The sequence below is a fragment of the Colius striatus genome, chromosome 1, assembly GCF_028858725.1.
Source record: "Colius striatus isolate bColStr4 chromosome 1, bColStr4.1.hap1, whole genome shotgun sequence".
NCBI lineage: Eukaryota > Metazoa > Chordata > Aves > Coliiformes > Coliidae > Colius > Colius striatus.
The window spans coordinates 53168161-53240249 of NC_084759.1; the positions used below are offsets into that span (position 1 = coordinate 53168161).

General features: G+C 39.2%; 1 protein-coding gene across 1 annotated transcript; it reads left to right on the forward strand.

Annotated features, from left to right (window-relative positions):
• The first annotated feature begins 12801 nt into the window (after positions 1-12801).
• Positions 12802-58008, forward strand: IPO5 (importin 5). Its single transcript, XM_061996127.1, has 26 exons — positions 12802-12937; positions 17477-17557; positions 23447-23639; positions 24300-24402; positions 24648-24744; positions 25874-25978; positions 29188-29310; positions 29403-29523; positions 32868-32955; positions 36001-36107; positions 38402-38526; positions 38611-38700; positions 38793-38966; positions 39192-39410; positions 40622-40705; positions 41473-41605; positions 41706-41827; positions 42272-42368; positions 42863-43035; positions 43473-43584; positions 44172-44227; positions 47329-47451; positions 48930-49149; positions 52917-53145; positions 54872-55013; positions 57266-58008. The coding sequence occupies exons 1-26, from the start codon at positions 12845-12847 to the stop codon at positions 57350-57352; spliced, it is 3297 nt and encodes a 1098-aa protein (XP_061852111.1). The 5' UTR covers positions 12802-12844; the 3' UTR covers positions 57353-58008.
• The last annotated feature ends 14081 nt before the right edge of the window (positions 58009-72089 follow it).

The window sequence follows — 72089 nt, forward strand, 5'->3', positions numbered from 1 at the left end:
AACCTTTTTTTCTGATTCTTTTGCAAGGCTATTTGAGTCATTAGTCTCTTCTGAGAATGCTCAGGCATTTCCCAGTTAGGTGAAGAAATGGACATTGCCTGAGTATCTACCGAGTCCAGCACTCCTGGGCAATCCTTGACTTGGAAGGAAAATTTTCTTCTCACTGCATCCTCACACTTTTCTAGACCATTTTAAAAGTTCTTGAAACATACACTTCACAACCAGATGCTTTCATTGGACAACTCACTTGCACCGTGACATGTAAATGACTTCTGAGATGTGTGAGAGCACTACTCAGTATAAGCAAGGCAGAGCTGCTGGTTGCCTGAAGAACGTTGCGCACTAAGCAGGATGCTGTTGCGTCAGTATGTTGGATTCTTGCCTAGTATTACCATGGATAAGCAGAGGTCTATTTGAATTCATAAACTATTTTGAGGAAAGAGTGTTTCTTTCTGGCAAATAACTTCATGGTACCCTCCAGGTGGTATTTTCTGTAACTGATAAACAGCCAACTCATTAAGTCGAAATTTTCCAATTAAGAACAAAAATTGCCGTATTGAGCCCAGTTTAAAATCCTTCTAACCTGTCACCCCGTGTGTAATGGGAACCAAACCAAGACATCTCATAGGAAATCAGAAGATTGGAAGGAAGTCTCAGATTTCTCTTTTAACGGCTGGAGAATTGCATCTGCCCTAATGCCTTCAGTTTAATATCTCAGATACTTTGTCATCACCCATTGATAGCTTCTCCAGAAGGGCATGAGGCAGACGGTTGATATTAGAGGATGATGCACCCAGTGTAAGGAGTCATGCTTTTCCACACAGGAGGAAAGCATACAGGAAAGAAGACAGAAGTGAGGACCTTCAGACTCACAGGAAGAACCCTAATACAATTCAAAGTTTCCATCTGCCACCTTCAGCACTGAATTTTCCTAGGGGTACTTCATCATTATTTTTTAATTTTGGATCTTTGTTGTTATTTTCCAAAATATAGTTATATCCTCCCAAGGAAAGCACATTTATTTATGACTGTGACACTAAAGGAGGCCAAATATAGCAAGCTGTCATGAAAATGGTTCTCTTTCTGTCCCTTTTTCCAAACAACCTACTTTCCAAGCTAGGCATGGGCTGCCTAGGCAGACTGCTACAACTATAACACATCCAAGACCTGAAACTTGGACCATAGCAGTCAAAAACAGTGACTGAAATGTGCCCAGCATGCAAATTACAAGCACAGAAAATACAGAGGTAGAACATCACACATCCACTTTTCCCACAGATTTACTCTTTATATTGCATGATATGCCTAAGGGGAAAAATCTAGGGCAGAGCTTTTTGCTGATCCAATGTGTCACTGATGTCCTTTGAGAATTTTTAAGAACAACAAAATGTGTCTGTCCCTACATTTCTAAAGCATTTCAAGTATCATCAAGTGAAAAAAGAAAAAAGGTAATCTGAGGAAAAAGAAAAACAAGAGAAAATGATGCAGGAGACTTTTCTGCAAAATTATCATGCTCTTCTGTAGATGTTTATTCCATATTTCCACATTAATCTTAAAGAAAAAAACACACTGTCCAATTTTCTCCCAATCATTTTATTTGACCAGTGCCATGGTCAGATTGGTCTTTATTTATCAAAACCATCAGAATTTCAATAGCATGTCCCACCAAAAAAATGTTGCTAGATAAATGTGATCATCCCTGAATGATCTTTATTTACCCATGAGAGTCTGTTAAAATCAAGCAAATATTGCTCTGTATAAGGTTAATCAGAGGTATGGTGATCTCTAAACCTTTTGCTTAGATGGCCATTACTGTTTGCCAGTATTTATTACCTGCAATATAGCTTACTTGAAAGAGATAAACTATCCATCAATAGGACATGCCCCTTTGGCAGTTGTTTCATCAACTGTCCCAAGCACCATTCCTTTTCATTAACCGTTTCATCAAACATCTGTCTGTCTTTCATCTTCTTCTTACAAAAAAACCTCCATGGCAAACTATCATTGACACATTACCTCTTGCAATGGATGATACTGTGCAAGTTCGTTATGGTTTACGTTATCCTTTGCAATCTCCCACACAGAAAGATGGCAAGCAAAAGGACTATGTTTTACTGAATCACAAGAAAAAAAAAACTCCAATGTGTATTTTCAGACAGTCCTTTAACACCTTGGTTTAAAAAAAAAGGCTTATTTACACTTATTTGCATATTATATTAAAATATGTAAATGTTAGAACCATACAACAGGAGAATATTATTACAACCATATTCCTGTTGCTGTAGAAACTGAGCTTGATTTTTTTTCTGCTACTTCAGTAAGAAGCAATTGACATGCAAACTAATATCTTGGCACCTTGACATTTTAGGCTAATGAAGGTGTAAGGCACAACAAAGAGATATTTGAAATTGTTTTCTTAAAAAAATACCATAAAAAGTGTTTCAAGTAGCGCTGGAGGAGAAGTTGATATAAAGGACAGAAGCAATCCTTATCATAGATACTGTACTTTTCTTCCTAAACGCCATGCGTGATCCAACAATATAATGTTCAAATTCTGATATTATCTTTTCAATTTGATTGAAATTACAAATATTAGCCCCTATCTTTAGCATAAAAAAGAATCACAGACTGAAAAAAAGAGATGGAATGACAGCATGAAGAATACAGATATCTGATCTACAGATAGCTTATGTGAGATTTATTTGATGAGACAGAACTAAGGAAATGTAATGTTAGGAAGCTAAAAGAGACAAGAAGAAAAATAAAGTACTTTCTAGGCTTCTGAGTTTGGTATTTAGGGCAATTAAAACTAAATTAAATCTAAACTAGATTAAACTGAAACTCTTTGGAGCTCAATATGTATTGCAGACTGTTCTTGGTCTCCATCCCTATTAAAAAAAAAAAAAGCAAATCTTCTTTTAATTAAACAATTTGACCTTCATTCTTCTTCAGGAGTAGCTTCTAGTTTCTAAGGCATAATGAAAAACAAGTGAGTGGAACCAACGCCACTTCATCCTCTATGTCTAATAGACCCCAGGAGCCACAGGCAGGAACGGAAAACGTCAGAATTATACACAACTATGTATCTTATGAATGAAAAGGTCATTAAAGCATGATACAAACTCAGCTGCTACTCCACTACGTTTTAATTTTATCCAGCTCTACAATCTGTACTAAAATTTCCCATGTTTGGATCAACCACTTTTATTTTGATTTTGTGCAGAACACTTAGGCACTTCCAAGAATGGGACTAAAAGACAGTACTTTAGTTTGCCCACATTAACAAATCCTTACAAGTTTTTCTTTGAGACATGCCTGCTTGGAGGGCCTTGAAATTTGCACAGGGGAATTTTTTATGTGCACCTATATGACATAAACTGTCTCTGGAAAAAAACCCCATCTTAATTTAGCATACTTTCAAAGTATTGCTTAACCTTAAAAAAAAAATCACAACTCATACATGCTGAACAGAGGCTTGTAATGATCTTTTATCACTGGAAAGCCAGGCTAGAGGGAAAACCATACTTTTACGATGTTCGGTCTTAATCTCCTATGATGGACTTTTAACTTTTTTTAACAAAAGTCTAGAAAAATACTTCCATTAACAAAGCTAAGCAATCAGGATTTGGAAGCAAGTCTCCCATTTCTGTTCCAAGTTTCAGACATTGTATCAACATTACAGCACAATTATTTACATACATGGCCTCATATGATCAAGGAAGTTCAAGGGAAATTTTAAGAAAATATAACCAAAGGATTTTTTGCCTTTCATTTAGTCCACATGTAAAGGTATGTGATACTTCATATAACCCTCAATAGCGTAATTTGTAACACCTATCACGGTAATTGCTGATGATTTCTTCTAGCGTTTCCTTTTAAATGCACCCTCCGAGTCCCCTAATTCTAGGTTACAGTCTTTCCTGTGATAAGCACATTCAATTTTCATCAAAGGGAATGCAAATGCCACATACACAACTCGTAATCGTGTGTTTGCTACTTTTGTCTGATCACATGAGGTGATGCTTCCATAGTAATGATCATCTCTACACTCCAGGAAGCCGTGCTGTTGTTAGAGCAACCCTAAAGTACATTGGTGGTTTTGCCACTCTATCATTTGAAGAAGTCATATCTAGTTTTCTACCTGTCTTGTGTCCATACATCCTTCCATCTGCTTAAAAAGATGGACTGACTGAATTTTAGGTCTTCTTATCTTTTTTTTTCTAGTATGGATTATTTAATAGTTTCTGTACAATGAGTCACATTTTCATGTTTTCTCTTAATCTCTTTTTAATACTGGCCCTTTTAAATTTGCAATTAACATTTTCTTTAATCTGAAGATCTGAAAATGATCTTTCAGAAGTGTGTTGAAATAGGCTAACAGTACCTAATTTTTTTATAAAGGTTATCACGAATACAATATACTATATGAAAAAAAAATAGCAAGTGATTTATGGGATAAAGTAAAGAACAAATGAAATTTGACATTCTACACAGGATTTGAGCACAGCATAATTTGGAAATGCGCTGTGTTATAATCATGCGTTTACAGAATACGCTTCCTTCCAACAGAATCATAGAATCATAAAATGGTAGGGGTTGGAAGGGACCTTTAGAGATCATCTAGTCCAACCTCCCTGCAGAAGCAGGGTCACCTAGATAAGGTTGCACAGGAACATGTCCAGGCAGGTCTTGAAGACCTCCAAGGAAGGAGACTCCACAACCCCTCTGGGCAGCCTGTGCCAGGGCTCCCTCACCTGAACAGTTAAATAGTTTTTTCTTATGTTTAAGTGGAACTTTTTGTGTTCCAGCTTCATCCCATTACCCCTTGTCCTGTTACTATCTACTATAGAAAAAAGGGATGTCCCAACCTCCTGACAACCACCATTTAGATATTTATAAATGTTAATAAGATCACCCCTCAGTCTCCTCTTGTTCAGCCCCAGTTCCCGCAGCCTTTCCTCGTATGAAAGATGTTCCAGTCCCCTGATCATCTTGGTGGCCCTGCGCTGGACTCTCTCCAGCACTTCCCTGTCCCTCTTGAGCTGAGGAGGCCAGAACTGGACACAGGACTCCAGATGAGGCCTCAGCAGGGCAGAGTAGAGAGGGAGAAGAACCTCCCTTGACCTGCTGGCCACACTCTTCTTGATGCATCCCAGGATGTCATTGGGCTTCTTGGCCACGAGGGCACATTGCTGGCTCATATTTAGACCTCCCAATTATAAGCCAACTAATACACCAAAACAATTCATGCTCTGCCTAAAGCACAAACAATATCAAACTTGATTCCTGACAAGATGTCAATTTTTTATCAACATAGCAAAGTGATCTGAATTTTTACTATTTAGCAAGCTCTTTTCTACTACCCATAGGCAGGCTGGATGGAGAAATGAAGTTGTGCAACAGTAAGGCACAATCACTTCTCGTGGTAGCAGGAACTACAGCTGAACCTTGAATCTTTGGCAAGCTGACCTAGATATAGTAGTAATGCATTCCCACAATGGTTTTCATGATTTTACATTATTTCTGAATAACATCTGATGAAATGTCAAACCTGAAGTAAAGCTGACAGCAAGGAGGCTGTTAAGTTACCAACTTGATACAGCAGGCAGCTTTCAGCTTCTTCAGTAGGAAAAGCAAAATTTTTGGCAGGAGCTCAGCAGGTACTCCACGATATCTTGTTCATTGCCTCAGAAAAAAAATATTGCTCTACTTTGATTCTTTGTAGTTATAAAATATGCTATACAGTAAAAAGGATAGTGAGTAACTAATAGAAACGTATGAAAACGGTTGTGAATCTGCTTATTCTCGTACAGCCTGGCAAGATGCTTTCAACACTGAGGCTTGCCAAAGAAATAAATATGTAATCACACCTGCCAACATCCTCTCATTCAAAACTGTATTCCTTCATACTGAATTCATTTTAAGGATGTCAGGTTTTGCCCTGTAGGGATAAAGGACATTCCCCGTGGATATTATAAGACATTGACAAAAATCTCACTGCCATTCATTCCCTGTGGACCCTAAATTTGTGATTGAGGAAGTGGTGTTTCATCTAATGGCCCACACAATGGCAATTTATTCATTTTGGAGTAATTCTGCTTATATTCATATCTTGCTTTTAAAAGCAATGCTCGCTTTCTGTGCCAAGAAAATCATCATCCATAGACCCGCATCCAAAACAGTAATAAGTCATTTAAGTATTTTACTGTAGTCGAAGCTAACAGAGAGGGTCAGAAAGTTTCTTTATGCTGCTCAGAACCTCTGTGACAAGGCTCTGTTCAGACCAACTTGTCAGCTGGACGCCTTTGACAAACTGCCCTAATAAAAGCATCAATGCCACTGAAGCCATCTATAAATCTTCCATAGTAATTGAATTCTATAATATTTAATTCAATTCTAAGACAGGAATTCTATGAATGACCAATTTTTTGTTTGGCTTCTGGTATAAGCTAATCTCCTATGTTTTTATCTTCGTCTCCCAGGAGTAGTTACATCTTATCACCTCTTATTGTTGGTGACTAAAGCCGATTTGTGTTTTCAAACTTTATGCATTTTTTTCATTACAAACCCCATGGGTTTTTTGCAATCTTCTCAACCCCTGTGTAGCCAAGATGTCAAATCATGCACTCCTACAAACTCTTGTTTCATAGGTGTCAGAAAAGTGCCTCCTAAATTAACAAAATCACATCGTCTTGTCTTGAACTCAAAGGCCGTGACAAATACAAACTGCCGTTTTTCCAGTGGTATTTCTGTGTGCAGCTTAGTGATGTTTGACAGTTCCAGGCTGTTTAGTAAACTACCCACCTTATAATACAGCACACACAGCCTCAAAGTAGCATCATCTATAGTCCACACAAAAATGTTGTCTCCTATTTCTTCCACTTTATTACTGTTTGGTAAAATGACTAGTAGGAAAAGCCCTGTTCGAGTAGTCGCTTATCCCCACAGGTTATCTCAGTGAAGTTAATTTCATTCTGTGCTGTCTGGTGGTCTCTGGTAAGGTTAGTTTGAACACTTTTATGGGGTCTCCCTGGTCTATCAGAAAATACACCCAGACATACGTAGAAGTGCCTATGAGTTCTGCTTCCTGGGTGAAGAAAAATTTATTCAGTCTGATATCCTCTAAGGGTAATTTACTTTCAGTGAGAAAAAGTGAAAACTGAGAAGTGTGGGATGCATTTCCCAGCTCTGTGTGATGTTCAAAGTTTCTTCACAGATATAGTACCTTATCACATCTGTAGCATGTAGGATCTGCCATATAACCTGCATGTGAAGCTTTTCTGTCTTGTCATTAAGCTCATTAACCATCCCAACGACTTCAGAAAGTTCGTGCCAAAGAAATTTTGGATCTCATTAGTGGTTGATAGCAATTCTCTAGGCTCCCAGCATGCTCACCACCCTAGTACTCCTCTTAGATTGTGGCTAGGCACAGTTGTATCATCTCCATCAAGCCCAGCTGTGCCTTCCTAATATAGAAAGTCAGCAGGAAGCCACAGGTCAAAACTTCTTGGCATAGAACTGAAAGATAAGCATCTCTGCCAGCACCCTTTTTAGTTACAGGCATCCCACTCATGTTTTGGGCATAGGAACTGATCACTATGCCCCTCCTGAGCTCTGAGAACACAAAAAAGATGAACAAAGGGTTTGTGAAATCTGTAGTCAGCTACTGATGCTCATTACCGACAGGCTTTTAATTGTTTGCCTTACTCCACATTTTCTTCAGAACGATTCAGACACTGTGTCCTCTTAGCAGATAGCTTGCTCTGCCAAGATAGCTTTGGCCAGCTCCTGCTGAAGCATAGCTTGCCACTGACATCAACTTACTCCATTTTGTTGACTTTTGCTGGAAATCTGCCTTCATGCATTTTTTTAACTCTCCTCTGGCCTCTTGGACTATCATGGCTGCATTTTTGTGATATGTAGAGGATATGGAATCCATATGGACCATCAATAGGTGCTTTAAATTTATGGTAGACCTCCTCATGGTAGAGCTGACATCTTAAGGACTCTGGATGCAATTGGCCTGTTACTATGTTCAGTAACTAGCTTTGGATTTATTTTGCTTTGTTTTCTTTTCCTTTCTTTTCTCCACTGTTCCTTCATGTCATTCTTTGCTTCTGAAGGTTACAATACATACATGTCAAACCCTCCACCTGTACATCAGCATCAGAAAGTATTTTACAAGAGTCTGAGACACATTTCCTCATTTTTTTGTTTTCTCACATCCCCTGTTACTCTAGAAGAAACCTTACAGCATTCCTCAAGTATAATAAATTTCCCAGCTCTCTCTTTCTTTATAATCCATTCATTAGCAGAATTGGGAAGTTTAATAGATATTTTAATAAAGTTTCCAATTTTAGAAGCCTGAGTTTTAAAATGTCAATAAAGTTTCATTGGATAGACTAGAGTGCAACACATTTCTTGGGTCTAGAATGTTAGAAATAGTCCTTTTGATTTCTACCATTTAACGAACATCTTCCTTTCTTTCAATATATGTGGAATTGGTATCAGTACTTTGTACTGTCCTTTTTTTTGTAATCGATGCAGACTGCAGAAGCTAGGCCACATCCAGCAACACCAATATTGCTGCTGGCTGCTTTGTGTCTGTATCAATTTGAGCTCTCCTCAGGAGCTCGTCTTTGGGCTGATACCTCCTTCTTTGGCATAGCTTCTGACTGCGTCCCACACTTTAGCTTCAAACGTCCCAGGTAAGAACAGGCACTTGACATGGCAGACTCTCCGATCCCACTGCATTAGTGACATATGAATTCCTCAGGACTCTTTCCAATATCTTAACTACTTTTTACCCAAGTGATGTTTTTAATCTGGTTTCATCACATTTTGTTAGGATTTTAAGCAGAACAGTACTGATCTGTTGGTTTTACCAGCAGGTTATTCTCAATCTATGCTCTATGCTTTGGATACCAGGGCAAAATGTATTCAAATGCATTCCTACAGCATTATGTTTCCTGAGTTTAATGATCATTGCACACAGAGGGACAGAAACACACACACACAGACTCTCTTGCTAGGCTTGCTCTAACAAATTGCATCAAGTTGTTCCTGCCTTCCCTTTCCAAGGGAGCTCTAACAGTGTGACTTTCAACACTAGTACTCCAAAGATGATTTGGCAGCTGTTTTTTAAGTCTTAGGCAAACTATTGATTTCATTTGCCTTGTTGTATCTCTAAAACAACTAGACAGTTTTTATGTAACAACTCATTCCCCACATCTACAGATGGAGAACGCCAGCATGGGAAAGAAAATAATCTTCCATATCCTGCGGTTTACAATCTCTCCCCAACCTGTGGTATCAGATAACACATTCTTTAACAAACAATCATACTACAGCTTTATGTCAAAATCACCATCAGGACAAATTAAGATGAAAGCAAATACATTTCTTCATTTACACATGGAAAGCAGGCAGCAATGTTAGTGAAGTTCACAGAAACCACAGGTGACAGAAAGGCAGAAAATGTGCATATATTTCAACATTACATCTAAAAGGCCCTCCAGAAATTGTGACAAGCTGTAAACACCTAATTTACATCATTGGCTTCTTAGGACATTTACAGAAGAGCACTTCAGATTAGAAAGCATGTGTGCTCTCATAATTCATCTTGTCCTTCTGAGCTTTCAATGACCTTAAAACCATTCTCTAGCTCTGCCTGCAATTCTTTCTTGATTCAGTCAAGATGACATTTCTATCGTTTTCACAAGAGCTCGCTGGCTGATCCCTCTTGCTTTTTAAGCACTTGCACCCCTCGTACACAGCCCAGTTGCAGTACCTATCCAGATGGTACTGGGCTCAGCCAGCCCCTGCCTCATGGCTGAACCCCACACAGCTTGCCAGCACACCCCAATGCATTACACCCTCCACCAGCAAGCAATGAAATGCTCAAAACCTCTCACCATGGATGTTATGAACCTTGCATTCCATGTGGGCACACAGAATACTACCTATCTTTTATTTACATACATACTTGGGATCCAAGAATGTGGCGCACTCTTGACTATTGTTTGAGAACTGACACACCTTTGATCAAATCATCTGAACACGAAAATACACCTGGGGGTGTATGATGGATACTGCACTCATGTGAAGCACATCTAGATGAGGACCCACATAAATGTACACAAAGCAGGCTGACATGTTGGATCCTGCACCTTTATGCGTTAGATTGTTCTAAGAGATTCCAGCAGAGCTTCTCCTGCTGAGTTGTGAGGTGGGACCAGACCCTGTGGTTTCTAACCTCCTTCCAAGAGGAGCCTGGGTGCGTCTGCACCCAGCCTCAGCCCCTAGTCGTCACAAACAGTTCTTTGTGCTCCAGGGTCTGGCACAGACTCAGTTTATTACAGGTCTAGCTGGACACCACTCTTACAAGAGCAATCTCAAACCAAGAAATTCCAGGGTTACTCTACCCTTACAATCCCCTGCCCTCTTGTGACAGCTGGGTCCAAAAGCAATATTTGAGCCTGGGGTAATCTTTTTCCTTTGTCTGTCTCCACTCAGTTTCTATTGCTTATCTTGTAAGTTGCAATTTTACGCAGACTTAAAACTCATCTTAGCTTATCTGCACTAGCGTCTAGTTTGTCCTCTTCTTCAAGTTTATCTCAGAGAAATGTAAATGGCTGAGCAGTTACAAGATGGCTGCCTGATTAGGGGAACATACACTACATAAGGCTTGGCTTGTTTTATCTTGAGGTTAAGCGGGCATTTACTGGGACATGAGTGTCTGCGGGGTTTAGCATGGAGCAAGTAGGAAATTGATTGGGACTGGATAATGTAAGCAGAACTCTAGCAACAACCCAAGGAGCACGTGCAGAGAAGACAGGTGAAAAGTTCAGCGCCAAGAAAGACTCAGAGCCTTATCTAGGGACCCCAAAAGAAGATCACCAGAGAGCAGTGCACGTGTCAAAAGGCAGAGAAACAAGTTCTAATAATACTGCCTGCTCCAGGAAAGGAAATGAACATGTATAAGGTGACTGTATATAAGTTCTGAGAAATGCAGATAAGGGTGCACATGCTAGGCAGAGCCATCCCCAGTGCGCCCAGCGCTGCAATAAACAATACCTGCTCAGTAGTCACTTTGGCTATTGAGTCTTGATTTGTGTTTTCATGGCAACATCTGTACCAGTACGGGTTGAGGAATGAACTCTTAGTAGTGTAGGGGAAAGAGATCTGTGGGTCCTGGTGGACAGCAGGATGAGCATGAGCCAGCAATGTGCCCTCATGGCCATGAAGGCCAATGGCATCCTGGGGTGTATTAGAAGGGATGTGGCTAGTAGGTTGAGAGAGGTTCTTCTGCCCCTCTGCTCTGCCCTCATGAAACCACATTCTGGCCCCTTCAGTTCAAGGACAGGGAGCTGCTGGAGAGAGATCAGTGCAGGGTCACAAAGATGATTAAAGGAGTGGAGCATCTCCCTTCTGATGAAAGGCTAAGGGAGCTGGGGCTCTTCAGCTTGGAGGAGATTGAGGGGTAATCTCATTAACGTTTACAAATATGTAAAGGGTGGGTGTCAGGAGGATGGAGCCAGGCTCTTCTCAATGATGTCCAATGATAGGACAAGGGGCAATGGGTACAATCTGGAACAAAAGAGGTTCCAGAGAAATACAAGGAAGAGTTTCTCCAGTGAGGGTAATGGAACACTGGAATAGGTTGCTCAGATGGGTTGTGGAGTCTCCTCTGGAGACATTCAAAACCCACCTGGACAAGTTCCTGAGTGACCTATTTTAGGTGGTCTTGCTCTAGCAGTAGCGTTGGACAAGATGATCTTTCAAAGTCCCTTCCAACCCTTAAGATTCCGTGATTCTGTTTAGTACAAGACAACTCGACTGCCAGTGCTTTGTAACCCTGAAGTTTGTGGCCTCAGTTCTCACAGCTGTTCACCTTTAGCAAGTTTCAATTCGTCTTGTCTTGGCACAATTAATTCTAATATCTTAGAGCCAAGTTAATTTCCATCACAGATCCACACGCGCACCTGCCACACGATTGTACCGCTAAACACACGCACCCGTTTCCCCAGTTTGCCGCGCGCTGAATGGCTTCTCCCGTTATGATCTCGCCACCACTGCTACCCTCTCCCCACCGCAGCTAACTACCCCTCAGTAACCCAGACCCGCTGATTCCCGCCCTCAGTGGTCCCACAGGGGCTGCCCGCGGCGGGGCTCGGCTGCCTCCGGCTCACGGCTGCCTCCGGCTCACAGCCGCCACCGCGCGCGCGCCGCCTCAGGCACCCTCAGCGGGGAGGAGCGGGCAGGGGGCGGGCCGGCCGCACGGCGTCAGCGAGCGGAACGGAGCGGACGCGACGGCACCCGGCCAGCGGACGCCTGGCAATCTCCCGCGCTTTCCTCCCCTCCCCTCCCCCACCCCGTCCTGCCCCAGCGCGGCGTTCCGGCGCGGCCCCTCCCTTCGCGCACCGCCCGACCGCGCCTCTGACCAATCGCGCCGAGATTGCCAGAGCCGTCCGCCAATGAGGGCGCCGTTCCGGATGTTTCCCCGCCTCTGCCTCCCACCTCTGGGAGAGCAGACAAACCCCCATTCAAGGGACGGTTGAAGGCTCTCCTCCCCCCCCTTACGCCCCACCTCCCGAGTCGCTAAGACGTCATGGAAAAGGAGAACGAATCAGGAGCAAGGCTCCGTACCTCGCAGCCAATGGGGGCGTACGAGAGCGCGGCTCGCGCGGCCAGCCTCGGGAGGGAGCCGGGCGTAGAGCGCGGTGGCGGCTCGGGCTGTGACTCCGCCCCCCTCCCCCCCTCGGCTGGCGGCGAGGCCGGCTTTCCCCCTCCCCGCCTCCCTGTCCCCGCCCGGCCGGCCTCGCTCTCTTTCCCTTTCGCAGCAATGGCGGCGACGGCGGAGCAGGATCAGCAGCAGTTCTACCTTCTCCTGGGCAACCTCCTCAGCCCAGACAATGCGGTCCGCAAGCAGGCCGAGGTAACGAGCCCGCTTCGCCCCGGCCCTGGGCGACAAGCCGGCCTGTCAGACCTCCCAGACCCTGCCGGCGGGAGGGAGGGAGGAAGTGGGGGGGAGGGAAGCGGCGGGGCCGGCTGAGCCCCACGTGTGAGCAGCGGCACCAGCTGCAGCCGAGGCGGCCCGGGCCATCCTCCCTCCGGCGCCGGCCCTCCCCGAGAGAGCCGGGCGGGTGCGGCAGTTGCCCCCCGGCGGGGCGCGCAGCCGCTCCGGCCGTAGGCGAACGTGAGGGGCACCGGCCGCTGATGCGAGCTCGCGCGGGCGTGAGGGGTCTCCGCCGCCCGCGCCCGGCGGCCCTGTGTGTCGGGCACCGCTCAGCCCTCGGTCGCCTCGTGTCTTCTCCCCGTCGCCGACCCCTCACTGAGCCCTCTTAGAGCTCCCAGGGGCCGTTGCTCCCCGTCACCCGTGGTGAGACGGGGCCTGGGCCGGCTCCGCCCGGGCTGGCCGGCGTGACAGAGCGCGGCCTCAGCTGCGCCGGGGCGGAGAGACCAAGCCGGCGGCGAGTCGTGGGGCTAGTCCTCGCTGGCTCGGGAGCCGGGAGCCTCAAATGAGTATCTGCCCCTCGTGGGTGCGCAGCTCGGAAAGGGGCGATGGAAGCCCCCCGCAGGGACCCGGGGGCGACTGCACTTGTAGCCTGGCTTTCTGCGCGGGTTCGTGCCTCCCGGGCGTGCCGCCAGTGTTGGGGCAGGAGCGGGGCCGCGGCCACCCCTCCGGCCCGCCGCGGAGATCGGTTGCCACACAGTAGTTTGGTTTTCAACTTCGGAACGGGTGGCGTTTGTAACGGTTTCATCAGCTAAGAAATATTTCACTAATGGAAGCGTTTTCAACATACTGAGTTTCCCTGTTATCAACAAAAACTTTTCAGATGTGTTACTTCAGCTAAAATTCTTTGTGATGGCTAAGCCCTGTTAATTCTTTCTCTCTGTCATGCTTAAGACTCCATTGTCAAGCCCGGTGGGGAATCTCTCCCATTGAATTAAATACTAGCGTCTAGGTTGAGCGTGAATTCCAACTGCATGGCTGCATCGAGTCTTTTATCGCTCTCATCACTTCAGCGGTCAGCAGAGTTCAGCGCATTGTTTGGCAAAGAATAAAAAGTATTGTTGTTCCTGATGCTGCAGTGAAAGTTCTTAAAAGTATAATCTGGGAATGAGAAGGCGAGGAGACAAACATTTTTTAGAAAGCTAGCAAAATTTAGTATTGATTAAAGATCAAGACTTTCTAGAGAAGTAGTAAGAATTATTCTCGCATTTCTGAACTGGAGTAGACAGTATTCCTTGGGAGCTGAATTACTTCCATTTCTCAGTTGCCTGCATGTAACATAACACTGATCACAACTTTTTTAACTTTATTAAAACTGTAACAAAGCAAATTTTTTTGGCAGCTGTGTCATAAGGCTTGTGGAACAAAACAACTGTTGGAAAAGAAGTCTAAAAGTTAGATGCTTACAACTGGTTTATTCTGTCAGAAACTTGCTTGAAACTGAGTTGGAGGGTTTTTAATCTTCATAGCACTATGATCAATCGGAATAAGAAACCTCACTTGTCATGATAGAGTAACAGGATTTTGAAATCCATTAATACAAGTGACTAGTGTAACTTCTTTAGCTGCACTGAGTCTGGCATTGATTTCTGTGTATTTTCAAGGTGTGTTGCAAGTATTTTTATGATTTAGGGTAATTCAGAGTGGATGGGTCCTCAGGTCTGTAGTGTGGTCTCCTGCTCAAAGCAGTGTCAGCATCAGGTCAGACCAGGTCACTCAAGGTATTGTCCTACTGAGTCTTGAAAACCTCCAAGCATGTAGACTGCTCAAGCTCTCTGAGCAACCTGCTCCTGCTTTTCTGTTCGTATTAGAGCAAAGAGGTCAGAACCTGTATCCAGGGTGAACCTCCTTTTTTTTTTTAAAAAAAAAAAAAAGTATGCCTGCTGTCTCATTCTTCCATCATGCAAGGCTGTGAAGAACCCACTTCGGTCTTCTTCATGGTGGGTTAATGAGCTTGTACCTAGAATCTCCCTACAGAGTAGCTATATTGACCTGTGGTTTTTTTATTTTAAAATTGTTTGTTTCTTGGGGTAAGATTTCTTTGAATGAAAAACTATTGCATAGCCTTTAGAATATCTGCTTATACTAAAATCACACAGGATGCATATTTGATCTGAAACATCTGTGTAGTCCAATCAGTTTTTTTTTTAAAGTGTACTTACTGTTGGAAGGCAGTATTGAATACCACAGAGGTTCAGATAACTGCAGGTAAATTGAATAGCAGGTTGTCATTTGTATCCAATGAAAAACAGTGCAAATAAGAAATGGACAGATAGAGAATGAAGGAGACAGGTTAATTCTAGTAGATTCAGCCGTTGAAATTAGGATAACGAATGTTATGTGGAGGACTAGGCTTGATGGAAATAAGTCATACATACCCTGTTTGAGCTGAGGTGTAGCAAAAGCTGTAAAAAGTATTAGTGAGGGCAAGTCTTATCACTTAAACCTCCTTTTTTTCTTAGGTATTTATGTATATAGAACTATGTATGTACTAGCACCTTTATGACTGACGTTGACCAGTTTGTTAAAACCTGATTCATTCCTTTTATCTCCCATGAAAAATTTCTGGGGTGTTGTCAGTTGACTGTAAAAGCCTGTGTTTCTCTTAAAAGTTTATCAGAGGATAGAATCTCAAATAGATAAATGCTCTTTTAAAAAATTATCTCAGATTTAGAAGAACATGAGTACTAAGCGTAGATAATGGATATTTGCTTGCTTGTATACTGAAAGTTAGGCTGAGGGAGAAGTTTGTTGTTCTGGATAAGTTAATTGGGGAACTAATTGTAAGTTAAAAGAATGCAGTGAAGATGTAGCAGGATATGGGTAGTTAGGATGTAGTGAAGGCTGGTAGTAAGATGAGTTGAGCCAGCAGTCTTCCATAGGGGGAAGGTTCTGATTTTGACTATATGTTGCCAACCTTGCCCTGGTGCTCTTTAGCATCCTCCGAGATCAGTTCACTAGTGAAAAACTGAATAGGTTGCTGCCATTTCTAGTGAGTTCAAACAACTCAAAATAAAATGTCATGATGATAAAAATTGGCATGAGGGAAGCCAGTTTTTCAAGTGCTTCAGGTGTCTGTGAAAGCATAGCTTCAGGTCCATGCTGGGCGTGTGTTTAGGGAACTTCCATGTTTCTACATTTGTCTTCAGATGTCTAGATAATAGTGTAATTTAACTATATACATTCATGGAAATGATTGTTCTGTGACAACTTTCTGTTCTGACCCTAAACCTCATTTAATTTTGCCAACTCTGTGGAATGATTGGATTAAAAGCAGGGAATCATTGGGGATTCAGCATGTCGTTGACTGAACATGTGCTGGCAACTAGAAAGAGTAGGAAGTAAGAGCTGACTCTATGAACAAGGCCTACTAGGTAGAGAAATGGGTACAGAAAGTGGGGAAAGATGATGTCTAATGTTAAATGTGTAACGGGAAAACAAAAGCAGCTGGCGTACTATGCAGGTGTGTAAATTTGCTAGTGTTAGAAAGAGCTGCTGGAATAGGGAGAATGGGAAGTAAGCAGACAGGGAGGGAAATGGTTGAAATGAACCTGGACTTTGTGTAGTAGGCTTGTTCCTTGAGTTCTGGGTGGGATAGTATCTGGAAATGGTGAAGTAACTTATCTTGATGGTTGTGTCCACAAAAAAAGAATTCTTTCAGAGTTAGAAAGTATAGAATTATTTCTGAATGTTTCAAGTGGTTGCTCTTGAGCTTGTAATTCCCATGGTCTTTCCTACATAGATCTAGTAGGAAGAAGCACTTAATAGCAAAAGTTATTTAGCTTTGTGTTCTCTCTAGCTTCCAAGTAACAATCTAATTTCAAAAGCCGTAATTAATGAACTGCATTCCAGAAATGTGTAAGACAACATAACTGAACTTTCCATTTTATTAAGAGAGCTTTCCCTAGGAGGAGACGAAATAGTCTTTCTGAAGTTCAGGCAGGAGTTTAAAAATGAAAAGTTCTTCTTCAAAACATGTAGTCGAGATGAGTGTCTGCCACCTGACACTGTAAAGGCTGTACAAAGGTTCAGAAAAAGAACTGAACAAATTTTTTGCCTGCATATTTGTCAGTGGCTATTAATGTGTTGGTCAGAGTTCAGTCTCAGGCTTCCAAGGTTCTTTTGGGACTGTCGCATCCCTTGATGCGATAGAGTTATGATGGATTCCCAGGATATGTTTCATATATATCCAGGAGGATGTATTTTATGTATGTTGTGTTTCTTAACTCATCTCACAAGTGGCCAGTAATGATTGGGGAGATCGTTCCAATATGGCAGGTCTTACTAGATAACTAAGACTTTACTCATGATTTTAAAATAGGTCAGAAATTTCTATAGGTTTCAACTTTTTGCTATGTTATTCTCTATTAACTAGATAGATAGCAAAGTTGTTCATATTAATGCTTAACACGTGCTTTCTAGTACTTGTTTACAATAAGCTGATCTTTGTTTTTTGTGCAGGAGACATACGAGAATATTCCAGGACAATCTAAGATCACATTCCTTCTACAAGCCATCAGGAATACTGCTGCTGCTGAGGAGGTATGTCTAATTTTTGTCAAGGGAACTTGGAGAAGCGAGGGAAAAAAACAGCGCCAGTCATTTTGGCATAAATGAACAGACTAGACATTAATGGATCATCTTAATTTATTGCACGTTTGTAGAGGGACCCCTCATCTCATTTGTTGCATGTCAAGTTCACTAGCTGTGATTTTGATGTGGGATATTTCGTTTAAAAAATAGTCTTTTGTAAGTGACTGCTTAGGTCTCTGTTGTTTTCTGGTTGTGTATTTTGCTTAATGAATGGGTTCTTTCCTTAAAATGTGTAACTAATATATGAGTGTTACTGTGATATTCCTTCAAGTTGTGGTTGAGAAATGCTTTCCATTTTGAGGTTCAATGCCTGAATGTGTTAAACTTATGTATCTTCTGAAACTTCTTGTGCTTCTCAAATCAGAATAGGAGAGAGATAAGGTAGCAGTTGTTTTGCATATTTTATTCAGATGGCTTTTGTATTTTGGCCTATTTGGGGAAGATATGCTTTAAGTCATTTAGTAGTGTTATGAAATGAATGGACAGCAGTTTAAGCACTACATAGATTTTTTTCTGTGGGCATACAGTACTTTTTAGCTATTCCTTAATGTTGCAAAGGCTCACAGTTTAGCAATCAGATATAGTACTTAGTGGTAAAACTGTTATCCACTTGGATATACAGGGTGAAGAACTACTAAGCTTCCAAGATTCCAACTTCAGAGTCACTTAGAAGTAAAAACATTTTACTTTTTTTTTTTTTTTTTTCCCCCCCCAAATCTGGAGTTTTACTGAACAGCAGAAGGATGTAGCATGTCAAATTTCTGAACAGTATTATAAGGAGAGTGTAAGTGTGCAATTTCTCTCTGGATAGTGATCTCTTCTTGTAGATTGTATTCAATTTAGAGGTAGATGCTTTTTGCTTATTAGTACTGATGCTTATCTGCCTGCAAAGCAGTGTTCTTCTGACAGAATCCTTCAATATTATACCAGCAACTGGTTGCATAAGAGCTGTGTAGTCTTCTGTCCCACCATTCTGAGATACTTCAAATGATAGAGAGCTGTAGAGCAGTCTCTCTCATTTTCCGGTTTGCCATGAAAAATAGGATCCACTATTTTCCCTTTTCCATTAGACTAATACATGTAATTATCTGAATGATCAGATAATACTATGCCCTAAAAGTTGTCAGATAATACTATGCCCTAGAAGTCATAACTGCATTGCACATGCTTCTATTTCAAGTACATTTGACAAGTCTGAGTCAACAACAACAAAGTCATGCTTGTATAGATAAATACTTGCTCCATGTGTTTACTACTTTTGTTGTGTTTGCATCAGTTAAGGAAATAGCCCAGTCTCAAACGTGTTCAGAATCTCACCAATTGGCTTCTGACATTCTTGAGCGCCAAGAAACTTTTCAACCTGTAGAAGTCATGCATGCCAAAGACATTAGAAATTAACATCTGTAGAATAACTTGACGTTTAACTCCAGCAATAGATGTATCAGAAGTTTAAACGTTAGCTCATAATTTAAGTAGACGTTAGATGCTGGACTCAAAAAATCCTCATTAATAAAACTTCCAGACAACCTCTTTCCTCTAAATCCAAACACATAATAGCCTAATTAGTGAAGTCATCCCCATGCTTGATCTAAACGTTGCATATAAACATTCAGAGAGGCAGTCTGTGAGTGTTCAGTTTGGTGCTGACTGGGCATTTTGTATCTACATTTTATGTAGATCTAAATGTTGGCCAGAGTAGCCCTATTCTGTCACCAGTGTATAGGGCTTTTGGCCTGGTACTGTCCTCTCAGCACACTGAATGTACCAACACTGCTGAAGACAGACTGGGGCAAGAAGAGTACCTGCTTCTGAGGAATGTTGGACTAGATGATCTCTAAAGGTCCCTTCCAATCCTTACCGTTCTGTGATTCTCTAATTGTATGAAAAATTACTTGCCCGGACAATGGGAAAGCTGTGTTTGGATCCCTCTTCGTCCTCAGGCCTCTATATTGCTTTACCCCTGTCCCAGGAAAATTAGGATGAAGAAAGTACTCTATCCTATTTGCAAGTGCTGGGCTGCTGTGTTGTAGAGAATACAAGATTTGTAGGGTGAATCCTGACTCTGAAACCTGGTAGTTTTGACAAAGAAATTGAGAAACAGGGATTCACATCCTCCTCCCAGGAGTCCTTGCATTTGACATGGGAAAAGAAAGTTAAGCTAGATGAGAAATACCTCTTTTAAAATCCCAACTGCATAACAGATTTTATCCTAAACAAATGTCTAAACTGTAGAAATAATCACCTTTTCCCTCTGTTCTCATTTCATACTTAACTGATAGGAGAGTAACATTCTTCACAGAAGTGGAGGGAAACACCTGACTTAGAACACTTCTGTGCCAGGTGATATGCAAGCTTAAACACCTCAGCATGAGGAGGGGCTTGAGCCTTGGTCTCCAGTTTCCTGAAGGGGTAGTCCCACTGTTTTGAAGTTAGGACTCTACTTCTTCCTATGCAACTCTTATTTTAAAAAGACTTGAACTAAGAAGTAGTATATATTCACAAGTTATTCAATGAGTTTTATTCTCAGAGTGTATTTTGGGTGTTTGAGGCTGTTCCTTTGCAGTTTTGATTTACTACGTAAATCTTAGAGAGGAACTGAAGTTCTGTACTTCCCCTGCATTTGTTTTCTTCCTGGTTAACTATAGATTGGCAATTTTCAATTGTGTTCTAATTTACAGTTGACTAATTTCAAGCCCTGTGAAATACAGTACAAATGCTATGTAAAACTGTGTTTTTTGCTGTACTTGGCGCCTTCTTAGAGGCCTCCAACCTTTCCCTTCCTCCTCTCCATATTGTCACATGAAGAGGTTGCATTTCTTAGACTGAAAACTACTGCTATGGGCAGCTTCCTGTTCAACATTTGGAGGGGAAGGAAGGCAGCCCATGGGCTTGTGATGCACCACAGTTGTGCCTTTGAGTTGCATGAGCACCTTAGACACTGTGTTTTGAATTCCACGTGGGACTGGATCCCTGAATGTGATTGTGTAAGTCAGTCTTTGGACTGTATACTAAATATTGATTGCATCCTTCCATGCGTATTTTCCTCCTTGAGGATTTAAAAGAAACGGTAAAACAAAAGTGAAAATCACCATGACTGTGCCTCACAAGATGGTCAGGGTTGTGGTTTTTTTTTTTTTACAAAATCTTTAGGATTACTTGGACACTTTGAATGCCAACAGAGAACATAATAGCCCAGATTTCTCTTCACGCTTCTTCGGCTGCCGTGCTCAGGAAGTTGGTTCTCTTCTTGTGCCTTGGTTCCTAAAACCTAGAACCATCCATATAAAAACCTAGGACACTTTTAAAGCACTGTAAATTGTATTAATAAGAAGCATTATGTTGAAATTTGAGTTAGGACTACTTTTTATGTGAATACCTTTGATATTCGAATTGTATGTGAGCACCTCAGTAGTTTAGACACGCAGAAGAATCCAGTGCTAGGAGAGATTTCTGCTTTTTTTTTAATGCTTCATTAGTAGATGGAAGTTCTTCTTCAGGGATGTATACTTTATAGCTTTTAATGAGAACAGGAATGCTATAGCCACTAAGTTGAGGGATTTTAAAATGCTTATTTGAGTATTATATCTTGTAATACTTTCAGTATAAAAGAGCCTTTGATGTATGTGAAATATACACATCTATTTCCTTAAAGCAGAAAAAACAGCCCCAGAGCTGCCATTAATCCAGCCATGTTCATCATGATTAAATTGACAATGATAATTTTCATATATAAGTGAGTATCTGCTGAGGAAAATATGCCATTTATTATTAGAAGTCAATTGCTTCCTTGTTACTCCTTCAAACATCTGAATTTACTTTAGGGAATATGGGATTATTTTTTTCTAATCTAGTAATAATAACCAGGAGCTAATTCGTGTAGTGCTGATCTTGTGTCTTCTCTATGTCTCGTTACTTGTGTTTTTACTTTGCAATCAGTCTGTGTTGGTCAGTGTCCTAGTATTTTAAATTAAACTCTTCAGAGGTGAAAATTTATATCATTCAGAGTGTGCTTTATGAAAACAAGCTTTATTGTCTATCTGGCCACCTATTATTACTTCAAGAAAGAAATGCAGATAACGAATATGCACAGAAACATGATGTCTGGAGTAAGGGAAGATTCTGCATCAGATTGTCATGTTCAGTCTCAGCAAACTTGCTCCACTGTCAAGGCTTCTCTTACAGAAGCTCACTTTACTAATGAGGAGAAATTTAATCTTGAATATTGGTGCTTCTAGGGACAGGAGAAATGAAAGATAAAATTATATTGTGGTACCACTGTTAGTGGGATTCCTAGAGGCAGTAGGGACAATCTATCTGCTTCCTAACTCATGTTCCCTGTGTGACAACCTGTTGCTAGAGAACTTTGGCTTATGGTGGGACCTATAGCACAGGTGGGCACTATATGACCCTCTTAGTTCACCTATTATCTTCCTTGGATCTACTGGAGAGGGTCTACTAACCCTACATATGTGGTGGCTTTGGTACTTCCTGAAGTTGTTCAGGAAGACAGGAGGAGGAGTGATATAGAGTACGGTCCAGTTCTAGACCTTCTCTTCTGCTAACGTGGAGACACTTTTGTATGCACCACCGTTTAGCTGTTTGGAAGAGAGCTGGGTAGATGGGGGAAAAAGGCACAGAACATAATAGGTGTAGTGTCTTGTGTGATATTCTAGCGGTACTTGACTTCTACGCGTTATGTTGGAAGCTGAGACTTTGCAGCAGTTTGCGTTTCTCACCTATAGATTATGGTATAGCAAACCACTTGATCTTCTGGAAATTGGACTTCATTAGCTCTGCTGCTTATTGAACATTTTTTACTTCCAAAACTGTTAAAAATGAAACTGTTTTTAATTTAAGTACACATTAAATAAGGATATCTTAGGAAAAATGAGTGCATGTTGTACTGGATTATTTTTTGTGAGGCTTTAACATCTAAGGTTTAGTTACACATGTTAAACTTTTGAAATTTGAGGAGTGGTTTTTAATGTCCTTTTAGAAACATTGGTAAGTGAACATCCTATTTATTAATTTATTTAGCGTGCTTCCTGTGTCTTTTTACTTTTTCTCCATGTGTTACTCTATTAATTTTTTCTTTGCTCTGCCATGTATTTTGCTTCTAGTTCTTGTGTAATTGCTGTAGGTCTGCAAAAGGCTGAAAGCTTTGGGATTTCTTTTTTTTTTTTTTTTTTTTTGGTTCAGAGATCAGCTTTATTTTCCAAAATCGAACTATAGGTTTCTGAGTCTTCAGCATGAAGCTTGCTTGTTTGAGAAAGTGAAGGTGAGTTTACAGGTTGATGAAGTTGTCCCATTATGTCCCCTGTTAACTATAATCTGTGCAAGTTTGTGGTTTTTTTTTTCATTATCTCAGCCATTTAAAATGAAAATGTGAAAGAAAACATGCTTTAAACCTCTTTCAGTGATGCATCAAAGTCTTTAACTTGCTGCAAAATGTGTCCAAAGTTCAAGTCTAGACCTTTCTCTTCCCCTCTCCATATTGTCACCTGAAGGAGTTACATTACTTGGTTAGAAAATTACTGCTGTGGGCAGCTTCCTGTTCTGCATTTGGATGGGAAAGAGGGCAGCCTATGGTCTTCTGATGCACCACAGTTCTGCCTTTGAGTTACACGTGGACCTTAGGCATGGTGTGCTGATATTTCCTTACTGTATTTTTGCTTATGATGACAATTGTCATCTGTTGCTTGAGAGGTATTCCATTCAGCAAACAAGCCTACCCAGTGAAAACCGATAATTTATAAGCATGATATCTGTTGTCCTTCCTCATAAAAGCATGATTATCCCATCAAAACACTTTAACATACATAATTTTTTACTTAATAGGCTAGACAAATGGCAGCCATCCTTCTACGACGCCTTTTGTCTTCAGCTTTTGAAGAAGTTTATCCAGCTCTTTCACCTGATGATCAGACCTCAATCAAAAGTGGATTGCTGTTGATTATTCAGTTGGAAACTCAGTCCAGTATGAGGAAAAAAATCTGTGACATTGTCGCTGAATTGGCCAGGAACTTAATAGGTATGTTATATAAGCTGATATTGATAGTAATTGCATTATCTCTTGTTTTCTAGTTTTGTGCAGAGGATTGCATATGATATACTAATTAATTTCATGGTTTAAAATGAAACCTAACACTTGTTTACATTATCCTTGATCAGCTAAAAATAAGATTCCTTAACTGCACGTTTTAAATTGCGTGAGTTTAGGTGAGATTGTATTAAGGTTTAGAAATCCAGTTTCATTTAAATTCTCATGAGTGTTATGCTGAACATCTGCATTAGTTTCTTTTTTGCATGTAATCAGATACCAGTAAATAGAGACCATCTTACATTCCTGGATGCCTTTAGATTTAACATTTCCACTATATTTTATGTTATGACTTGAACACATCTTCAGATTGTTTGGTTTTTTTAGTTAGTTTTAGTAGTGTTGACTGCACAATTGAGATCTAACCATTCCTAAGTTTGCTTATAGAATCGTTAGAATCATTTTGTCTGTAAAAGACCTGTAAGGTCACTGAGTCCAACCCCTAACCTCACATTGCCAAGCCCACCACTGAGTCATGTCCTTAAGCACCTCATCTATGCATCTCTTGAACATCTCCAGGGATGGTGACTCCACTACCTCCCTGGGCAGCTTTTTCCAGTGTTTAACTACCCTTTGTTGTGTTTAACCTAGATGAAGATGGCAACAACCAGTGGCCAGAAGTTCTGAAATTCTTATTTGACTCTGTCAGCTCTCAGAATGTGGGACTGCGTGAGGCTGCTCTACACATTTTCTGGTAAGCTTTCAGACTCTGCTACGTTTTTGCAGATTAGCCAAATCATGTCTGTAAAAATATGAGAAAAACTGGCACAACTTAAATTAACAATCAGTCATATTTCATTTATTATGTTGTCTTGTGGTTTACTTAATTCTTACATGTACAGTTATAGGCTGTAGGCTAACCTTAACTATTATTTTAGACTTGTCCATTGTTTAAACTGTGTGAATTTTTATTCATGTTTTGTCTTTTTTCATTCTTAGGAATTTTCCAGGGATTTTTGGGAATCAGCAGCAACACTATTTGGAGGTCATTAAGAGAATGCTTGTTCAGTGTATGCAAGATCAAGAGAATCCATCAGTAAGATTTTTATGTTTGTGGTTTTGGATTGAGTGGAGTTTCTTTTTTGTTTTGTTTTTAATGTCCTGATCATGGAAACTTAGTGTAGTAGTCTTAAACATAAAGGTTAAACCATAGACTCCAAACGGAGACTTGCATTACCTGACACTGATGTACATTTGGAATTTCGACTATTCCCATGGTGAACCAAAACACTCAAACCTTTTAATGATCCTAAAGCTGACTGGCTGGCTCCTTTCTGCACTGCTTAGGCCCAGACTCTTCTATAGTAGTTAAGCTTGGAGAAATCTGGTAGTAGTAGCCCAAAGCAGTGCCAAGCGCTTTAGCCAGCAGTATGAGGGATCAGAAACTCCTTGTTAAGCTCTCTATCTGACCCTTGTGTGTAATGGTATAGATACGTAGTATCTCTACACGCAGTAACTGTACACAGTATATCTCAAAATTCTGAATATATAGCAACTCCTTCAACTGATTGTGCATGCTTTGCTGTTAGCAAGCCTTGCTTTTCTGGAAGACTTCAGATTTATTGATTCGTGCAGAGAATTGTACTTTGAAAATGTTTCTCTTGTGGTGGAAAATGCTGGGCAAGGATAGGAAACCCTGCTGTGGTATATGGGTTCATTTTGCTGCTCTCCCATGGATTACTTTTTCTGACCTTTGAAAGTCAACTGAGTAACATTTTCTAAAGTACCACAAGTCATGCCTTTAAAGAAATACGTTTTAAACACTTAGCTCACACTTCTTGAAAAATGGGAATTTGACACTTGCATACACATTTGAAATCAGGATGGAAGCTGAAAATAATAGTATTTTTTTTTCTTTTTTCCTTTAATTAAAAAACATGAGTAACTCAAAAACCAACCAAAGCTGGGGAATACTTGTCACCTTATAATACGGTAAACTCTTTTTTATATCATGGATGACATGGTGTTGAAGATCTTCATTATCACTTTAATTTGGAGACATATAATCTCATGTTAAAAACTAATTGCTATATCTGTTAGGAAAATGTAAAAGGGAAATGATAATACAAAATATAGTCTAATAAGTGGCCTAATGTTAAAAGAAAACAGGTATATTTCATTACCAGTTCTTCACATTTGTTTCTCCAATCCTGCCTGTGTTCTAGATCAGAACTCTGTCTGCTAGAGCTGCAGCTGCATTTGTGCTTGCTAATGAGCACAATCTTCCTCTTCTTAAACATTTTGCAGACTTGCTACCTGGAATCTTGCAGGTAAGAAGCCATACAGGTAACACTTAATGTGCAATTACTGTCTGTATTGACTTTATCCAAATGTAAATTATGATTCTGCAAGTTTATGTAGCATGTGATTTACTTTTTTTTTTCTGAGACCTGGATTAACTATATCTTAGCCTGAAATCAGTCGCCAGCAAGATACAGCAGAAACTGATAAGAAACTTTGTAAACACAAGCCAACTGATAGGAATTTAAATAAAATAGTTCAATACTGATTAATTTATAGCATTACCTAGATAAATGAGTTAAAATCCTTTGTAAGGTATTGCACTCACAATTATACGGCTTTTTAATTAACTGTTATATTGAAATATGCTTTTAAATACTGGCTACCCTGACATTTAAAGTAATCGGTAATTAGTAAATTCATTGACCCATAATATCCTATATCTCTTTAGAGGAAAATGTAGAATTATTCTGGACAGAGATTCTCAGAGTAAGAATGACTCTGGGTAAATGATCTTTATTGTTTGATAAATTAGAGGCTTGCAAGCAAACAGTCTTTTTAAGCTTTATATAATTTCTGAGGTTAGATTAGATCTCTTTTAGGATGAGTGAGTTTGAGTAAAAGTTAAAATCCTAATACACGGTTGTTTACTTTAGAGGGAAGCGTCTTGTAAACCAAAGCAGAGACAGAAATGGTTTGAGCTCTGAAGGACAACAGTTTCACAGTACAGTTCCCTTTCTATATCAAGAACAAGTGGGAATAACTAATTACCTGTGATAACAGTGGTAGTTGACTTTTGGCAGTTTTAAATTAGGCTAAGTTGAGGTTAAAGACCAGCTTCTTTCTACAGACAGTACAGCAGGTTCCCGTTGACAGTGTAAACTATAAAACTTCTCAGTGTGTGCTTAGTGTCAAGCTGAAGAAAAATTGTGTCAAGTTTACTGGCACCTGCAACTGTTGGAATTTTGCTTGGTCTTAAATGGAAACTGAGAGGAATTTATTAACATCAGCCGAACTAGAAAATGGGCCCTAGCATGTGCAAGATAAGTATTTTGATGTTGAGGTCACTATTTGGTGGTTGGTGCCTGTCTCTGACTTTGGCAGTCACAATTGTATTGTTCAAAAATGGTAACTGGCTGAGAGGACCTTGGCTACTGACTGTTGTGTGAGTGGGAGTGAGACGGGATTTGGGCTGGGCATGCCATTTATCTCTATGTTTGGCAATTAAATACTGTGCTGTTTTTAGGCTTCAGACTAATAGCCCACTTGGTATGATATAAGTCTCATCACTACTATGTTATTCTGTACAAACACATGCACTTGGCTTGCATTTTCAAGCTTTATTTTGAAAACACAGAGCACGGAAAGTCTGCGATGAAATCTAGCCTTTTAAAGTTCTTATTGTGAGAATGACTAGGTTTTTTGGCTTGTAACACAAGTTGGATATGAAGATCTGAGTTTATAAATAGGAGATGGGATGTGTTAGAACAGTTGAGAGTGACCTTTGGAGACAGCTGGATGCTTTTTTTTTTTCGTTGCCGTTGAAATTCATTTTGTTGAATTGGTATGGTAAAAAAGCTAAAAAACCCTTCTGAGGAATTCAGTCCTTTCTGTACAATATATATAATGGAAGTTGAACTTTCAGAACTAATAGTTGAAATTTGTGTTCAAGAGGTTTATCTTGCAGTGTAGGTAAAAGCAGACAGAACTTCAACTGACTTCTGTGGTTGTGGTTGATACTATAGAAAAATGCTTTGGCCCTTTTAGGTCTCACTGTGCACTTCAAGCTTCTTTCTTCAGAAAACTAACCTTGCTTTCAAAAAATTGTCTAAGTTGCAATGGGTCTAAAATGCAGAGACTTTTTTAGAGAAGCTTCCATTAAATATTACATTATCCTCTGTGGTGTGATAACTATTAGTCCAGAAGGCCTTAACAAAGATATATTTCCTTTCTTGTCCTCCAGAACATTTCTCATACCAGAAGATGCTGCTTTTATGTTGAAAGTGTGGGTTGTTTGTGTGGCATTATCAAAACTGTTGACATCTAAACTGAAGTATTAAAAACCACCTAGTTATTCACTTTAAAAAGTGTTTCAACATTAGGAAGACCTCAAGTACAAATTAAATTCTTTTCAACACCGAAAGTGTGTTATAAAGACTTTTTCTTTAGAAGTTTGGGTTTTCATCTCTTCTAGAAGAGATTTTAACACCATTGAGTAAGTGTGTGCTGTTTTGGTAGTAAAATATCAACCTGATCAGTTAAAAGTAAGGTGTTTTCAGAATTTAACTACGGATTAGGGAAGATAATTGTAAAATGCTTGTTATCTTTTTCTCTACTCCGTATCCCATGACTGAAGGCTGAAAGGTCTGCTTTAATTTGATGGCTCTCCAGAGGTTTCTGGAAGAAGATAAATTACTTAATCTTGAGACTTATGGTCTCTGTTAGTATAAGCTATTCAGAGTGTTTCTCACTTAACAGAGAAAAAATGAGTTAGGCTCATTTTCCTTCTTTCAGTCAGAGTTACTTTGAGGAGTTTTTCATTATTTAAAAAGGATGTTGAAGTTTTGCTTGTTAAAACACAGAGTATGGTTTTGCATCTTGGTGCTTATAGTGTACGACCTTAATTTTAGTGCCTGTCTGCTGTGTTAGATTTAAACTAAGAATGGTAAAAATTGATGACATATGACATTAAGCCTTAACTTGTAGAAAGCTGGTAGTTTTGGACCCTGCATATTATCTCTATGTAGCTATGGATTTTACACGTGGTGGCTCCTGTAGCAAAGTCTGAGTGAAGGCTTCCAATTAGTGTTCTGTTAGCTCTTGGGTTACAGCTTGAGTTGTGTGCCTTTGGAGAGGGACTCTTACCCTAATTCACTCTTCTCAGTTGTATCCGTACCACCCATCCCCAAATCCAATCACTTAATTCTGGTTAATGGTCTCTTGATTTCTTACTGGTTTTCATTGTTGCTAGTCTTGTCACCTTCTCAGGTTGTCTGTTTGATCCTACCTTCATTCTGTTCCATTTGCCAGATTCAGCTAGCTCTTTGTTAATCTGTTTACTCTGGGTCAGTTCTTGCAGCCTAAGGCTTCAACTTCTTTACCGACTAATGCTAAGCCACTATTGCTCAACAAGACTATTCAGAGACCCAAGAATACAGTTAATCCAATTTCTTCTCTAACAACGGTTCCAGTAGTATTTGGTTTTGTTTAATCTTATCTTTATCTTATCTCTTTATAGGCAGTAAATGATTCCTGCTACCAAAATGATGATTCTGTCCTAAAATCCCTTGTAGAAATTGCAGATTCTGTTCCCAAGTATTTACGACCACATTTGGAACCTACATTGCAACTAAGTCTGAAGGTAAAACTAAGAAATTTTTTCTGTAAAAAAAGTCACTCCTTCCACCCCAAAACTTCCATTCTAACCATTTCCTCTGATCTTCTGGATTGTAGCTGTGTGCAGATACCAGTCTGAGTAACATGCAACGTCAGTTGGCACTTGAAGTAATCGTGACCTTGTCGGAAACTGCTGCTGCCATGCTGAGGAGGCACACAAACATCGTTGCACAAGCCAGTAAGTATATTCTTTGAATAAGTTTGTTTTCTTTCACTCTCTTGACTTTGCAGGTGATCAGTGGCAAAACCATGTCTAATGCAGAGTTTGCTGGTGCTGTTAACTTTACCTGACACTGAATTGAGTTTTCGTATGGAGAAATCCCTCTCTTCTTGCGAGTCTTCATAAATTAATCAGAGTTTATGGAGCCACCAACAATTTGAATAAAAATATGGTAGACTCTTCATTAGGTATTTCCAAAGAAAATATTAGTTTTTTGTTTTCTGATGGCTTTGGAAATGTGTACTGTAAAAAAAATAATATCTAAAAAAGTGATTAATTTAGTTCTGAAGTTCTGCTTTTGAAGTTTGGTACGTAGGCCAGATGCTCTGTGGTGCTGGCAACTGCAGATTGAAGGAATTCAGAATGTATGTTTTAACCCAACACTGAAGCTCAAGCTGTGAATTTAGAGATCAGACATGTATATAAATACTTAGAAATAGTCTAATTAGTCTGTTTTATGTGTGGATTGTAAATTCTTTGGAGAGACACTTTTTAAACAATGTGTTATTATTTGAGATGCTAAAAGTAACTATCAGCCCTAGCAACAATGCCATACGCACTGGTATTTCTCTGCCTTTTAAACCCTTTCTGGGAGGAGATCAGGGCACTGATAAAGCAGCATAGCCTGCTTTTTGGAAGGGTTCTTCTCCCTTCCTGTCACACTTGTATGTGTCTTAAGTTCTTACTTGCTCTCTGAAGCTTGCATAAAGACAATCTGTTAAAAGGCAACTTTTATTACTTGTGTGCTTAGGCTGGGGAAAGTTGCATCTATACATGTCACTAATAGTAAAACTTCTGGAAAATGCAAACTATATCTACTTGTCTTGTTTATTGACTAGAAGCTTTATTTACTTCTAGGATAGTGTTTTTTTTTAAGAATGGATTATTTTCAAATATATTTAGAAGTTTCAAAATGCTTAGAATGCTGCATTTTTATTCTGTCCAGTAGCTTGTTCAGAATATTAACGCTTGACACTTGCTGTTCCCCAAACCACTACAAACTTCTTATCTGGTCAGACAGCATAGTGGAGAGGTACCTCATATCTCTTGAGAATGTATTACTTTTATGATGGATTGCTAGTTGCTGTTTAGGATCAAAATGTTTGTATTAAGATAAGGCACCACGTGGGACTGAAATACCTTTGGTTTGCAACCTATTGTAAAATTGCTCTTAATCACTAAGGTGAAAGATGCTTACTTCACAGAGCTCAGAGGATGATAAAAAAAATAGCCAAAAAGGATCACTTTCGCTTTGGTTTTGTGTCTTAGTTTAAAAGGCTTTCTGTTTTCATTCAATTAAAGTTGCTAGATCACAACTAGAATGGGTCTTGGGCAGAACTGTCATGCTGGTTTTGTGGAACATAATGCTGATTTAGGAGCAAGGGTATCCTGTGTACCAGTTATTCCCTCAGGAATTCTAGTTGGACTCAAACTTCCCTCTTTGAGCAGAGTGTTCAAGATAGCACAGTGGTTTATTGCTCTTTCCCTAGAAGCTGGAGCTGCAGCCTATCTTTGGCTGTAGTTTTGCTCAGTCTTCAGAAAATGGGAAGTCATAGTATGCTTTGACTAGAAGCAGGCTCAGTGGGTTCATCCTTAATTTGTTTAGAGGCAGGCTATATATTGGCAATAATTAAATTACACGGGCTCGTTGGGACAATGTTGAAACTTTAATGCACAACTCTACATTTAAAAAAGTTATTTATTTACTGGCAATTCCCTGTTGCTCTGCACCACAGTGGGGAGGAGGTAGAAACCTGGCAAGAAGGGAGGGGTATGGGAAGGTGTTTTAATATGTAGTTTTTTTTCTTATTTCCCTGCTCTGACTCAATTTTTTTTTTTGTTAGTAAGGGTTATGGTCAGTTCATTATAGATGGACTTTTGTTCTGCTTCCTCTCAGGGGGAGGCCTCCTCCCACTTCTGACTGTTAACACTGTGTTTTCCTTCCCATGAGAGACAGTCCTCCACTGATTTCTCCAACATAGGTCCTTCCCACAGGCTACAGTTCCTCACAAACTGCCCCAACTTCAGTCTCGTCCACAGGGAAAACAGTACTTCAGGAACAAACTGCCCCAGTGTAGGTCCCCTACAGTGTCATAAGTCCTGCCAGCAAACCTGGTCCACCATGGCTCCTCTCTCCACGGGTTCCCAGCTCCTGCCAAGAACTTCCTCCAGCATGGATTTCCCACGTGATCACAGCCTCCCCTGGGCATCTACTTGCTCCAGCATGGGTTCTTCCATGGACTACAGGTGTACCTCACCCATGGACATCCGTGGGCTGCAGGGGCAAGGCCGGGCTCACCATGGGCTGTACCACAGGTCACAGCGGAATCTTTCTTCCAGTGCCTGGGCACCTCCTCCCCCTCCTCTGCTGACCTTGGTGTCTACAGAAATGTTCTCACATTCTCACTCCCTTCTGCTGCTGCTGCAGTTTTGCCTCTGCCCAGCAACTTCTTCACCTTCTCAAATAGTGAAAGTGAAGCTTTTTTGCATAAATTGTGTTACATTCAAATGACTGTTCTGAGCAATTGGTGTAATATGAAGTAAAGAACACTGAAGAGCACCTTACTTTGTTCTGGCAGTGCAAAGTATACTTCCCACCCTTTGGACTTCTGAAGTGCACAGGAACAGGCAGCCTTACAGTAGGCAAATTACTGCATTCCGTTTTTCTGTGAGAACAACTCAGAATAATAGGTGTTGCTTATAGCGTAGTAGTTGAATGTTAAAGATTGTGCAATAGCCTCTGTAAAGACTTAAACTGGGAAGAACAGAGAAAATCAGTCTACAGTGAAATCCACTGAAGAAAATCCACTAGAAAACTAGTGGATTATTACTGCAGGATATTTTCAGGATACAAACCATGATTTTATATTAAATGGGGAATAAATCTCAAGTTCTGAACTACTGCTCAAGTGACCACTGTGCATATAGTTAACAGTTTATCATATTAGTAAAACTAAGGGTTTAGTATTATTCTTCTGTAACAAATATAGTCTCTATCATCAGTAAATATTCAAAGCACTGTGTCAGTGTCTTAATGATTTTTTTTTAAATCTTACTTTGCACTATGAGTCTGTGAGAAACACTCAGCTCTTTTTTTTTTTTACTCTCAATTTGAATGTTCTGAAAATCTGTTCTGAATTATTGGCTGATGCAGTTTGACAGACTTGACTCTCTGCTGCTGGAAGAAGAGTTGTTTTTCTTCAATGATTTTCTGAAAGGAGAGAACTTAAAATTTATGGTTGTTACTTGAGAATCTTATTTTCAGAAGGCAACCTGAGTTTAAAACTTTTTTTTTTTTTCAGTTCCTCAAATGTTAGCCATGATGGTTGACTTGGAAGAAGATGAAGACTGGGCAAACGCAGATGAGCTTGAAGATGATGATTATGACAGGTAACTATGAAACTAGTTGTTTCGATAGATTATCAAGAGTACGTGGCTAAAGAGAGATTTTAAGTGCAGGATGCAGATGACTGCAGTACATTACTTTTTCTTACTCAGCTCTTCTAATTTTGTTCTGTCAGTCATGAGCAGTATATATAATTGTTCTCGGACAGTTTATATATAAATTATTTAGATACTATTCAATATTCAGGTATTGCTGTAATCTACTTATAATAGCTGCACATCTTTTTGTCTACTCTCTTACACTGCTTTAACTTTCACAATTTTTTGTTTGTCGCTTATTTTACTCAGTTAAGAAGTCAGTGCTTCCTAAGCCTTTAAACTGAGGACTTATCCTGAAGTTATGTGGAACCAAAGCTAAAGGATACTGACCTCTTTTATAGCTCAAAAATATCCCTTGGTATGACTGTCAGTAGCTTATCTCATAGAGTCTTAAGCCAGAAAGATCTGCTAAAGACATGTAGTCTTAGTGATTTTCTTATTCCTGTGTGGTCTGTAGCTTGCTCCAGCATGTCACTGGAATGACAGTGTTTTGTCTATAGCATCCTGTTACATCTGCTCTTGTCCAAGTACAGTTAGAAGAAGCAGAAGAAAGCAGAAATACACGTAGGAGATAACTATCTCCACGCTTCTGTAAAGACGTGGATATTCATTTACCAGTCTAGACACCTTTTTGACACATCTAGGCATTCTCTTGAAGTCTCAGATATAATTAATGTTTCAGAACAATTTGTCACTGAACACTAAGATCTCCATAGAAGATAGGCAATAGAAGAGGTGTTGATTTACCAACTGTATAGCAGTTGATAAATCTTGTTGATTTGTCAACTACAAATCTTTGTAGTTGATTTATCAACTTTACAGCAACTTCTTACAGGCGTGTAAGGACACTTGGAAAACCAATGCATAGGAATTTATAAAAGATCCTGTTTTAATCTCTGCTTGACTTGGAATACCTTTTTTTGTTCCTCTTGATTACAGAATTGAAAGTAAGCTGTCATTTCTTCCCCCTCTCATGTTAAGAGAGTCTCATCTACTGTGTTTCTTTTCCTCAACTTTGAAATTTTACCATATGAGTAGAACTGTCAGACACCACTTCAGTCAAGTTTGACTTGTATTTTAATTTTTTCATTCACCTTAATTTCAAGGGGAAATACAATATTAAAGTTCAAATCCTCATCAACCTTTTAAGGGTGTGGAAGTTTATTCAAATGGCCTGCTTTAGGCAGTTTAGTAAGCGGTCTGAATCATCTCGTTGAGGCATGCCAGTTTCTCTTTATTGTCAGCAGTGTAACTTTGTTGTTCTAAACACCAGCTAGCTGCCTATGGATTATAGAGTGAACATGTTCTTTTTTTTCTCACAAGTTTCAAGTAGACTCAGCAAAGATCAGAAAACAAGTTATGCTGAGCAACCTTATCTTAAAGGAGAAATATAGCTCTTTTGGCCCTTGAAATAATAGGACGACTTGAGGCTTAGACACAAAATACTGGACATCATCTCTGGTGTCTGTGTGTGTGGTGTTAGGGTTTTTTTCTTTTAGCAGGTTCACTGATGTTTACTGTGAGTTTTCCACCACTGAAATTCACTTTTGTGGGGAACTGTTGATTAGCTGATGTGAATGCTAAGACTCTTCCGGTGCTTGAGTCTCTCTAGCTTGGTAAGAAGACTGGAATTTCTGTGCAGTCCAAGAAACAGGCTAATGATCATCAGGGTGCAGCCTAGTTAGGGTGTGTTCTGATCTAAGGGGGATATGAGTCAGCCTACACAAAAGCTGCAGGGAAATATTTTAGCGTTTCCACTTTTTTGTTTCTCTGAGTTCATAGAGCAGTGAAATTCTAAAGGAGGAAAAGGTTGATCTAACTGCCTGTTTACCTGGCAAAAACCTTGAAAACATTACAGGGAGCTGTGTGGTCATTTTTCTAAGATAGACTAGCTTTATTTCCTCAAACTGAATGTGTGAACTAATGGTGGGAAGAAAGAGCTCAAAGAATGTAATTTCAGACAAAAGCTGCCATTAACTTCAGTGAATCTGCTCCAATCTAAACCTGTGTTCCCATGCTTTATTGTCCTGCTGGTGGTGTCTTGTTTATTTGAATGTAACTAATCTGAGGAACATATACAATATTGTCAAAATTTTTCTGCAGACACCTTTGTCCACAGCATGTAAGTTTCTAGACTGTTGATAGTTTCTAATGAGACTTGAGGATTCAAGAGTAATAGTTTGAAGATCTCTATTTCTGTCTCAGCTGGCTGATACTTGACAGAAGGAGATTCATCCCCTTCTGAACCATTACTCAGCTTTTTCATCACCATGGGTATCCAGGATGGTCTGTAATAGCCTTATTTACAATGCTAGCCATACCCAGACTGTAACAGTAGTTATCTATGTCCTGAAAACTTTCTCGACTTTTCTGCAGGAAATATTTTATCAGATGGAACAAGTAATTTTAAACAGATAATGTTTGGCTAATCTCAGTTCTGGTACAGGCTGAGTGTCACAAGTTCCTCACCTGGACTCGATGTTTTCTGTCTGAGTCTTTCTCTACATGAGAACATGCCACTAGAATGCCACTACAGCCATGCAAGGAAGGTCTCTTATGTGCCAAAGCTTGAATTCTACTGATTCATCTGATGCGTTGCTAGTCTGAACTGGCTTGTTTTCTCATGGAAAGAAGATGATGGCCAGTATTATTGCACTGTTCACTGCAGGTTTAGTTTTGGTTTTCTAGGTATGTGTAATTGTTGTGAAATTCAATCTTACACCTTCAGTGCTAGTATGACCCAAGTTTCTTTAATATTAGACTTAATCAGTGAGCTACAGATAATAAAAGTTTAGGTGGAGGGTGAATAATCACTTTTGACTGATGTGCGTGCTTTTAGGCTTGGTATGTTTTATATACTTAGGGAGACTGATGTGTATTCAGGTGACACAAGTCTGAAGAATAGAACTGCAGAAAAGGACACTTCTGTGCCCTGTTGGACTATTTTATTGTAAATACCAAACCACTGATATTTCTGTAACTGATATTTAGCAATGCAGTTGCTGGTGAGAGTGCGCTGGACAGGATGGCATGTGGCCTTGGAGGAAAACTTGTTTTACCAATGATTAAAGAACATATTATGCAAATGCTTCAGAATCGTAAGTAACTGAGTTTTGGGGGTTTTTTAAATTTTATCCTTGTCATGAACTTTGGTACCTCTTCAGTGTTCATGTTTAGCTTCTTCATGTTTTTATATGTTTCCACATTTAACATCAGTTTATACCTTTTCTTAGACTCTGATTTATTAAACTTACATACAATGCACTACACTTCTGGAGCAAGGACAGCTGAGCAGAGATATTAAAATCAAGAACAGTACCATTTTTTTAAAAAGTCCCTCCAAATTAAACAAGGGAAAACTTTTTTTTTTTCCCCTTACAATATTCTTTCTAAATCCCTATACAGTGCTTCACAGTACCATAAGTGTACCTAAACTGCTGCCTGGTATTCTGTAGCTCACGTTTTTTTGCTGCTTGATAAGTCATTGATTTAAGTGAAATTTTAATATATTGTAGCTCACAGAAGAAAACTCAGAGGTCTTTTTTCCTCTGTAATTTGATGGACCAAAATTCCAGAAGTCTGTGGTAGGCTGTCTGTCTTTTAGTATGCTGATTTTAATATTTGTTTCATGAGGTTGTTCCATATATTCTTATCAGTTGCTTTGTGTGCTTCTTTTCCTCTTAAAATACTTGTAATGCTTGCTTAGGCAATCATCAAAAAATGTTGTGCATTTGTTGCATGTGCTTTCACTTTGTGCTTTGAGCCTTTGAAGCAAAAGATAATGCAGAAGTTCTGGATACTTTTCCTACCTTTGTTATTTAAAATACAGTCCAAAAAAGACTATTACTATATTAGATATGGAACAATAGGCTATTGAAGGTACCAGCTGCAGAGTGTAAATACTTAAAAAGTGTTTGGAATTAAGGTTTTTTTGTAAAGAAAGTTTTATGGAAACTTAAAATAGCTTCAAATGTTAACAGCATCAAGGCTAAAAAAAGCCTAATTTTGTAGTGTGAGGCTCATGGCTTTAAGACATGACTACTGTGAAGGGCAAAAGTCATGTAGTTGATGCCTGATGCTTTGTTTCTGATGGGTCAGAGCTTTCCAGTACCATTAGTACTCTTTGGAAAAGGGAAATGCAATAGATATTAATTGATTCAAAGACTTTCACTGGTAAACAGTTTGGAGGAAAATTGAAGACATTTAAATTAAAATATCAAGACTTGCAGAAGTCAGACTCTGTCTTCTCCTATCCTCAGCACTTTTCTCACAAATATTTTTTAAAATAATAATTTAGAACTTCTGGGTTTGCATTGGGTAGCCAGGTGGTCCAAACATGATTGCCTTTCATTTTGCAGTATCGTTAATTTCAAGTACGAAACACTTGTGCTAATAGTAATACAGTGAGAGTAACAAGAGGTATGTGCTTAACTAGGAACATCCACTGAACCTTAATAGTGCAAAATTAACTGCTTCTTCACTGTACCTTCTGTCAAGAGGATATTTCATCTCATCCTGATAAAACAGAAGCTTGAGTGTCAGGATTCCAGTGGCCTGATCTGTGTTTCAGGACTTTGAAGTCATTACTAGCAATAATGAAAACTTGCATTATTTTGGGAAAGAAGTTCTGTTATGTGTCTTTCCCACAGGTCATTTGACGAACCTGCTTGTTCTTCTGCACTTCTGTAATCCTCATGGTTTTCTAGCACAGAAAAAAGATTTTGTAAAAAAAAAAAAGAAAATAAATTGGAATTTCTCATAAGTTTCCCTTGCTTACAGAAGGAGGAGAGGGACATGAAAGATCCATTTTAACAATACTCACTAGTCTGAGAATAGGCTAATTGGATTTGGAGGCAGGGAAAGCCTTATGTGCCTAAATGGAATGTTACTGTTCTTAAGCAGTCTTGGTGAGACACATGAAAAGTTTAGTCCTGATGATTTATTTGGTTTAAGTATGATGTGCTTCACTAGACCTTTTTCCCCTCCTGACATAAAGAGGAAGGTATAGGCTGTTATGATACCATTAACAAAAAAAAAAGCCAGGGGATAGGGGAAAAAACACTACTGGCCTGATGTTTCCCTGGTTAAATCGTTTAACTAAAATACAGTCCCAGGTGTTACGACTATTGTAGGTACTTGTATCAGCAGTTAAGCATTCTTTTTTCTACACCTGGATTTGGCCTGGATTCATAACTCGATTCTTTTAAATTTCTTTTTGTGATGCTCTGGAAGAGAAGAAGTGAAAAGTATTTAACAAATCAAGTAAATGCATGGATATCCCTTCTCTCTCCTATTCTTCCCTTCTTCCTCCTTTGCCCCCCAAAAGGTGATTTGTAGCGGTTTTTTTTGGATCCCAAAGGAATAACGCATTTTCATTTTTACCCTTCTGTAGCTGATTGGAAATACAGGCACGCTGGCTTGATGGCACTCTCAGCCATTGGAGAAGGTTGCCACCAACAGATGGAGGGAATTTTAAATGAGATAGTTAATTTCGTTTTACTATTTCTTCAGGATCCTGTGAGTATAATTAATTCTTTTTAAGTACTTCTATTTCTGCTGTCGTGACTACTTGATGGTGATGCAAGGGAAATACTCTTTCAGCATCCAAGAGTAAGATACGCCGCCTGTAATGCGATTGGACAAATGGCAACTGACTTCGCACCTGGTTTTCAAAAGAAATTTCATGAGAAGGCAAGTAGTAGAGTAGTAAAAAGAAAAAAAGGAGATAAAACTATATCCCCTTTAGAAATTTGTTCTTCTGAAAAGAAACATTTCTCTTTCAGGTGATAACAGCTCTTCTGCAAACCATGGAGGATCAAGGCAACCAGCGTGTTCAAGCCCATGCAGCTGCAGCACTTGTAAACTTCACTGAAGATTGTCTCAAATCACTGCTTGTTCCGTACTTGGATAATCTAGTGAAGCATCTTCATTCCACTATGGTGATAAAATTACAAGAGGTATAATAATACTGAACAAATTGTTTCATGGAGGACAACCTTGTAATATACGCAGAATAAGTATAGCTCAACTGAGACTTCTGAAATAAACCAGTATAAATATCTGGTGTTAGTCTAAACTGACAACAATTAACATACATACAAGAGGAGATTTTTACATTTGCCACGCTTTTAAGTAAAATGTGTGCTTTAGAAATATAACACTTTATTCTTCCTCTTTCCAAGCTGATACAGAAAGGCACTAAGCTGGTTTTGGAGCAAGTTGTGACTTCAATTGCATCAGTAGCAGACACAGCCGAGGAGAAGTTTGTTCCTTACTATGATTTATTTATGCCTTCATTAAAACATATTGTTGAAAACGCCGTTCAGAAGGAGTTAAGACTTTTGCGAGGAAAGACTATTGAATGCATCAGCTTAATTGGCCTTGCCGTTGGTAAGGAAAAGGTAAGCTTACATCTTATTTGAAAGTTTAGATACATTTTTAGATGCTTTTGGGTTTCTTTCAGGTTTTTTAGTGTTAACGCTGAGTTATTATATTCACTTGTTACACAAACAGCTAGGTTGTTGCTGATCTCTATGCTTATGTTCCTGTTTTCTTTTCTGAGGTAACTGTCTTGCTATTTAGATTCACAGTAGAATCTTACAAAAATATGACAGCTGAAATTATTCTTGTCATGCTGAACCAAGCTGAAAGCAGACATTTTTCTTCATTTGGTTTAGGTTTTTTTTGCATGAAGAGTAGTACTGGCACCTCTCATTTAGGCAGTGTCAGAATGGCAGGTAAAATATAGGTAGTTTAAAGGAAACTCAACATAGTTTTTCTATGCAGGATGTCTGAAAAAGTTTACATGTGCATGTAATTGAGCTTGAAGTACTTGTCTGTCATGAGGCTTGTTGTGTTTGGCAGGGCTTTGGATTTTTATGATAAGTTGGTTAAAATATGTCTCTGTAAAAGTACAGAGAAGCATATGTGAAGGACTATATAATAGTCTTAAGTGATGTTCTGATAGTGAGTTTGCATTACAGTTTACAGATTTTCATTTTATTGACTGAAGAATACAGAAATTCGTGTTTCAAAGTAAAATAATGTGATGTGCACAGTCCAAAAATACTAATAGTCCCCTGCAAAATTACCAGCCCTTTACTTTCATTTAGGACTACCAGTTAACTTACTACTCATGCAACTAAGTTTTAAATAAATGTTAAATGTAACCAATGTTCAATAAGTTATTTTTGGAGGACTACTGGGAATATGGGGAGTGAAAAGTGGGTAGATGTAACGTCATTGGGGCATCTGATGTGACCTAAAATGCCCAGGAGTAAGTAGTTCATACTGTCAGCTTTCGTCCCAGTTCCGTAAAGTAGTCCAAATTGTAAGGAGGATGTCTGGGAAAGTAATTGAGAGATATTTTTTTGTGTTAGTGTTTATTTATGTACTGCTTTATTTGAATAGTCCTTTGTTTTCAAGTATATGAACAGAGGTACAGTGAAGCTTGAGACAAGAATGACTTGGTGATGCTTCCAGAAAAAGAGCTTGTGGTTTCACTTTTATCCACATTTTAGTCTATTTTGAGCTTTAGTTTATGAGTATTTAAGTCTTTGTAAAATACCCTTTTATTTTGCCTTTAAAAAATGTAGTTGTTTCCTATGTCTAGTTTATGCAGGATGCATCAGATGTAATGCAACTTTTACTGAAGACACAGACAGATGTCAGTGATCTAGAAGATGATGATCCACAGGTATGTTAAAATTGTCTTTATAGTGCATAGCTTGTTGGGTAGTATTTAAAGCGTTCTTTGTACATGTGCTATTTCTGCCCTACCCCGCCAGGTAATTACATTTTCAGACTAATTGTTTAGCGTGTCTTAGAAAGATTTCCCTCAGATGCCTTAGAACTTTTCACCGAAAGTCTGTTTAGGAAATGAGGCTTCCAGGACCTACATTTGCTGAAGAAATTGTGGCATACAGATAATCATTCCTGTCTATTAGTAACTGCTTTGGTTGGTATTGTATGACCTGTTTCCTTGCTGTCACCATCTTATAAATAGATCAACAAGACCTGTTAGGCAGCTGTTTTAATGAGTGGAGAGTTATTTTGATTTGTGCATCTGAAAACAAATACTCTTCTACTGCTATTTTCAGGAATGTGGTTCAGTAGCATCATTTAAATTCAGGAAATAAAATTTCTCCTTTCAGAGAGATTTACTTTTCAAGATTGCAGTACAGGTACATCTTCTACTGCCAAATTTGTACATGTATAGCAACTTTGATCATAGGTACTGTCAATGCATTCTTGCAAGTAAAGACGTGGAACAGATCTTTTGAAGATGCATTTTTACATGGATTGCATATTGGATGATTTCTCTTTGAAATAAGTTTTATATACTGCTGACAAATTCTTTTTAAAAGCCCTATTGCATAATGTGCTTCCTTTATGCTTTCCTTTTAAGTATGCATTAAAATAAAATGTAGGACATGAAAATTCTGAGTCTCTTCTCTTTTATAGATTTCTTACATGATTTCAGCATGGGCCAGGATGTGTAAAATTCTTGGTAAGGAGTTTCAGCAGTACCTTCCTGTTGTCATGGGACCTTTAATGAAGACTGCATCGATTAAACCTGAAGTAGCTCTTCTAGACAGTAGGTTTAAGATAATATTTTTCTGGGAAAGATTACTGACATAAGTGATTTTGTGATACCTGTAGATTTACTGGGGTTTTTTTTCCCCTTTGTATAACAGCACAGGATATGGAGAATATGAGTGATGATGATGGTTGGGAATTTGTAAATCTAGGAGATCAGCAAAGTTTTGGAATTAAAACAGCAGGCCTTGAAGAAAAAGCAACTGCATGCCAGATGCTGGTGAGTAAAATGGCAGTTTTGGTGATTTATGTATTGCTAACAACCAAGTCTGAAGCCAAAATCTGTAATGAAAATATTCTTTGTAGTATCAAATGAATGTCTGAAATTTGTACTTCGAACACTTCATTGTGTGTGGCTTACTTGATAAAAAAAATAGTTTCTTTAGAGTTTCAATTTTTAAGATGAATATTTAGTTTTCCTTAGCAAAACTTGTAAGCAGTTGGAGGTGTGTTAGTAGTTCCTTTTTGCAAATATTGATGCTCCTGAATTTATGAGACCTCATGCTGCTATCAGTGTTTCTTAAAATACCCAGGGCAGGGGATAGGTCAAAACACATTTTTAGAAGCTTAAACTTTTAACAGTCTTTCTTACCATTAAATAGTTGAAAAATATTGGTAAAATTATTTTCTCTCAAAGGTGGCATTTCTATGCTTTGCATTTCAGGTTTGCTATGCAAAAGAACTAAAAGAAGGATTTGTGGAATACACAGAGCAAGTTGTAAAGCTGATGGTTCCTTTGTTGAAGTTCTATTTCCATGATGATATCCTGTTAATGAAATCTACTGTGAAAGTGGAAACTTTAGTTTGGAAGAGTCAAAGTCGTGCTTACTGTCTTGCTAAATGAAGGTGTTAATGGTTAAATATTCTTTTACTTTACAGCAGAAGTTGTTTCTCAGAATGTTGTTTTACATGCTATTTTTGGCAATGTATCCTAATTTTCTCCCTAGTCTCTTTATAAATAAGTATGTCTATTAATGTTAAAAGCAAGCAGTAGAGAAAGTACTGTTTATGCCAGCAAAGTGAAGGAGAACGTGAATAGTTTTCTGGCATGTCCTAAAACTAGTTTGAAACAACTTCCAAATAGCAAACAGTTTAATTTTCATTTGATTTTATCCTGTATCTAAGAAACTAAATGCACTGGACTTGAATTAAAAATCAGTTTCACATAGAAGACTAATAGAACTTAAGCACTCATCATACCAATGTTAAGCACTTTATCCTGGCCTTGATTGTTTTATTTCCTTAATATTGAAACGCGTTCGAGTGGCAGCAGCAGAGTCAATGCCTCTCCTTCTTGAATGTGCAAGAGTTCGTGGGCCAGAGTACCTTACACAGATGTGGCACTTCATGTGTGACGCACTCATCAAAGCCATTGGGACAGAACCAGATTCAGATGTTCTCTCAGAAATCATGCATTCTTTTGCAAAGGTAACTTTCCTCCTTACACATTTGTGGTCTTTGTAGTTTTGTTTTTAGAGTAAGAAAGGACTTGTGTGTGTTTATTTCAGTGGCTAAGAGAAATATAAGGCTTCCTCTACATGAAGTTTAGTTTGACTATAAATATTATTATAGCTGAATGAAAAACTTGATTGTACTTTTTTTGCAAGAATCAAAACACCAAAGTGTTAACCTCAAATCATTACCAGATTTGTTCAGTTTAACTGCGAACCACTGAAGTTAATGTGCATAAAATGTATAGTGGTACTATGACTTGTATAATTTGTGCATTGATTATGCTGTAAATGTTCATCAATTTTATTTCTATCAGTGACCACATAAAGCATGAATTCGTATAATATTTTCTGCTTATATTTCATGGAGATTGCTCATTTAACTTAAAGCTGAAAAACTGTTCCTTTCACCAGTGCATTGAGGTAATGGGAGATGGATGCCTTAACAACGAACACTTTGAAGAACTTGGAGGAATATTGAAAGGAAAACTAGAAGAGCACTTTAAAAATCAAGAATTAAGACAGGGTAAGTTAACACAAATTCCTGTTTATGTGTGATACCGACTTTTCTTTAAAACAGACTTCTTAATTTCTGAACACAAAAAAGGAAGATCAGTCTAGATCTCTTGAATTTTCATATTTCTGTAAGGTAATTGGGCTTTAAAACAAGAGAATCTCAGTTATATTTGTAAGATCTGAGAGGATGAGAATGACATTTTCAGAAATACTGCAGTTTAATCAAAAGTTGATGGACTCAAAAACAGTGCACATGTCTGTAATGGTGTCATTTCTGTGGGTTTTTTAATCTGCTATCTTCAGCTTTCTTAATGCAACGATAGTTTCTTTTTTTATATGTACACTTTCTTTTGGGCAAACTGGTGTGTTTATTTCATGTACTTTTACACATTCTTAAAGTGAGCTATCTCATCATACTTGTTTCTCTGTGAAAGCTTTGTGAAGCTTCTTGAAACTTCTGCTTCTTGAAATTACTGTTGCATCTTCAGCTACTGGTCTCCTGTTCTCCAGACTTGTTCCTGCATAGTTTTTTATCTCTCACAGGCTTCTTTTGCTATTGTAGAAATGTAGTGATTTAGTATTTGTTTTTTAATGTAGTGAAAAGGCAAGATGAAGACTATGATGAACAAGTTGAAGAGTCATTACAAGATGAAGTAAGTTAATTTGGGGAGTTTTTCCACTCATAAAGCACTGGGATGGAAATACATTCCACAGATATGCTATGCTACTCAGTTAAAGCATAGTGCATCCTCAGAATTATTTCTTCCTGGTAGAATGTTCTGTTACCATATTCCTTCAAAACTTCTGGTAAGAAATGAGTCACACTCTGTGTGAATTAGAAAATACAAATGGTTTTCTTGTCTGGGATACTGCAGGAAGAAGTTTGGGATATAGCTCTTCATTTTCTTCATCGCCTCAAACAATTCTTAGATGACTTTATCACTGATGCAGCATTTGACAGCAGACTAGTCTAAGGCTTGGTCCTGCTGAATAGTTTTTTTTTCTTAGTGCCTTAGGACCTAGGTGGCCTTAGCCTTGAGCGTACTTCCAATACCCAGATTTCAGTATGTCAGATGAGGAGCCTGTCTCAAAAAGAATAGACTTAAAATAGTATCAAAAGTGAACAGTGGGATAAATAGCTGGTATCAGGTTTGCTTAAGAGAGAATACCAAAGTGACTATTTATGTACTAAGTACAGAGCTTGGCTTTTTAGTTCAAAGTGGGGGTGACTGTAGAAGAGACACAATAGTTATATTAAATCATTATTGTTATGGAGAGAGTAATAAAGAATAAGAAGTCACTGCTGCTGATAATATGAGACTTAAAAGATACTCAGTAAATGTAAAAACTAGGAATTTTTTTCCCCATTCAATGCAGATGTGAAGCTTGTGATGTTAAACTCATATAAACAAGCTTCCCAGTTCAACCTGTTTGCAGGCTACAGAATCTATCCTAACAGATCACATACCTATACATAATACTTTCTTAAATAACAGTTCACTTCTTGAGCCCCTTTCCTTTTGGAATATCAGACCACTATTCAAAAAGATAGATTTTTGGCACCAATGTACTATTTGTGATCAAAACATTACAAAACTTAAGTTCTGAGCCAAGAACCTTTTTCTGTGATTTTTCTCCCTTATTTACAGTGTTTACTCTTGATTCTTGTAGACAGTACATTTGGCAGTTTGGGGGTTTTATGTATCACTCTGTACTGATAATGAGAGAAAATATTAGGAAGCAGCAGTTTCAGAAAAGCTGAATCCATATTCCAACAGAGTTGCAAGGTGTTTTTAAAAGTGCTTTAATTTGTATTTTACTGTGCTGGATCTTTTTTAAAGACTGCAAGAAAGACTTGCCTGCATTACCCTGTGAAAGCAGGAATGAGACCAGAGTGTCACTTGCCATATGGACAGAATTTACATATGGTAATGAGTAATATTTGGATGTACACCTTTGGTCCCTGAATATGTTTATGTAGCCCTTACCTCAGTACAGCAGAAATAGAAAGGAGTGCAGAAGTCATGAAAGAGACAGTAGTTTGAGTTAAGATATCCAGATACAGCCTTAGCTTAGTCAATAACTGCTGATTTGATAAGAGGGGTAGAAGAAGGCATACGCTAAGCAAGTGTTACACTTTCCCCCTGAACATCTGTCAGCAGCTATTAGTAAACAGGCAGTACCAGGCCAGGTGGACCTTGTGATGTGCTGCAGCCATTCTCTACCTCTGTTTTCATTTGTGCATGTGTTCTGGAGTTATTGCTTGAATTATGTCTAGACAATGCAGAAGTTGTTCAATTATGGAGGATTTGAAGTTGTCTAATTAGCAAGTTGTGTGAAGTCACTTTTGCATAAGAAATACCTTGTGATGTCTCACTTGGGACAAGAAGCTAGCTGTATTCCATTTTTCTTGCTCGTTAAAGTATAAACTGATTAAGGGAACCATACCAAGTACAATGGAACTTGCTTTGAAACAAAGTTAAAGGATTTTCCCAAGTATGTCCAGGGAACAATTGTCACTTGCAGATATAACATGAATTGATAGCTGGATCTGAGTTAAGGATCTTTCACCAGTTTGATGCATTAATTGGGCAAGGTGAAAAACAAAATTAAGTGAGGCAGAGATGAATATTCCTTATATTTTTGCCCCAACCTTCAGTCACAAAGACATATCCAGTTATTTTTTTCAATAAAACTTGCTGCAGTATCTGTAAGGTACTGAGAAGGAAAATAGCCTTCTGTCTTCTGTAAAGGGAATCCATTGAAGCATTAAGTTTGCACAAGATAGTGTTCATCTTGGTAAAATTTTTCTGTCCCTGAAGCAAACCTTCAAGTCTTAGGCAATTGAGTACTAGCAATCAACTTAGATTTTTAAGAAGGTTAAAAGGAGGACCCTGTGAACTACTGACCAGTCAGTCTTGTTCTATGCATGGTAAGATGCTGAACCAGATTTTCTTGGAAGATGTATCAAGACAGATTTTCTTGGAAGCTGTATCAAGACATATGGAGAACAGGGAGGTTATTAGTGACAGGTGATGTGGCTTCACGAAGAGTGAATCATACCTGACTAATCTACTGTCTTCTGTGATTAAGTGATTGGGGACCTGTTGGAGCAGATCCAGAGGTGAGCCACTAAAAAGGTCAGAGAGCTGGAGCACCTCTCCCATGAAGAAAAGCTGAGACAGTTGGGATTGTTCAGCCTGGAGAACAGAAAGTTCCACTCCAGGGAGACCTTATTGTGGCCTTTCTATATATAAAGAGGGCTTCCATGAAAGATGGAGAGAGACTTTTTTTTTACCAGGGCCTGTAGTGATAGAACAAGGGGAAAAAGTTTCAGACAAGAAGAGGGAAAGTTTAGATTGAACGTAAAAAAGATTTATTTTTTTAATATGAGGATGGTGAGGCACTGGAATGGGTTGCTCAGAGAAGCTGGGTTGCCCCATCCCTGGTAGTGTTCAGGCTGGACAAGGCTTTCAGCAGCCTCGTGTAGTGGAAGGTGTCCCTGCCCATGGCAAGGAGGTTGAACTAAATGATCTTTCAAGGTCCCTCCTAACCCAATCCATTCAATCGTTATGTCATTCTGTGAGTAGACAAAGAATTGAAAAATAGTGGACTTAAAGTAACAGATAAGTTTTACAAAACCAAATCATTAAACAATCTTATTCCATTAATGTAGAAACCTTAACATTTCACATGACTTCCATTGTTTCTAAGTCTGTTAGACTTAATGTGTGTTGTATCCTTTTCCTATCAGGATGACAGTGACGTTTATATTTTGACTAAAGTGTCAGACATTTTGCACTCAATATTCAGCAGTTACAAAGAGAAGGTACTACCATGGTTTGAAAGACTACTTCCTCTAATTGTCAACCTAATTGTAAGTACCTGGCTTTCTTTTGATTTGACTTGTTTTTTTCTCTAATACGTTAACGTGACTTCCATGCTGGAATCTCAGAGAACTTGGTAGATAGAATATAGCAATTAGTATTTTCCAACATAGAGGCAGTTGAACGTTTATTCTGGATCAAGTGTGAAGTTGTTGCCCTATGCTTTTTGCACAGCTAGATTGCTGTGGTACTTCTAATTTCAGTGTTTCAAGACCCAGGATCATTGACACACAACTGTTTTGAGAATTTTCATTAAATCAAATTTGCATGGGAGTGTCTTCATGGATTTCAAGAAGTGGGTGAAATTAAGACTGAAATAGGTAATGGAAATAGGTACTGAATAGGACTGAAATAGGTAATTCCCCAGAAGGAAATATGTAATTCCTCAGAAGGCTGTGTGTTCAGCGGGATCTCGACCGGCCTGAGAGTTGGGCAGAGAGGAACTTCATGAGGTTCGATAGGGACAAGTGCAGAGTCCTGCATATGGGAAGGAACAACCCCATGCACAGGCTGGGGGTCGAACTGCTGAAGAGCAGCTCTGCAGAGAGAGACCTGGGAGTCCTGATTGATAATAAACTAACCGTAAGCCAGCAATGTGCCCTCGTGGGCAAGAAGCCAATGACATCCTGGGATGCATCAAGAAGAGTGTGGCCAGCAGGTCAAGGGAGGTTCTTCTCCCTCTCTACTCTGCCCTGGTGAGGCCTCATCTGGAGTCCTGTGTCCAGTTCTGGCCTCCTCAACTCCAGAGGGACAGGGAAGTGCTGGAGAGAGGCCAGTGCAGGGCCACCAAGGTGATCAGGGTATGGAACATCTTTCATATGAGGAAAGGCTGCAGGAACTGGGGCTGTTTAGTCTGGAGAAGAAGAGACTGAGGGGAGATCTTATTAACATTTATAAATATCTAAATGGTGGGTGTCAGGAGGTTGGGACATCTCTTTTTTTCTATAGTAGCTAGCAACAGGACAAGGGGTAACGGGATGAAGCTGGAACATAAAAAGTTCCACTTAAACATAAGACAAAACTATTTCACTGTTCAGGTGAGGGAGCCCTGGCACAGGCTGCCCAGAGGGGTTATGGAGTCTCCTTCCTTGGAGGTCTTCAAGACCCGCCTGGACACGTTCCTGTGTGACCTGATCCAGGTGACCCTGCCTCTGCAGGGGGGTTGGACTAGATGATCTCTAAAGGTCCCTTCCAACCCCTACCATTCTATGAGTGTGAAACAGAAGAATTTAGCCTAAAATCACTATTCATTTAATTAACTCAGTTATTCACCTGGATTTTGTCTTGTTTATGATATTGGTGCAAGTATCACTACAGAAAATTATGTGTTTGTACGATTAAATTTAATCCAGGAAGATTTTTAACAAAAATACTGTCTCACTGTTGTTACAATCATTCTGCTGATACAATGACTGTACAAAAATTATCAGTTACAAGGCAGCTTAAACATTACCTGCTTTTGATGCAGTGTCCACACAGGCCGTGGCCAGACAGGCAGTGGGGGCTATGCATTTTTGACGATATTGTAGAGCACTGCAGCCCCTCCTCGTTCAAGTACGCTGAATACTTCCTGGGGCCAATGCTACAGTCTATCTGTGACAACAGCCCTGAGGTCAGGCAAGCAGCTGCCTACGGCGTGGGCGTCATGGCACAGTTTGGTGGGGACAGCTACCGTCCTTTTTGCACAGGTACGTACATGTGTCTGAGAAACCGATTTGAATAATTTGTGGTTCAGGGGAGGAGTGGAACAACAATTAAAAATTACTCACCTTTTGGTTAATGAGGTCTCTTCGCTTTGACAGTGAAATAGATTGCCAGTATAACCTGTGGTGCAGACTGGTGGGGATTAATGAAGTAGCTGAATATCTTGGGCTTTTAATGATATTCTGCTCGGTAGCTTTTCTGTGACAGCGCTTGCTGTTTAGCAAACTCACATGCAAATGTTCATGTCGTAAAAAATAGCTTTGTGGTATGCACTTGTCTCAGTTGCTTTTTAATACTGCTGTCGTGGTTACACATTAATGTAAAACCTTTTGCATGTCTGGAAGAATTACGCAAGTGATCTATATTAAAGGGTGGCCTAGAGTACAACTAATGCATCTCTCTGCTTTCCCGTTACATAAAATGAAGGAGCCTGATTTCTGTGACTAAAAAATGAAATGGATATGATAATGCCTCTCAGAAACACTTTGCTTACTTTCTGAATGTTTTGAGTGTCTCTAAAATTTCTTCTGGAATTTAAAGAAGTGATTGCCTGCTGGCACTTTCTTGTCAGTCAACAAAGGTAATAGCATCTCTTATCAGAGTTTTAAAAAACTTCTGAAAGAAAATATTTATTCAGCTGTTTCAAGTATGTATTTCACAAGATTCTTGAACAAAAGCTGAATTTAATGATGTAAGAAAATATGAACCATGAGATAGGGATATATTAGGGCTTTAACACAAGTCTTGCCTACATCAGTATAGGTGGTAATTTTCACTGTTAGTGTAAACCTAACTGTCACATGATGATAATGAAGATGAGATATCTTTTTGAAGAAAAAAAGGGAGGGAAAACCTTGCAGTGAAACATTAAGAGCATTAAAATTTCTGTCTAGAAAAATATTTCTTAAAAGGATTTTTATTTTGATGAACTTTTCCATAAGGCTTTTATGACTTGGCCCAAGAATAGAGGAGTAGAAGCTGAGGCTAAGAGTTCTGATTTTGGAGTTTTCAGGGTGTTTAGCATCTGTTGAAGTCTAGTTTCAGTTTTCATTCATTAGACTCTACCTTGGCACACTTAAACTTTGTAATAACTTTTGATCTTTGTATTTGGACAAATAATCTTTGATTAAACCTAGGCATTTAGCATCTCCTGTAGTTGGATGTTTAGATAAAATAACCTTTTTACTTTAGAGCATACAGCTTATTAGCAGGCATCTCAAAAGTATTTTAAATTCTTTTGTATTTACATGAAAGACCTCTGTGATTTATTTTAATAGATGAAGATATAGTGTGGTTAGAAACAAAGTAAATCCGTAGCATGAGAAGCTTTCTACCCCATAGGTTTTATTCTCTTCCTTGAAAACATCATGTTTGTGAGCTTTCATTTATGATTTAAGTTCTTTACTGATTAATATATAGCATTGACATATTATTGAATTCCAGGTTTGTACAGTATGTAAAGATTCAGCACTACTTGGAAAAAACAGATGTATTCACAATTAGTTTTGTCAGTCAAAAAAATACAGGAATATATGGAGAACTTGTAAATTATATTAGGATGACAACATGACCACACATGACTACATTATGAAACAAAAAGGAATAGAAATAGAAAAGAGCAAAGAAATAAGATTGAAGAAAAAACTACAGCAAATCAAGTAACTTTCTAAATGGGGTTACAAGGTTACAATTTATGTGACCGTCAACATTGCTTCTATTTCTTATGTTAGTGGAAGAATAGAATCAACTGTTCTCTTATGAATCTTGTTTTATCAACTGTGTGTATTTTCTTCCTAAATCATATCAGTGGCTGTAACTTTGGATGGTGTGTGATGTCAGAGCAGTCAGTCCTTGGAAAACAAAAATGTTTATCATAAAAGATGGTCTTTCATAGTCAAAAGGGTGTTTTTAGGGATGGTCTAACACACTATGTGAAAATAGATCTGATTTCTGGACAAGAAAACTTGCCTGTTGAGCTGTAGGGAGGTGACTGTGCTCATTCATTTTAATGCCTTCCTAAGTTTTACAGCTGCAAGGTCACACATAGCTGCAGAGTTGTCATTAGTACAAAGGAGTGTGAAGAAACACAAATGAGATTTAGCTTCGGCAGTCGTGAAAACTTGAAGTATAAAATGCAGACTCAGTTTGCCTAGATGTTGTTGACTTCTATGAAACAGGTTCTGCTTTGCAGCATCATTATCCTGCGTTTGACACACAAGCTAGTGAGTCTGCTGACCAATGTTTCCGCAGTTCTGTAATGTTTATCAGCTCCATAAAAGTATCCTCGGCTTGCTTAGGGTTAGTAATATTTTTCCATAGCTACTAAGTTCTTAATCTAATTCAGTGAAGTTAATATAGCAAGTGTCATTGTGTATTCAACTGTGAAGCTGCTACTTACACATCAAAATGAGATAATGTGAGGTCTCGCTCTTCCTCAGTAGTTGGAGTCATTTTGAAGTGTACTTTCTGCACAATTGGGCAGCCTGTTTTCTGTGCTGATACAGAATTTCAGTTTTAATGTTATATTTTTTGCAGAACATAAAGGCAGCTGTTCCTGCATATATGTAGGTTGCTCTGTAGTCTGCATGGACATTAGTAACTGAAAACGTGACATTAACGTGCAGTTAGAAGTGCACATGTGGTTACTCACGTGACTGTTAAAAAAAACCCATAGTTGCTGTTAAGTTGGCAAGAAAATTGGCATTTTTCCTTGATGTTTGACTTTTACAATCTAAGCTGTGCCTGGTGGGTTCACCAGATGAGATTACTCCTGTAAGTTTTACCTTGTGCACCTTTCTACTGATGGAAGGTGCAAATGGGTACGTACATATCTTTATACATGCACATGGGCAATAGATGTACAGCAGACATACACTGTAGACGTCTGCTACAGTCCAAATTAATGTAAATGGTACTTTTCATCATCCCATGCTTATAGAACCTGTTAGATTGAAAAGATAATGCTTGATATTGATGTTCTTACTGTAAATTATAGTGTCTTCTATATTCATGGAATTATTACAATTGGAAAAGACCTTTAAGATCATTGAATCCAACTGCTAACCTCACACTGCCAGGCCCATCACTAAACTAAACCATATCCCTCATCTGTGTGTCTTTTAAATATCTCTAGGGATGATGACTTCACCATCACCCAGGGCAGCCCGTTCCAATGCTTAATAACCCTCTCAGTGAAAAAGTTTTTCCTAATGTCCAATCTAAACTCCCCCTGGTGCAACTTGAACCCATTTCCTCTTGTCCTTTCATTCATTGCTGGAGAGGTGAATCCTCACCTCACCACAACCCCTTTCAGGTAGTTGTAGAGAGTGATCCTTTTTCTCCAGACTAAACATCCCCAGCTCCCTTAGCCACTCCTTGTCAGACTTCTTCAGACCCTTCACCAGCTTCAGTGCCTATCTCTGGACATGCTCCAAAATAATATAGACTGTGAAACTCAGCTGAGAAGGGAAGACTTTTTCTTTTTTCTTCTGAACTTACAGAATAAAGCCAAATTTTGTCAGTGGTGGTTTTCTTGTATTTCCTTCCATAGCTTTATCTATCTGTTTGGTTTTCACATGACAATTATTGAGCAGTAAAGAACCTAGAAGTAGCAGGGCATTGAGGTGACTGGGTTTTGGTGCTTTGGCCTCAAAAAAGTCCTATTTTTACTACAGTCTTACATAGAATTTGTGATGTTAAAATATAACTTGATTATGCATTGAACTTTATTCTTGTCTTGCTTAACAATTAGAGGCGCTTCCATTGCTGGTCAGAGTCATTCAGTCACCAGATGCCAAAACCAAAGAGAATGTCAATGCAACAGAGAACTGCATTTCAGCTGTAGGAAAGATCATGAAGTTCAAGCCTGACTGTGTAAATGTTGAAGAAGTCCTGCCACACTGGTTATCATGGCTTCCACTTCATGAAGATAAAGAAGAAGCTGTTCATACTTTCAATTATCTCTGTGACTTAATTGAGAGGTAAGGCAAAGTTTGGACATTAATGCAGAAAGCAAGCCTGTTTGCAGGTTCTTTCCTTGCATTCATTTTCCTAAATTCAGAAACTGCCAGGTTAATCTGCATATGTGTTAGAGTAGCTAGTTCGGAATGTCAGAACTGGGGCTTCAATAGGTTTATTGCTGATTGGTTGGAATTTTTTTAACACTCAGTATTCTCGTCCTAACTAATGTCTGTATGGCCTGAAAAAAGTCCCTGGCTACTTTATATGTACATAATGGGAAAGGATCAACTGGAAATTTCTACAGAAAATTTGGGGAAAATTTTTTATACTCTGCTTTATATCAGCATTACTCAAGAGCAGCCTCTCTTCATAACCTTCTAAAGTAGCTTTGCACCTTTTTGCTTTCCAAAAATCTGAATATATACAAAACGAGGTATGAAGTAGAGAAATGATACAGATAAGTTCATGATATAGTGCCATCTCTTTTAATAAGTTCATAGTAACAATTTCAGTTATGACTGAAAGCATCTTGTCCCACAGCTTGTTCTTTAGATTTGTGCTCCTTCACATATTTCAATGGAGGACAAAAGATAATTTTTCTAGTGTGGGTGCAAGTTGCACTTCATAATTGAGTAGAAGAATGTACAACCTACCTCATCTTGCTGGCTACACTGTTTCTGATACAGGCAAGGATGCCATTGGCCTTCTTGGCCATCTGGGCACACTGTTTGCTTTTGTTCAGCCAGCTGTCAATCAACACCCCCATCTCAGTTTCTTCTGGGCAGCTTTCCAGCCACTCTTGCCTAAGCTTGTAATGCTACATGGGGTTGTTGTGGCTCAAGTACAGGACCTGGCACTTGGCCTTATTGAACCTCATACAATTAGCCTCAGCCCATTGATCCAGCCTGTCCAGGTTCCTCCAAAGGGCCTTCCTGCCCTCAAGCAGATCAGACCACCCAATATGTGAATACCTTGTATCTCATGGTGCTTTATAAAGGCAAGGTCTCAAAATGGGTGGTGGCAACTGGGGTCCCTAGACTGTTAATAATCCAGTTGCATAGACACACTGTAGCAATATGGACACATATATAGAAATAAGGAATTGTAGCACTAGCACACTTCTGTACCCAGCTCTGTGCAGGTATCTGAGCCTTGCTACCTACTTCCCTGAAGTTCTGTCAGTCCTGCATTCACAGCCTCTGTCTTCCAGCAGTGGTAGGTGGCAGGACTGGAAGTAGGTCATGTTTTCCACCCAAATGTCTGGTTGCCACTACTCCCCTACTCTAACACTTGACTAGGAAAATAGAAGTAGAACTGCTTAACGGCAGTGTCAGAGCGGTGGTGGCGAGCTAAAGTCTACTGGTGCTCCTGATACCAGTGACAGCCTCCTCTCTCTTGCAGCACAGACAGAGGAATAAGCTCTTTTAGGCAGAGTGTTTCTGTCACACTATATACAATTTCATCTGCATGAAACTCAACCATTCTGTGAAGTTCAGAACTTCTTGATAAAAGTGCAGGCTGATTAAAGAATCAGCTGGTTAAATATTAATGAGGGGGAACATTCTGTCAGCAGGCAACAATGCTGTGCGTACTTAATCATCCAAGCGAAAGTTAGATGTAACTAAGCAGTTTTGGACTAAGATTTCAAATTCACTCACCTTATAACAACTATATAAAATGCTTACATTAGTTATTTTTTCTAGGTAAACACTAATTTATTTGTAATCTGTGTTTTGATTGTAACAGCAACAACCCAGTTGTCCTTGGTCCCAACAACTCTAACCTTCCCAGAATATTTGGTATAATTGCGGATGGTGAAATTCATGAAGCCATTAAACACGAAGATCCATGTACCAAACGGTTGGCTAATGTTGTTCGCCAAGTTCAGGTAAAGGGATGCTTGCTTAGGTATATTAAGGGAACACTTGCAATCTAGAAGTAACCAAGCTGTTAAACCAATTTTGAAAGCTTTGTCTCCTTAGAGAATAATGCTTCAGCCAGTGGTCTTTGAGGTCCTTGGATATTTCTTGAACGTTTTAAAGTTTTTATCTCTTTTGATAAACTTCAGAAGCTTATTAATGTAAAAAAAAGCAAGTTGATACAGTTAGATGGTTAACATGCCAGCCAGTATTAGTTGTTGGGGTGGTTTTTTTCTGAGCCAGAAACGGAAGACTGGAGAGAAATCTGCCTGTCTTTGTATCAGTGCAGGACGTGATCCAACGCGTGGTTCCTGTAAGGGTCCCAAACACCCTGTGGTGACTTACTAATAGCAGAGGCTTGGTATCTTTGCTAGAGAAAGTGCAAACTACAAGTAGTTTTACTACTGCCCTCTTTAATCCAGTGCAAATATAGGCAGCTGTTCAGTGGTTCCCCTTGCATTGGGAAACTGCCTCATGGTTCACTTCCTTCACACTATAACAGGTGCGCACGGTGCTGTGTGATGGGGATGTCCCAACTTCTTAAGCTGCAACTCCACACTGTTGTACCTGAAATCACTTATAGGGCATACCTGATCTGATGCCAAGTGTTGGATATACTTGGCAGTTGCAGCACCTGGTAATAAAGCCGTGTGCCAGGCAAAGCATATAGATTATGAAAATGGGTAGAGGATTTGGAGCAGCAGACCTTCAATTATTGTCCATTCGACTTGGAGTGTTTTGGCAAAACTGAGGTTCCAGAATATTACTCAATTTTGCAAAGGACTCAGTCGGATGAATGTATCAGCCTGTAAAATCCATGATGTCTGGTAGAAAATGAATTGTTAAAACTCTGAAGTCATAAAAAGAATGAAACCAAAGTTTCAAAGCGGAAGTGGTGTAAGTGGCCGCTCTAGCCTCTGGCTGACAGATAGGAATCCTTGCTGTTGGTACTTTTAGTACGGGTGCAGAACTTTTATGTTCAGGTATGCCAATGCTTTTGTTCACTTGACCTTAAATGCTCATGGTTAGTTGATTTTTATTATTTTTAACAATACAATGGCACATACATATATAGATTAGTTTTGTATAGCAAAGTCTTGTTTGGGACAGGAATTTTGGGAGTATTAATAAGGAAGCAAGACTTCCACATTGGTTAAATGATTTACCTTCAGACTGTGGGGGGAAAGATCTTAAAAGTCATGATGGTTAAAAAAAAAAAAAAATCAGCATACTGTTATCAATCCTATCTCTCTTCAGCCATAGTACTTTGGCTTTAGTAAAGCAGTGTAAAAGTTTTATACTGTGGTAGGAATTTTAAAGGCTATGTAGTTGCTATCAGTCTGCCTGCTGCTGCTTCCCTGATTCCAGGGTTTTTATGAACTCTGTAAACTTTCTACCACCAGCATCTGACATGAGCAATGTTATGGTCGTAGTTAGAATTAAATATAAACATTTTTCCTCATACGTAGATATTCTCAAGCCAGAAATATTTTGGTGTAGATCATAATTGAAATGTGTATCAGAAATGCTGGAAAAGCACATTTAGTTCTGCAATATTCTGGAATACACAGAGTCTAAAATACCAAATAATTAAAACTAAAAACACAAACCCAAACTCAACTTGAGGACTTTGTTTTCAAATTCTTTTGAGTTCTGTGAGTCTTTTTTTTAAATGTGTGAGAAAAGGACATTTATGAGCTGAGCAGAAAAGCATATCTAATATAAATTAAAAGCATTTTTTAATTTACTTGAAGTACGCTGCTATCGCAGAAGCCAATCTACAGGCCTACAGCTAATCACCTGCAATTTGGGTTTTTTTACCTGTCCTGTACTTCTACAGTTAGCAGGGTGCCAGTTGCTTCCAGCTTCTATTGATAACTGAGTAAATACTTTTTTCCCCAACCTTTTTATAATTTTCAGCATTTTTTGGTACCACTAGAACCAACCCTTGCTGATGGTGGCTTTCAAAGCTCAAGTCCCAGCCAAGGGCTGTGTATACTGAGGGGCAGTAAAGTGGGGGTTTCCATTTACCCAGTTAGAGCCTCTCTAGTTGAACCTATGCAGGACCGTGGATAACTGAAGATTTCAGTTTGCTCTCTTTGAGATAGGTATTACAGGAATAAACCCAGTGAATACTGAGCTTTGCAAAGACATGAAAGTGTAATGTGTGCCTCACAAGCTTGCCAGCCTGCATAAAGACAACTTCTCATTTGTTTTCTAGACATCTGGAGGACTGTGGACAGAATGCATATCACAGCTCAATGCAGATCAACAGGCAGCCATACAGGAGCTCCTGAACTCTGCTTGAAGGGCCTTAATTATCATCTGCAAGAAAACTAACTCCAAATAAACGTTTACCCTATTGTTTAGGTTTCTTTTGTTTCTTTTTTGAGTAAAACCAGAACTGTAGTGCGTGTAGGCCATTCTTCTGCAACCTACGGGCAGTGGCAGCGGCAGCAGGAAGAAGCATTCTTTCAGGACGATGTTGAAATCGGTTTCTATCCCACAACACGGAAGAAGTTTCCTGTAAACCCTACAATAGCACTGAAGAGTATTTTTCTAACAGTATAAGCCATCCATACGATGGTGAAAGGGAAACAAGTTGAATTTTTCTCATTAGACATAATGAATTAAGAAACAGCTTTAAGATCTTCATCAGTAGATGTACGTTATAACAGATAAACGTTTCTCTACATCTAGTGTTAATTGTATTAATTGGAGTGTGAGTCTTTGTAGGGTAGAAAGCGTCCTTCTGCCCAACAAGTTAGTAGATCAAAAGATGAACAACTGAAGACAAACATAGAGCATGAAGACCTCATTGATCGCACTTTCCGATTCCCAAAAACAACTTGTACAGTGACTCAATGAGGAAAGCTGTTCAGCTTCCAGCCCTTGAATGTGAAGTCTCTTTGGCATGTCTGACAGTATCTCATTCACTCCTCAATAAATGACATTGAAACACAAGCAGCTTGTGTAGAAGTTCAGTGATGTGTGGTTCTTTTTCATTTCCCCTGTGAAAAGATGCAAGTGACAAACTTTTGTATTTGAAACTTTGTATATTGTTGCCTACTGCAGATTTTATGCATTTTTGTTTCTTGACTTTTTAACAAATTTTTCACCCAGGTATGTAGAATGGAAACTTAATGGCATTCCTTTTATGACAGTAAATTTACAGATCTTGACTTGAAAATGTTTTTTCATGTTCAGATGCAATTGCATTTCATAACTTCTCAAATGTAGCATTGTTCCAGCAGCAAATGTGCAACATGATCTGTCAGCCGGCAGTACTGTTACAGTAGTCTGTGTTTTCTTTTAAAAAATCATATTGACCTGAAAAGAACCAAAGTTTTGGTACTGCCTGAGCAAAACTTGGTTTACCAGCTAACGTGGCAGCAAACATAAGCGTAGAGCATCTGATTTCTGACAAAGGTGAGTGAAGTTGTGGCATTCTGTTACTTTGAAGATGTTAGTATATGCATTGATCTTTAATATTGATCTTTAACAACCTCAGTTGTTTACTGAAGCGTTCTTCAAGTTGATCTCAATAGTCAGATCTTTTCGGAGAGAGGGTAAGCTTTCTTCCCTGGTAACAAGAAAAGACATAGCATTTTGTGTCATAAATTCCTCTTACTAAAGAATAAACTTAGTTTTGCCTTTTGGAAATGTTTCAAAAAACCCAAACCCGGGTACAGAATGAAGTGTACAAAAACCAGCCCAGGATCGTCGTATCCAATTGTTTGGGAAACCAACTGCCTTAACCACAGGGGCTGGCAATGTAGTCTGTTTAAAGCAGCTGAAACAGTTATTCTCTCACGATTCTGGTATCTAATCCTTAACAATTCATTTTCCAGATGTCTGAATGCTTGAATTTCTGTAAATAAGAGACTAGCAGTATTTACAAAAGTGGAAACCGCTTCAGTAGATATTTTGTTACACTAAGCCAGGTCAGTAATCTCAAGCACTGGTCCTGATTACGAAAGTTGGGCTAAGTCATCAGTCTGTCATCATTCTTGTTTGTGGTGGGTTTTTTTAAAGTACTCTTAATTTTAATTTCCCCTCATTTTAAAGCGTTTTCCCTGCAGCTTGCATATCATAGAATGGTAGGGGTTGGAAGGGACCTTTAGAGATTGTCTAGTCCAATCCCCCTGCAGAAGCAGGTTCACCTAGATCAGGTTGCATAGGAACATGTTCAGGTGGGTCTTCAAGACCTCCAAGGAAGGAGACTCCACAACCCCTTGGGCAGCCTGTGCCACTGCTGCATCACATACTGTATTTTTTTTTCTAAAAGCTTCAGGCTTAGAATATTTGGGGGTTTTTTTGCCCCCTTCTTTGGACTAGAACTAGATGAAGAAAACAGTAGCACAAATGGTATTTCCCTGAAACGGCATCAGCTGTGGCTCTCTGTGTGCTCTCCTGATGGACCAACTTTAATCTTCTTTCGTTCCTTTCAGTCCAAGTAAATGAGAACAAAGAGAACCGGCAGATGGGGTTGCTCTATGTGTCAGAGTCAGAGCAACTTTGTGTGGTTGCTTCTACCTTGTTAACAGTCATTTTCTCAAAGGAAAGGGCACAAAGTGAGTCACCTGACAGGTAGGTCCCTTCCAGGGAGTACCTGGAGGCCTTGTCTTGCCTGTCTTCACTGAACTTGTCAGGGTTCATCTGAAAACTTCCATAGCATCTTTCTCAACTCTCACAGGCTTTAAAAACCGTGCTCCCCTTGTCTGAATCACTAATCTTAGCTTTTCGGGTTCCTTCATTGATACTTACAGTACAGGATTTTTAAGTAGTCGACTGTTCTTGATCTTCAGCACTGCAGTCCTGTTGCCCAAAATCTAGTAGAATAGTGTATCTGCAGCTATCAAAAAATGAAAAGTGGTCCTTAGGAAGGTGCTGAAGGAAACTTAACTCTGGAACTGATGTGGGGAGAGTTGTAGTTTTATTTGAACCTTTTTTTTTTCCACACTAAAACTCCAGTCATGGTTTATCAAAGTGCTCAGCCATTACATTTGGTAAGAGATGAACCTGATGTAGCTTAAAGAGCTCTGCAAACAATGGCAGTGCTCTGCTTTGGCAGAACAAAGAGGTACTGAAGCCACCTCAGACATCCAAGCAGAAGCATTCAAAGTTGGAGTTGGTAGCAACAAAACAAAGTTCCCCATGCTTTGGACACAGTGTTCCAGTACTGTAGTTCCATTACCTCTTTTAAACATATTATCTGCTTTAGCAGGGGAGTTGGACTAGGGGATCCTTAGAGGTCCCTTCCAACCACTACCATTCTGTGATACAATAGTAACTAGCAGTAGTGAATGTTGCTTTCAGAAGTAACTTATCTCCTGAAGGTGTAGGTGAGTTCCCAACTCCTTTGTTATTGTTTTGACAGTGAAGCAACTTGGGTTTTGTTGCAGTTCTAGCCTGTTTGTGAAAGATATTAATGAAGGTGAACGTCTAGCATCCGTTGCCTGGCCTTGTCTACAAGATTTCTCTGAGAGTCATGTGCAAAATCTGTGTAAGAAAGTGAGTTGTTGACGTGTTCTTTGGCACGGGGTCTGTGTACTACCATGGCATCATGTCACTGCCTTTTCCCTGTAGAGACTTTAGGAATGCTGAATGCAAGGGCTGGTATTCCCCAGCATAGAGCACTTGTGCCAAACCTTATCTGTTCTCTACGCAGCTAGATCTTTCAGTCTCATGTGTGGAGTACATGTGTGTCAGGCATGTTGCACAGTTGGGATTTTAGATGAAGATGAATTTCATAATGACTCTGTGTATGCAGGTATGGCATTGGGTACGCAGTGGCTTTGGGCTTTTGAACCAGAGCTTTGGCGTCTGCAGGGGTGCACACATACGCTGAGGCTCCCAAACACAGTGAAGTGGTATTAAAAAGAATACAGAAAGCAAATATTTCCCACCCAATATATTTTTTTCTTTTCAAACTTCGAAATAAACCACTTCAAAGTGCATTTTTGGGGAGCAGCCTTGGCCTTTGCTGCTTAATCATTGAATCCACTCTTTATTTTGCAAACCTAGACAATTGTATTTAATAGTATGGGGCTTAATGGTCTCTTAAATTCCAAAAAATGCATTTGTTGTCTTCTGAGAAGCAGTGAACAGGATCTAAGCTGCTGTCTTGTAGAAGTCTTTTGCTTTTTTTTTTCATGATGTTTATACACAAGAAAGAACATCTCTCAAGACAGCTGAACATCTGTGAGTCTTCAGAGGTACAGGCTTAATATTGGATAAAAGCCACAGGATTCATCTCGCCTGATACTGGATACCTGTTACAAGGTTGTACCTAAATAATTGTCTGCAACTCTGTTCAGTGAAGGAAAACAGATGATATGTTTTGTCATGAGGAAGTGTTTGACTAGGTGCTGATAGATGAGAAATTGTTAGTGTCTTGAGTAGTTCCTGGGGTTGTGTTTATTGTTGGCAGTTCAGTGGCTCATTGGATAGCCTCCATAGCTGTTCTGTAAGGCAACTAATCAAAAACATCTTAATTTCCTGGAATCTATTATTTTCCTACTCCCAGGAATCAGCCCATTAAAAAAAAAAAACTTATTTAAAAGTCACTGTGGCTCTGCTGCCTCCTTATGTCAGCTCTTAGGAAATTTTACTGACCTGAGGTGTTGCACATTGCTATAGAGCCCTCAAAGCCATACCTTTGGTTTGCTCTTAGTTCAGCAAAAGGTTTCTACAGCATCTGTTCTGACAAGGAGAGATGTGAGGAGCAGAGACCCATTCAGGAGATGAGAAAGCTGACTTGTTTGCTATCTCTGAATACAGAATGCTAAGGTCAACAGAACAGTTGTTCCAATAGAAACCTGGGTTTATCTCTTGAGCTTTGGAACAGTTTTTCCTATATCAGAGTATTTGCTTTTCAAAGCCAGTGCCTTGTTTCTTCACAGCCCATGAAACCCAAATGTTTGGTTTTTACATTTGTTCCTGAGTTCACAGATTTGTCTGACAGAATTGACTCTGATCTTCTCAATTATGTGATAAGGGAGGAAACTACATTGCCTCTTGGCTATTCTGACTCTGTTTAGGAAATCAGCCTGGGAGTGGTAGCCTGGGGTGATGCTCTCCCAGAACTCTTGTAAGGCTGGAGGTAGTGTGAAATTCACCTCTTTCCTCTAGAGACAATGGCCGTTCCTGCTCTGGGGAGTGGGTTTTGACTGTTTCTTGCTAGTTCTTTTCTAATCACTCTCTTTCAGACCAGTGATGGAATTGTCTCTGTATGTTTTTAAGAAAGTAAGATAGGATCTAATACGTTTAAGTCGACTTTGATTTTTGCATTCTGACTCCAGAGGCTGCATGTGACCTTGATTCAGGTGCAGGGAATTTTTGTGGTTGCTAAACCAATGAAATCAAAATGGATTTTGATTTTAACGTTCATAGAATCACAGAAGGGTAGGGGTTGAAAGAGACTTTTAGAGATCATCTAGTCCAGCCCCCCTACAGAAGCAGGTTCACCTATATCAGGTCACATAGGAACATGTCCAGGCGGGTCTTGAAGACCTCCGAGGAAGGAGACTCCACAACCCCTCTGGGCAGCCTGTGCCAGGGCTCCGTCACCTGAACAGTGAAATAGGTTTTTCTTGTGTTTAAGTAGAACTTTTTGTGTTCCAGCTTCATCCCATTACCCCTTGTCTTGTTATTATCTACTATATAAAAAAAGGGATGTCCCAACCTCCTTACACCCACCCTTTAGATATTTATAAATGTTAATAAGATCACCCCTCAGTCTCCTCCAGACTAAACAGCCTCAGTGTTGGTACCACTCTTGGGTTTACAAATAACTTAAGCTAATATAACACTGGATGGACACAAGTACTGGTAGTGGAGTTTCACTTATTTAGGGATAGATACTGAAAACAGCAGGCAGTAAATTCCTTAAGCATTTAGGATTTTTTGGAGGATGTGGTGGTGTGTGTTTCTGCTAGCACAGGAGGTTCAAAACCTTCCTGAGGCACCAGATGAGCAATACTAGTTGCTGGAGTGGAATCTTAGAAGTTTCTTCCAGAAAAGTGGGAAGGATGCATGTTTGTAGATGCTCCCCAGGGGACCATTACTCAGTGGTGAATAGTGAAGCTTTCCCGAGTTAGACTGACAGCAGTTACAAGTTCAGTCTGTTTTGCTGAGAAGGTGCTTACTTGTCTCTCACTTTGCCAACACCATTACCACTGCTTGCTGCTTTTTGTGGATGGCCAGTGTCTTCTGAGGGTAGGGAAGGAGGAAAAAAAGAAGGGGGATATTTCTTCAGCTTACTAGTCTAGTCCTACATTAAATGTGTCTTAACTTTCTATTGCTACTTTAGAAAAAAATATTTTAAATAGATGTGAAGTATGGGTTTTTTTCATGTGCCATGTGCTGTTAACAAAATGTTGTTCCTTAATAACTGTATGGTCCTTAAGATTTGCTGTAACAGTATTCAGTTAGTAACAGATAATATTCAGTTCATATACTGTCTTAAAAAGTGATGTTAATCTTCCAGCCAAAAAAGCTTGGAATAAAATTAACATTTTGGATTCAGACTAGTGAAATGTATGATCATAAAACAGGATCTTGAATCAGGGAAGCTAACCTTACCTGGATTACTTAAACTGCAACAGCACCATTTTGAAATATCTGAGAATAAAATGCCAAGAGATCTTTTTACAGTGGAGTTTTGTCTGTTTAGGAGTTGGTATTATGGGATGAGTGGGAATCCAACCCAAAATTGCTACTTTTTGTCAATAGTTTGAAGAAGTATGTGGATGCTGTGATTATATTTCACCAGTTCTGTGCTCTAGCTGAAGTGTCCTCTGGCCAGTAGATGGAGATGAGACACAGTTGAATATTAGAGTGCCATAGGCTTGCACTGGGGAAGTTTGCTACTTCACTTTTGGAGAGGTCGTTTCTTGACAGAACCGTTTCATAGGCAGAGTGTTAACCTGTAACTTCCCTTTACTGGAAGCCTGTGCACAGAGCAGCTAGTTTTGTCTTGAGAACTGTCTCTTGCAACCCCAGAGAAAGAAAATAGAGAAAGGGGGAGTGTTAAGTTGGTACATACTTAACCTGTTTTTCCTTTGTTTCTTCCGTCATTAAAAAGGCTGAATGAACCTATAAATAAACGCCTCGTTGTAGAATCAGACAGTAGCTACTTTCTCCTTGCCCACTACAAACCTGCCACCCTTTGTCATCTGCAGGATAAAGAGGAAATTTTCATTCAGGGGTTGCCTGTCAGCTTCTGGCAGGAAGTGAAGAGGAACAGTGGCTGTGTGGATGAGCTCCCAAAGCTCTGTGTTAACACAAAAATGTGGATTCCTGTCCTTAAAATGAGTAAAAGTTTTAAGACGTTGTTGGAACTGACAGTGTGATAAGGAGTGGAAAGTTAAAAAATGGTTAACTGGAAAAAAAGATGAAATCTGAGAAGACTAAATCTTAATTACCCTCATTGCTATTACAATCTTGTCACGCAGTATTTATTATCATTGGGGAAAATAAATGAACTTTCCTTTTCCCTGCCACCCCCAAATGAAGCTACATATAAAAAGTCTCAGCCCAAACCTCCAGGCTGCTGGAACTGGACACCTCACATCCCTCATACACCTAATCATGAAACAGAGCTCGGAGTAGTTGGCCACTGTGACTTCTGTTTTCTAAATAAACATTTACGAACATTTTACAGATCCTGACATAAGTGCAGTAGATAGTTTTTGTCCTCATTTTTCAGCCATCATGTCTGTAGTGTTTGATGTGCTGGAACCAGAGTCCCTTGCTAGTCCTAGAGAAAAGACAGTCTGCTTTCAGTTGGTACATTTTGTAGGTCTATTTTTCTTCTCATCCAGGTGCCAGTGGATTTTTTTTCTTACAAAAAGGACAATTACAATTTAAACAACTTGAAAAAAGAAATGAACTTCTGGACAATAAATCACCTGGACTTGTGATTAACATCCCCAACTTCAAACACACAAACGAGCTCTTATCCGATTGCCTAAAAATCATAATTTATTTTTCCCCAACCCCTACACTTCTCTGGTACTGCTGTAATTATGGTGGAAGAGAACGATTGCTTTGGTTGGAAAAAGGCTAACCCTGAATGCTTCAGGCTGGGTTTCCTTTTAAGAATTCCTTCCTAAGGAGGGACTTGAGCAGCAGCAGGTGCTGCAGTTGCTGCTGCCAGGGCTGTTCTGTGTAAGCGTCTGTGCACCTCTGCTGTGACTGCACAAGCAGTCCTGGTGCCAGTGTCAGAACTGGAATAGAGCATAAGTAGAAAGATTGAGAAAGAGGTGAGAAGTTAGTGTGCAGTGCAGCCATCTGAGGTGAAACCAAAGGGGTTAGGGCTCTTCAGATTGGAAAAGTAACATGTCCAAGGGATGTAGGACAGATACCTACACGGTGTGAATGTAGGAGAGTAGAGACCAATTCACTTTCTCATAACACCAGATCAAATGCTATCCAAATAAAGTATTGGACAGGATATTAAAAACCAACAAGAACTTTTCTTTTTTGATACATGATTAAAGCATAAAACTAATTTCTTATGGATTTGTTGAAGTAAAAAAAGAGAATTGGACCAATTATTTAGGAGTAGTGTGAATGGTTAATAAGCAAGGTGCTTCTGAGGAAACTGCTTTCTCCAGAAGCCCATAAATCCTCAGTTGTCAGAAACAGAGAGTAGGCTAAGGAAAGCATCACTCTGCATTTGTCCCATTTATTGTGTTCTTTCCCTCAGGCTCCTTTACTGTATCTCCTGTTACACACCTGGTTCTTGGATCAGGCTTCATGTGGCTATTTATTTGCCTCCTTCATTATGGCACCTTTCTCTTTGCTTTTTCCCTCTCTGGTTTTGTTTGTACAGATCAGGATCTCCTCATGATGTATATTTGCAGAGGGATTGATGAGATTCAAATAATTCTTCACCCAAGTTGTAGAGGATGAACTGGAACAGAAATCCTTTCATATAAAAACGTACCTCAGAGCTGACATTCATGTAGATGTTTGCTCTGGGGCCTGAGAAGGAGGAAGAAATGTTTTCCTATCTTGATACTTGAGCATAATGTATATTCAAAATAAAAGACAAAGGAGGAACAGATAAGCAAATGAAACATAATAAAATGTTCTTTCCTTTTTTCCTCTGTACCATTTTGTAGGCACCAATGGATTTTTCACGTATTCAAATGTAGCAAAGCTGAAATGCTGAATTTTAGTAACTTACACAAAGGCTCAAAGTGCAGCAGAAAGCAATGCACGAGGGGAGCCTCTCTGGCTTTCCCTAGTAGAAGATTAAAACGTTTTCATGCTTGGGCCGTTTTAGGAGAACCACAGCTCCTTTGTTATGGATCTGCGTCTTTAGGAGGAGAGATTACAGGAAGAAATAGGGATTAAGTTTTCCTCCCCAGTGCCAGAGGGATATAGGGCAGGGTACAAATGTGCAGTACCCAGTGTTGTCAACAACAGCAGAGAGGCTGCAGAGGGAACAAACTAAACAGGTGCTGGCAAAGCAATTGGAAATATCAAAGAAAATAATGGATTTCAGAATTTAAAAGCATGAGCTATGAGAGGCATCTTTATTATAAGGAAATGGTTAAATTTAGCACGTGCTATTATTAAAACTCCTGGTGCTTTAAAACATTTATTGGGAACTATTCTGGTTAAGCTCATTGTAATTCAGCAGAGCGAAGTCAATCCAGTTATTTCAAAATGAACATGAGTTTAATAGATATCTGATTTCAAAACTAAGATTTTTTTTCTTTTTGGTTCTATTGCAAATAACAATTAATATCTTTTTAAAGGACAAGTCTATCCTAAAGATAAACCAGAAATGATCGCTTTCTGTGTTTCATTGTCACAGCAAGCAGTGAATCTCACAATTGAAATATTTACAAAGTTGAAAAGTGTACAATAAACTGAGACACTATGGAACACCCTAATGCTGAAGGGAATGCAGGCACACATGATCTGTAGACTGCTTCCTGAGGAAACAGGAAAAAAACCCACTAGTAGTAACAGACATAAGGGTGCTTTTTTTCTCTTGGGTGGAATGGGAAAATTATCTGATTGGAAGCAATGGCAATAAATTAATATATTAAGAGGGGAAAAAACTGGGCATGGAAAAAACTTGTATGACATTTGTCTGTAGCATGCATCTCAGAAAATAAAGAAAGTGTAAGCAAAACCTTTTCCCTGTCCACCTGTCAGTGTGAGAACCCAGGAACCAGGGCAGTATGCATCCAGGTTAAAACTTAAAACACTTAAAACTCACAGGCAGAGCCTATGTTGCTCCAGAGGCAGAAATGAAATGAGGTTTTTGATGGTGCCAGCCTAGCTAATGCATTTGTAGGGAGAACACCACCAACACTTTTGCCTATCATCGTCAGCAAGTGGCCAGAAGACAAAATGTACACTTACTTTACCTGACCTTTAAGGACAATTTTCCTTCCTGATTTGAAAGTTGACTATAGCAGAGAGTGGGCTATGTCATTGCAGATGACTTTTCTCATCAGCACAGTGGAAATGATGCTTCATATTATGTTTGTTTGAGTTGTACTTTTTAGAGGGGCTGTTTCATTTTCATTCATTGGAATTTTATGTCTGAGAAAAATAACTGCAGTGGATAAAAGATAATAAGCAGGAAAATAAATGCTCTTCAAGTCTCTAATCATTTGATTATTTGATTTCATTAAACATAAATTATGCAGATCTCACTAAGCTTTCTACAGTGAAGCATTATTTCTGTAAATTATTTAATACCTTTCACTATCTGAGCAGAAAGTTTCGCAGATCGCTTTTGAAGAAGGAATTTCATTAATGATATTAAACCCAGACAGAAAATAGATGGCCTCGCTTCTCTTCGCTCTGCTGTTTCACACATGGGAAGCAAATAAATTACCACCCTTAGAAGACCTGGCTTCTGGTCTGACATTTAGGAAGGGGATAATTTCAGAGGCTGCATTCTGAAATAGCAAAATCGTATGCTGAATTGATGTTTGCTTTGACAGCTTTTACAGTTGCTCCCTCCAGTCAGATTTAGGCGTTCTAAAAATTGAAAGAAGAATATGACAGTGGAGAAGATTGTAATTAAGGCACCTGTTGTAACTAGCTGTCATGAAATAAAATGTTTATCCTCCAGCAGGAAGTTAGAAGGGACCCGTGGGAGATCCTGAATGTGACAGAGCGCTAGGTAAGGTTCCCTCACCACCACTTTAAAGTGGGGATTACCCCTGAAGGCTTCATTCAGACAGACTGAGGCATTCCAGATCTATTCCCTCGCAAGACATCACAGCAAAAAATATTGGCAGGGAGGAGAAGGAGAGCAAGATGGTTATGATTTTCATGGGAATCCTTAAGTTTGATTATGCTTAAAATCATATTAAATGTTCTATATGATTCTTGTTTTCAGACATGCGATTCTTTTAAGCTGTGTTTACTCATGGTATAAATTCCAAGGGGCTGCAGAAGTGGCATTTTTATTCTTGTTTAGGTACATAAAGGGTTCTTTTTCATCACCGTGTTAAATGGTCTCAAAATCATCAAATGAATTCTGTTACATTGTATTCCTGGAAAATATCACTTTGTGGGTGCTGTTCACAGATAAACAGTTTGTCCAAAACGACAAAAGCACTGGAAGAGAATGAACTATGGTGCTGGGAGCTCTACTCTCGATTCTGAAGGCACATTTCTGTTTCAAACAACACATTTGGTTTTCTTCTCAAAAGTATTATTGAAGGATTAATGTGTTTGATTGGTTGTTTCTTAAAAGCCACATTCACCAGGGAGATTGAGCTTTCATTCCTCCCTAGCAAATTGCATCACAGGCTCGATGGCACTTGAGGAAGAAGGCAGCTCTCTTTTAGCCCTGTTTTTATGTTGCTCGACTTGTGAAATCTTTTCATATCTGCAAATATTGTCTCTCTCCGTTGTCACCTCTCTCGCTTCACCATGGAGAAAAGGTACATTGTTTCTGATGGAAATACTGGCACAGAATACATATTTTGTCCTGATAGTCAGTGTTCCATTTCCCTTCTTTTGGGAGAAAAGGTGAAAATGGATTGTAGGTGAGGAAACCCCAGTATGGATGAAACAAAGGGATATTTGGTTTATGGGTTTTGGTTTTTTTTTTTACTACAAACCTCTGTATTTTTCCTTGTCTTCCATCTTCTTGAAGGCTCTGATATTTGTAATTTGGTAAATGATTACTGAATTGATAATTATAGTAAGTTATTAATCATGTTTTCATTTACATTGCAGTAGTTGATAATTTTGTCCATTAATGAACACTCTGGAATTCTCAATGTCATTTACAATGTGAGCATTTTTCTTCCTTCTTGGATTTGCAGAAGGGGAAAAATTGAGCATGAAGCTAGTAAAGCCAACATGATCTGTGTAGTTTTGAGGAGTATCAATTGTTTGTGAATTTCAAGCAAACTTTTTAGCTCTGAAGCCTCAGGGATGATTCACCCATTAACTATTGCACCAGCTAACGCACCATGGGCGTTAATCCTGAAACAGGAAGCAAATGCAAGATAAATGTGATAACATGTAACAAGGGTGATGCTGTATGGTATTTGGACTGAGGTTAGGGAGAAGGGCTTGTTCTAACAGCTTGAGGCCCAAAAGCTCTCATTCTATAAATACTTAAGGACTTGGGGAAACTTGAATACTCCATTAAAAGGCTCTCTTTTAATTCATTATATTTTATACTTAGAGCAAACAGTAAACAAATCTCTTAATTAGGTGGCTCTAAGTGCATAAGTGGCTTCAACTGTTGAGTGTCTCTTTCACATGGAAATCCTGAAGTTTGGGAATGGAAATGGACCCCCTTACTCACTGGCTAAATATTTGGGTTTTTTCTTTGGTTTTTCCCTCAACAGTCAGGACAATCTACAGTTAGTGTTATACTCTCTTATGAAAGTTGTTCATTACTACTGCTTCTAGGTATAGTTTGTTGTTGAATTCTGATGTAGAAGCGAGAAAGACATAGTAGTTCAACATGAGTAACCTTACCAGAAGAGCTAGTGGTATGATAATCTTAACAACTGGTGACTGTAATAATATTTTGAGAAGACATGGATAAAAATGTGTTCCCGCTGAAATGGTGGGAAGTGTATATGCTATGAAACATGTAATAAAAATAATGGTGAAATGATCTGCATGGATAATCCTGTCATGCTCTTGCACTGAAATTAGCAAAAACAGATGAATTAACACATGTTAACATTAAGACAGATGAGAGTGAGCCTAAAACTGACTAACCAAATGCCATAGATTTGCAAGATTGAGCCTCAGACCACATTTGTGCAAGAACACTGATAAATCTAGCATGAAAGTATTTGCTGAAAGGGTCTTTGAAACAAAATTTCAGGCTCCAGGGAAAACATCTGTGGAATGTTTTATGAAAAAGAACTACTCAACAAAAGACATAGCTGAAATACACAGTTTTCAGTTAAGGCAGAATCTGAGCTTCTTGCCTTAGTAAAACACACAAAAACGTTTCAACTCAACACATATTTTAAACTAGTTTACAAAAGAGGCTTAGATTTTTAAGGCCAGAAGGGCCACTGAAGAATCTAGTCTGACCCTGGTGTAAACCCAACCAAAGAACTTAAACCAAATACTTGGGGTTTGAGTCCAATAGTTTAGTTTGGAAAAGCTCATAGATAGGCACACAAGTTACCATATGGCAGGGGAAAATAAGACTTTGCAGGTATTCTGCCTTAACTACCTACATATGTGTGTACTTTCTAGAACATCACAACAAACATTAGAAAATGGCAATAAAGAAATATCTGCAAATCATCCCAGCACGAGAGCTGCAAAAAGTGAAGGCTTATTCCAGAGATATGTATTTGCATCATATAATAGCTGTTGCTATTTCTTTCCTAAGAGGGAAAAGTGCTGAAGGCGTACAGAGGCAGTCTCTCAAGATGACAGAAGCCTTTATAACATACATCTCTCCTTCCCTTCCTTTCCTTTGGGTAGTCCCTTATCAAGTAAGGTAGACATGAATGATGATGCCAACTTGGTTTTGCTTAATCGGAAATCAAGTTCCAGCTCTTCTCTTCTTTGTCAGTGAATGCTGACAAAGCTTATCTGTTTTCTTTCAGAAACATGAACTAACAAGAAGCATTTTCCTAATTTCAGCAACTTTTCAAAAGCAAATGCTGTTTCTCTCAAATTCTCTTATTTGGTTCCACACCAAATTCCCCAGGGAAAAAAGGTAACCCCATGTACTACAGGAAGCTATCAGCAGCGATGAGTGATTTCCTTAGCAATCACATCAAAAGAGTGCAAATTGCCTCCATGTGTATCACAGAATCTTAAGTGTTCGAAGGGACTTCGAAAGATCATCTAGTCCAACCCCCCTGTCAGAGCAGGACAAGTGTAATAATTCACAAGAGACAATCGTGTAATTCACAAGAGAGAAGTATTTTAGTGAAAAATTGCTGCTTAAGAATTGCAGAGAGCATCAATGGGAATGGATGAGTGAAAGATGACCTTAGGACTGACTTTTGATAAAACAGTAATCATGTGGGTCTTTTTAGATATCCGTCTAAAGTTTCAAGAATGAAAAGGTTAACTAAACAAACACAGGCAGGCTCCTGGTTCCCGGAGAATTCTCCAACATATTACCATATTCGATGTTTCAGTATGTGTACTGTTCAAGATAGTATTTGACTGTTGCTTTTTAGAGCTCAGCAAGAAACAATCAGTAGCTGCAGGGCAACCTGTTACTTCTGTTCAGTACTGAGAAATGCTTCAAGGTCACTCAAACTTGGAAGGCATTGAAGATGACCTCATTCATTTGATGTAGATTACAGCAACTCTTTTGTTAGGTGTGAATGAGGCATTAGTGATCTGGAAGTGTACATAAAAAGCACCAGGAAATTCTAAATGCTACAATTGACCCTTGCACTGCTGCTCTTACCCTAACTGCACCTAACAGAGTTAATGCTGCTGCTGCGAAACAAAGAAGTGTTTGGGAAAAAGGCAATCTTTTATGTTAGTGTTTTTAACCACAGTTCCTATGGTCAGGCAGGTCCCTTCCAAGCAAAATATTCTATTCT

Excerpts from the sequence above, each read along its gene's own strand:
- IPO5 (XM_061996127.1), top strand. The coding sequence starts at position 12,845 with ATGGCGGCGACGGCGGAGCAGGATCAGCAGCAGTTCTACCTTCTCCTG. Across the intron at positions 23,640-24,299 it reads ATTGGCCAGGAACTTAATAG|ATGAAGATGGCAACAACCAG; the intron begins GTATGTTATATA and ends TGTTTAACCTAG. Across the intron at positions 40,706-41,472 it reads TAGAAGATGATGATCCACAG|ATTTCTTACATGATTTCAGC; the intron begins GTATGTTAAAAT and ends TCTCTTTTATAG.